This window comes from Acipenser ruthenus, chromosome 5 (assembly GCF_902713425.1).
Source record: "Acipenser ruthenus chromosome 5, fAciRut3.2 maternal haplotype, whole genome shotgun sequence".
Lineage (NCBI taxonomy): Eukaryota > Metazoa > Chordata > Actinopteri > Acipenseriformes > Acipenseridae > Acipenser > Acipenser ruthenus.
Window position 1 is genome coordinate 25,535,401 of NC_081193.1, and position 52,035 is coordinate 25,587,435.

Genomic DNA, 52,035 nt, shown 5'->3' on the forward strand with positions numbered 1-52,035 from the left:
CTTGAACAGTTGGACAATATAGTGAGACTTCTCAGTTAGTCATAGCCTTGCAGTGTCTGAAGGCTTTGTTTTTACTGGTTCAACAAAAGCTCTTTTTACTCCCTAGATGGCTAAGTCTTCTTTTCATCCAGTGTGCATTCTAGAAGGGATATGACACATCTGCCTAAAGAGGGAGCTGTTTGATGTCACTGTGGAAACAGCTTGAATCCTATCAAGTGCCAAAAGGAAGCACAAAGCAACTTGGCACTTTGAAGAGCAGTTTTGTTTGGAGCACCAATTCTCTGGGTCATTAGAAAGGGAACCTGGACGAAAGCCAGGGGTCTCTATTCAAGACCGCCTTGGTAGGGATTGTTTTTTTCAAAGTCGTTCTCTGATCAAAATAAGCCTAACTGAAAGTTTAACTGGTCTTACTATGCTATCTTAATCTTTGGCCAAGTTATACATAATCGTCTAACATCAGGGAGTCATTTGACACAAGGGGTTTCAACTCATTAACACAGCTCACATTTTTAGGTATTTTTTTTTATTAGTTACATACTTCAGTATACGTTTTGACCTCTTATTTGTTGGACTAGTAAAGTCCATATCTGAAGAACCCTCATCTGAATTAAATTAAACTTTGCATGGACATTTGTTATCCCACTTTTGTGTAATGTGTTACATATCTCACCTACAGTGACATCAAGCTTTATTATACTGACACTATTGGTCGAGATATTCATGGTTCTATTTTGAGAACTGCTGGCCCAATTTTGATTAAACTTTGTTACAAACGTTATTCCCTATAAGTCACGACGACCTTGGGAATTAACTGATTGGTTCCAATTGATGGCTATATCTTGGCAACCACTTACCTAGTTTTGATGAAGCAATTCCAATCCATTGGCTTCTCAGGCCATTAGCAGGGGCTGGACCAGGGGTTCAAGTGCAATTTGGCACCAGGGTACCTCACAGAGCGCCAGAAATATTACATTCTAGCGCCAACTGACGTGTTTAAATATATATATTTATTATTTCTTAGCAACCTTAGATGATAATGGTTTCTCGTTGGATCTGGACTACTCACATGACCCACCTACACTCACCCACATACACAGGAGAGAAGGTTCGTGTCCTGTGGGAAGTTGTGAGGGGGGTTTGATAATTTAGCATCAGTAGGCTCTCTGGTGCTAAGCTTTCAAAATAGTTTAGCACCAATTTTGAAAACGATTTGTTCCTCTGAGCGGGACACTAACCTTGATCCAGCAATCTAGAGCTATCCTTATTAAAGTATACCACAGTAAATGTGCAGTTTACCGACGCTTTTCCATGGTTGTGCTTTTTTTATGTGCTTTAAGGACTAGGTTGTTTTTCTTATTTTCTTTATTGCTTTATTTTCCAGAAGCAAGACAGCCAAATGTAATTACCAACAGATCTGATATAACAAGAAATAACACATTCAGTCATGTCTGCCACTACTGTACATTTATTTACAGTGATACACGATGTAACATCGGCAAAACCAAACAAACTTGTTTCCAAAAACCTAGCGGCAGCTAAACTAGCAGTGGGAGTGGTTAAAAAAAACTACAATTCCCAGGATCCAAAGCGCATTCTTTTGCTTGATGCACGCGCTGTGTCGTCTTACGGCCTTGCACGTTGTGTGTATAGAGTTGGAAAAGCGGAGCGTTTGGGTTGTAGTGCAGTGGCATTGTAGATTTTTATTTACCCAAATCGGTACCTTGTATTTTGTTTTCTAAACTGTTTTTTTAAAATTAAAAGGCAAAATCATGTCTGAGCAGGTGAACGCGCTGTGTGACCAGCTGATAAAGGCAGTGAATGTAATGATGGATACGGAATCAAGTCAAAGATACCGACTGGAGGCCCTAAAGGTAAGCAATGCGCTTACATTACAGAGGCAGGTTCATTAAACGGACCGCTATATAAATTATAGACGGTTATATTATTCATTTCTGAGGAATGTGCGTCTTGTAAGTATTGTTGTAATGTCGTTGAAGTGTAGTTAAACTCGTCTTTTTTCATTCATTCGCTGTGAAATGGACATTTTGTTCTTCGTGCGCCTGCTGCATTTTCGTGTTAGCGGCGTTATCCTAGTTATTCGGGGTCGTCCCTGCTGTTGTTGCGTCTTTGTCACATCATGTTAATTTCTGCTCTGTCCGCTTATAGCAATGGTGCCCCCCAAATTAACTGAGATGTTGGCTAATGTTTTATTCTACAAGTATTAAACACACACCATAAGTAGTTGTGTTTTTTTAAAGTGATATACATTTAAAATAAAACCCGCATCGTAAATTTAAACGGACATAAAGTTAGCATTCTACTGAAGACCCAGGTGCGTGCTGGAATAGTCACCCCCAGGGGTCGCGTATGCTACTGTACTTGCAATAACTCGTCTGTACAATTAGCGTTTTGACAGTTATGGTGTAAAATAATATAGTGGCATAGAAAGGGTACTAAATAACTAAAATATTACGTAAAACCACACTCGCATATTTGATATTAAACTATATGGATTTTTTTCACCAACAATTCTTGCTCATGATTGCTTTTAGTTTTGTGAAGAATTCAAGGAGAAGTGTCCGATCTGTGTTCCCTGTGGATTTAAACTAGCAGAGAAGACCCAACCACCAATTATCAGACATTTTGGTCTTCAGATACTGGAACACTGTGTCAAGTAAGTCAACAGGAATGGAAATAAGACTGCCATTGCATAGCAGTTTGATCAGTTTAATCAGGCACACCTGAGCTTGTTGCCTATACACTGTGTCCAATCAAGCTCGTAGTAAAACCTGGAAAGCAATGCATTATGGACCTTTTATTTTATATTATCCTTTTGTGCATTGTAGAAACTGAAAGTGCTGCAAATGTCTCTCTGCTTGTTGCAAGAGCCTAGAGATGTACCTGTGCTGGACCTGCGGGCACAAAGTCAATAAACTAAAGTGAATAAACTGAGTCTCTTGAGCACAGACCACTGGTCTGTATTTGCTTGCAGCTGCTGTTGCCACTTTATGATTTACAATGCAAGCTGGGTAACTTGCTGCAGACCATTGCTTTTTGAATACACTTATACTGGAAAGCTATACCTTGAGAACTGCTCATCCAGTTGTGATAAAACTGTTTATGGGCATTTGTAGCCCTTGAGTTTTAGAGATACCCTGCATCCCTGGAAGCTCTTCCTATGGTTGCTGTCTGAACATTTCCATATTTGTGGACAGATTTATGCATTCTATGCCTGTTGCTACTTGTAATAGTTTTGCTAGTGGCACTAGTGTGGACTGTGAACGATTTAACTTTTTTAATTTTTTTTTAATTAGATTCCGCTGGAACAACATGCCACAGCGGGAAAAAGTAAATTTGAAAAACAACGTGATGGGATTAATATCAAATGTAAGTCACTTGCTTAAAATATCTAATTTTACATATAAAAAGGGTGCTCTTTTAATGTGGACTTTCAGTAACTTTATAATGATCAAAAATATAGTCTATGCCACATGACTTTGCTTTTACCTTTGTTTTACATCTCATGCACCGTTTCCAGGGCATTCGTCCCATTCTGGAAGAGGAGAGTCATATCAAGGATGTCCTGTCCCGAATTGTGGTGGAGATGATCAAGAGAGAGTGGCCGCAGCACTGGCCTGACATGCTGAAGGAACTCGAGTCTCTCACGAAGCAGGGGGTAAGTGACACCGTCCACTACTGCAGTTCCACATTCGCAGATCCTACATGCATCCACACAGCTTTCAGCTTTTACCTCCGGAGCAAAGGAGCAGCTGTCATGTGGCGTGTGTGTGTTATTGTCTATTTCTGATCTGTTCAGTTTTCTCCCACCATCTGGAAACAGTGACCATTTACTCCAGTTAAAGTTCAGCATCAAAATTCAGGGACAGGGCGAATAAATGACAGTAACAAGAGAAATGTTTCCTCCTCCAGGAAGCGCAGACGGAGCTGGTGATGTTCATTCTGCTGCGACTGGCAGAGGATGTAGTGACCTTCCAGACCCTCCCCACCCAGCGCCGGCGCGATATCCAGCAGACCCTCACCCAGAACATGGAGAACATCTTCAACTTCCTGCTCAACATCCTGCAGCAGAACGTCAACAAGTACCGCAAAATGGTCAGCCGCTTGCACTTAAAACTTAAGAATTAGTCACGCTGGACTTTCTGGGCATGGTTTTTTTTCTTCTCTCCTGTGTTACCAATGAGGGGACAATTTGCCTGGAATATGTCCAGATGGGAAAATGTAGGTCTCTGTATTTATTCCTGTAAACCTCCTTTCAGAGTTCACTTTCTAAATGTTACCCTGCTCTTTCTGCCTTTCTTTTAAACACTGTATTCTCCCCCACACATACTATCCTCCATCTCTAGGTCGAGTCATTCTGAAATACATGGCAGTGTAATTCAACATACTCAATTATCAGATTAAAATGTGTCAGGAATGTAGGTAGAGCGCACTGTGTGTGATTAAGAGGTTTTTGTTTTGCAAATGAGGAACATAATTGTTATAATTTAAGAATGTTTTAAGTGGTTTCATTTATTTATTTTATTTATTTATTTACAGAAAACAGACCCAACACAGGAAATTAAGGTAAGGTCCTGTGACAGGGTGGTGGGTAGTGAAATGATGCACACAACAGTAGTTTTACTTCCCAAGAACGTCTGTGTTTTAATAACATTTATATATACAAAAATAAAACGGGTCACCCCTATACCAGCAATGGTATAGGGAATCTAAAACACGACGGGTTGCAGTCCCGAACAAAAACAAACACTCCTTTAACCACAAGCCTCCGTGCACGAAACTGTGCTCTGTGAAGCGGTGAATCAGGTGAGTGAGCTGGCTCCGTGGCTGCAGCTCCCGATCTCTGTTACTTCTCTGTAACACAACAAACAAACAAAAACAAATACAAAATACAGACTCCTGCCAGTTCGTATTGTCTTGGTGTAAGGGGCAGTACTCGTGTAGCAGCGTCCCCTTTGTACTGCCCAACTCCTCCCTGCAATCAGCCCAGCGCCAGCCTTTCTCCAATCGCTGTCTGCCCTTTAGCCGATCACAAGGGATTCATTTTGTGTACGTGCCACTACGTGCTTCCACCAAGATTGCTGACTTCCAGTTTTCGCTCACCGTCGAGTCGACCAGTCTACGGGAAGCATATCGTCCACCTTACACAGCGGCCTTTCTGGTCGGGAAGGAGATTTAGAGCTTAGACACAGCTCCTCTGTAGTGAGAACCTTGTACTCTAACACAACTGCTGATGCAGTAGGGCCAAAACCAATATTAATTCAAAAGGCATTGCTATAACTTTTATATATAGAGTATTGTTTAGGTTAGGGGTTTGTAAGAATAATTAAACATTATACTTAATCTTATGTCGTTTCCAACAAATTCAAACTATCTCATACAAAGAAATGGCACGTGGTATCCCATCAAGATAAGATGCTGTTATAAATGATCTCTCTTCAAAAGAATATTTAACCTTCTTACTTGGTGTCTACGCCTGCGTTATTAGGTTCCTTTGGCTTGGCCTTAATTTAAACTGTCTTTCTCCTTTTCACAGGCCAAGGCTTACTGCCGTGTTGGGGTAGCTGCTCTCAATACCCTGGCAGGCTACATTGACTGGGTGGCCCTGGTTCACATCACAAACGATAACTGCCGGCTGCTGGAGATGCTGTGTCTCCTGCTGAGTGAAGCTGAGCTGCAGCTGGAAGCAGCCGAGTGCCTGCTCATTGCTGTCAGCAGAAAGGTAAGCAGGCGTGCTTTTAAAGAAGCATGGTCACGTTGGTGGGGCAAACTTTCACTAAATGTGTTCAGTGTCCAACTATGATTCCATTGTTGGCCATTTTAAATCCTTCTTTTTTTCATATACTCATACTGTGTGTTTTAATGCACAGGGAAAGCTGGAAGACCGGAAGCCTCTCATGATCTTGTTTGGGGATGTAGCAATGCACTATATCCTGTCTGCTGCACAGTAAGTATTTCTTTTCCCTGTTAATGTGTTTTTTTTTTTTAAAGGTCTAATGGTCTGTTAATTTTTGTTCTCGCACCCACAGGTTCATTAAAAAAAAAAAGTATTTTGAGAGGTGCTAGTTTAAATGGGATGGAACTTGGTGTGAACGTTCCTAATCAAAAGTTCTTAAAGGAGTCAGAATCTATGGCATGTTTGATGTATTTCTGGTTTAGGTTGAAGTTCATTGAAGGCTAAATCTCCTGAAGTGTTTTAATGAAACTTCGTTTGGACATTTAAGACTGATTTTGTTAGGGTCTTGACAGCTATATCTTTTTTTATTAGTCAGTTGTAATGTGTCCATATAGTCATATACAGCTACCGCCCAAAAAAAAACAAACACATGCTGTCAGTCCATCTGTTTATATCCTTAGTGGTGGTGTAATTTTTTGCCTTCATTTAATGTATTAGAAAATCTAAAGCAGTTGATATTTGACTAATGTTTATGGCCTTCATATCTTAGCAATTCATTCAGCATAACTTTTGAGCTGATCAGGTCGTGCTGTGTGAAATATTACCTTGGTTATGGATTGTGGATACCTCAATTCTCTGCTCAGGGCATGCTGTTTGTTTGAGTGACTCGCTGCTCTAATAACTTTGTTTTTTTCAGGCCTGCGGACGGAGCAGGACTCACAGAGAGACACTACATTTTCCTAAAACGGCTGTGTCAGGTTCTGTGTGCATTGGGCAGTCAGCTGTGTGCACTGCTGGTATGTGAAGGTTGTTAAGGGGTCATTGTCACTGTTAAGTGAAAGTGTATATTTAGATTTAGATTTTTTGTGTAAAATATTATAGCCTAATCACTGTAATTTGTTAGCCTGTCTGTTCCTGTATCGCTAAGGGGTTTATGAAAATTCAGTTTCCATTGCCTTTTAATGCTGTAGGCACAGTGCGACCACCAGAAACACTATGTAAAACACAAGACTCCTGAAAGCTAATTCTTTAGGATGTCTCCAACTTGTGAGGACAGAGCCAGCCAGCCTGTGCAAAGAGTTCTCATTTAGCACCTCTTGTCAAACTGAAATCAGTCCTGACTGTACGAGATGAACCCAATAACCTAACTGTAATCTGTTACTCAGTCCTGTATACATTCTAAAATAATGTGACTGGAACGTACTTGCATGTTTAACATTGTTAGGTGACGTTGAAAGATATTCCCACTCCCAGCTGCAGATGCATTGAAACCAAACTCTTAAATTATATTCCTCTCCACTCAGGCATCTGATGTTGATGTTGAAACCCCAGCCAACTTGGGCAAATACTTGGAAGCCTTCCTTGCGTTTACCACTCACCCAAGCCAGGTGAGGCCAAGCAAAACACTTGCAGAACTTGCTCACCGGGGTCTGGGTCTGGGACACAGTAGTGACTCAAACCAGAATATGTATCACATTGCTTTGCAATTGTTGGAACTACACAGACCTACTCCATATAAAGCTAAACCTAAGCTTGCCCTTGTGTGTTAATTGTGAAAGATTATCCTATTTTTATTTACGTATACTTGTTCTGCTGGATCCCACTATTTTTTTTTCTACCCCCTGTACCCCAGTACTTGTTGGGGGTTAGTGCGTTTTGCATTATTTACTAAACTTCAATGTTGCACATGTATACTGGCTTGGATTTTGATACGGTACACCCACTCCTTTTTAACTGGAATTGTTAATGCACCATGAAAATGAAAAACAATATTAGAGGCTGGCGAGCCCAAGAATGTTTGGTTATCATGCTTCTTATTTATTAGATAGACGGACCCATGACCAAAATCTGATTAATCACTTATCTGTGTAACAGATGTACAATTTGTGATGTAATGACTCGCCAGCTACCTTGTTTCAATGGTGTTATGCTGTTCTGTATCTGGTTATTTTGTTACACCAATCACTATTTTAAAAAAGTGTATTATATAAAGCAATATGTGAAATAAAATACAGGTTTTGTGTGACACATAGATTAAAATGCACAGATGGTTATGGCTTGGTGGCCTTTGGGCAGAGTGATCATGATGAAATACCTAACTATTTCAATATGTGTTGTATGTATTTTTCTTGTTCAGTTTTTAAGATCTTCAACCCAGGTCACTTGGGGCTCGTTATTTAGACACGAGCTTCTGTCTAAAGATCCCATGACGATGGCAATAACTTCAAAGTACGTGAGAGCCTCCATGACCAACCTTGTTAAGGTAAGGCATGTTTTCTGTCAAGCACCCTTTTCCTAACAGAATAAATATTTATAGCTGTAGAGATGCCTCCTCATAATTTCAGTGTAAGCAAATAGTGTCTCAAATGTAGGGTCTCTTTATTTCTGAATACCAATAACATCGATGTTTGGTGTAAACTTTAACTGGCTTGTAACTTTTGCTGTAACTACTTTTATTTGAAAAAGTTCAGTGAGTTCCAATTGTGGTTAAATATATCTAGGGCTTGAAGTTTTCGGTTTTAACCGATAATAACCGAAACAATACCCCCGAAGATTTGTTTTTTATTTTTTTAAATCAATAAATGTGGGTTTAGGGAACGTATTTTAAATAACGTCAATAATTCACTACTCTCGCTACATAAAGAAAACTGCTTTCAGAAGGTTGGCAGTGTGCAAAGACAATCATCAGTTATCTGTGGCTCCCTGATGAGCTTTATCTCTGAAAATACAGTACATTATATTGCCAATGTAGATTTAGCACCCGCAGTGCCCACACACACAACGACGCATGCGTCAGTCATTCAAACCTGTGGAGTCGACGCGAAGACAGCAGCGCTACAGATGGGAGGATTCATTTCTTGGTGTGAAATGAATCCTCTCCACTCTGGCACACACTTGCCGATTCTTCCTGAGCAACATCCGAAGAATCCGACCCTTCGTCACCAACTATGCTACCCAGCTCCTGGTCCAGACCCTGGTACTCTCCCGCCTAGACTACTGCAACTCCCTCCTGGCTGGCCTCCCTGCGTCTGCCACCCGTCCGCTCCAGCTCATCCAGAACTCTGCTGCCCGCCTGGTGTTCTCTCTGCCTCGCTTCGCCCACGCTACTCCACTACTCCGCTGACTCCACTGGCTCCCGATCACCGCTCGCATCCAGTTCAAGACTCTTGTACTAGCCTACAGATGCCTTGACCAGACTGCACCCAGCTACCTCCAGACCCTCATCTCTCCCTACACCCCCACTCGACCTCTCCGCTCCGCCTGCACTAGAAGACTGGCTCTACCTCCGCTACGCTCCCCTGCCTCCAGAGCCCGCTCCTTCTCCACCCTTGCTCCGCAGTGGTGGAATGACCTTCCTACAGATGTCTGGACTGCCCAGTCCCTGACCACATTCTGGCGCCTCCTTAAGACTCGCCTCTTCAAACAGCACCTGTAGAACTCCTCTGTTTGTATCCTGGGACACTATCACCTTTCATTTAAATGTGCTTTATTTTGCTCTTATCTGCCCCCTATTTTACTGCATTTAATCCTGTACTTCAGAATACTGTAATCTGCCAAGTGTTTAACCTGTAGTATTTTGTATTTAATCATATCCTGATGTAACTATCACTATTATCTGCTGTATTATTGAATTGTGTTTTGTCACACTTGTACTTTGCTTGAACAAAAGTTATTGTATTTCTTGCTTTTATTGTATTACTTGTATTGTAACACTTGAAATGTATTTGCTTACGATTGTAAGTCGCCCTGGATAAGGGCGTCTGCTAAGAAATAAATAATAATAATAATAATGAGCAGCAGAAAGATGCAGATTCTGTAAAATTAGTTCTCTTGAGGCAGGCAGCTACTTAGTGAATCCCAGCAAATATAATTTGCCTCACTGAAAGAAAAGACTACGATGGACTTTCTCCAGGCTTGCTTTATTATTTTTTTTTAAGTAAACAAATAAATAATATAATTTATTTGTTTGAAATCCCAGAAAACTATTAACACTTAGCTACCATTATTTAATATTAATGCGTGGAATAAATTAGCGCTAATACCTTGTGATATTTCTAGCTGCTAGACACACAACTTAGTTTATAGGAAAATTTTGAGCTCTGATGGACTGAATAGCTTATTCCTGTTATCAAATGTCTCATGATCTTGTAGCTTTGTAGTATTTTTATATGTATTTATTTTTTATTAATTTATTTTGGCAATTGAAAAAGCTAGGGAATCGGGGCTAGAGGTGTGTCATATTTTGAAAAGATTTTGCTAGGATTAACACTGTTAAAGTAAACTCATTTTAGAACATTCTTCTGTCTAATATATTGCATACCTCTCCAGCAAACGCTAATTTGGTTTTAGTTTCTGTGTTGTATTCATGCATTCTAGTCACACGCAATGACACCTCATTTATCACACATCTGTGGACCTATGCCCCCTCGCCAAGCACGTGGATAAACTGAGTTCCTATATATACATGATACACATGCACTGAAATACTCTTTGCTTTGCTTGCAGGTCGGATTCCCATCTAAAACAGATAGCCCAAGCTGTGAATATTCTCGTGCGGACTTTGACGGAGATGAAGATTTCAACGCCTTCTTTAACTGTACGTCCACTTTAACCTGTAGCATTGGCGACTCATGGCTTGAAAAACTGGTGGGGCACAGATTAAATAATAAACCCTGGCAACAGTGCCGTAGCCAGGATTTTTTTTCGGGAGAGGGTGGCAATGGTAACTTTTTTAAGGTGAATAGTCACAGTGGTGAAATTGGCAACCTGATTTCTTATTAGTGCATTGACGTTTTATTTTCGAAAAATAAAGAACTTTTTTTTAACAGAAGATCCAATAACCAAATACACTGTTGTGCAAAATAGTTAAAAAGAGAGATTCAGTTCAGAACACTTCCGTTTAAAAACAAAAAAGGAAATACGAAGCAAAGGACTTGAACTTTTAACATGCGCATCAGATTTCAATTTCACATCATGATAATAAATAACTATATATAATTTCATTCGTACTTATGGTTGTTCATTTCATATTTGGTGTTCAAACAAAGCAAACCATTTTATTTAATTTCACTAATGTAATTACTCTTTGACTGACGCAGGACTGCCGATGGTACCTAATCTTCTGGAGGTTCGGGGGAGGAGGGACTTGTGCACACAGTTGCATTAACTACATTGTATAACTACAGCGCCTTTAAAAACAAAACAAATGTACAAACAGCTGATCCAACAAAAAAACTTGGGTTGATTGACAGCAAATCCAACCACTCATTTTTTTTTTTGGTATCACACTTCACTGACATTCGCTAGTTGAGCTGACGGACACGCTGTAGCCTAAACAAATAATCAGAATGAAAACAAGTAGGTAACCAAACTCAGGAATTGAAACAGTTTTGCCGGTTTTCTCTCAGCAGCGTCCAGAACTGTTTTCATTCTGATTTATTTCTTTAGTTATTCAATTAATAACAGGTTGTACATTTACCACTCCATCTCCAAGACATGGATGGACTTGGTTACCGTCCCTTGATGAAGCTGGCTGCACAATCCGTGAAAAATGATAATCTTATTAGTAGGCTGGCTGCTGGAGAGGTCAGCTGGCAATAAGATATGTCATGAGGCGAGTGCATTCTATGTAAATACATAGGCTACTCATTACATAGTAGATGTCCTCTACCACATCTATGTGTGTAGTAGCTAGGCTACATAGCATATACAGTAATCATAGCCTATATGTTTCATGCATCTGTGTTTGGGGTTGAGCAAGTACAGCTTGCTTATGTTTTCTCATTGGTTGATAGCAACGCGGTAAATAAAAAGTTCTTTCCGTGAGCGAAAAGAAAAATCAGCGCCGCCCATGCCACGTCCGCCCCGCTATAATGGGAAGCGAAAAATATAACAATATTGCAATTTCTTACACATGTTTCAGTGTGAACGATCCTAACACAGTGGCTAAGCCACTGCCTGGCAGAAATCGGGGGGGGGGGGGGGGGGGGGCACGTGACCAGGCGTGCCCCCCCTATGCGTCGCCACTGACCTGTAGTATAATTCCATGTACATACAGTAATGTATTCCCAAAACCTGCCATTTTCAGTTTTCACTATTTTGCAGGAATCATGTTAGAATATCCATATAACCAAATTCCAGAGTGGGTAATACTGGAGAAAATTTATACCCATATCAGTTGTGTTTCTCCTCTAGTGGTGATCTTGGAAAAGCGTTGTTACAGTGTAAGAGACCAGCTCTTGTTTTCTCTGTTTTGACAGCATTCCGAGCCCAGCAAGGTGAAGTTGTCCGTAACGCCTGCAAACTGATCCCTCTGGAGACCTTCCAAATGGCCGGGGAGTGGCTGCAGTACCAGCTGAACACGCCCATCGACATCGGCCCAACCACGTGTAAGTCCCGGCTTTCCATTAACACTGGCTACTCATTATTTACTAACTATTTCAGCAGACCACTGGTCCAGCTTCTGAAAAGACCTACTAAAAGCAGAATTTCTGAAGTGAGGTGGTTTGGAAAAGGATCACTAGGAAGGAATGATCTAAACAGAAACACCAATAGAAAAAAAACACAATGTTATGTAAAAATGAATAAACAACATTGGTAGAAAGTGGGTATCACTGTACTGTACATGCCTTCAGAAATTGGGTGTTCACTTTAACATCACACTCATACTGGAAACCACCACCGGTTTGTGAGAAGTCTATACATGTACAAGGCTGTGGGAACCCAAAACTGCAAGTTTTGCATGAAATGGAGCAAGGGGGAAGCACCGTGTATCAAGCCTGTATCATATCAAAGTGTTCTTGTCTATTTTTCGGTTAGACCGCTGAGGAAGTGGGTAGGTGAGATCACAGAGGACTTCTTTGAACTGTCTAGGGACTCTGCCGAACAAGTGAGGGCTTTCGAGTTTTATTTAATCACTTCCTCTGCCAGCTCACCCCTTCACGATACTGCTACTTCAAAAGAATCTACGGTTGCCTTTTCTTGCTAGCTGTTGTCATAACTTCCTGCGGGTCAAACGGCTTTGCATCATTTGACTTGTGTGGTTTTTCAAGTCTGTAGGTTTCCACTCATTTTATTTTGAAGGCTGCGATAATGTTCTCGTACTATAATAACGTATTTAATTTTATGGCTACAGTACATTTCTTTCTTGTACTTGTGTAACATTACTATAACCAGGATGATCCTTCAATTTATGTATGGTACAATATTTCTGATCACAGAGAAAGCACATCACTGCTGGATTTCAATCAGCCCCATTATTGCAGCATATAAACCTCCATTAACATTAGGCTTGTAAAGTTTGAATGTGGGATGATCATGGGAGTTTTATGAAATGCAATAACGCAGAAAATAATGCCAGAATGACAGGCAAACCCCAGAGTTCTACGTCAAGGACATGACTAGAAAAAACCCTGGGAAAACTGTCTCTGGCAAGAAACTGTCTGACCTTTACCTTGCATCAGCATTGTGAGGACTCGGGCATGCTCTATCAAAAGAGTTGAACTCTTTAAGCACCAAGCTAGTTTGTTCTGTCGTTGACCTCCGTACTTAACGAGTAAATAAATGTCAATACTCAAGGTAGCACAAAGTGGTTAGACTTGATTTCAGTGGGTTTTCCTCCCTCCCATCTATAAAAATTGTTACAGGTGGGGTCCAGTGAACATTAAACGTTTCAGTGCCACATTGTGTGACCTCTGGCCATGTTAATGATGCAGAACACTAATTTTCAGAGTAGCTTCTTTACAGTGGGTACACTGACTGCTGTGTTTATATGATTCTCTTGCAATAAAGTTCATTCCAGGTGGTGTCCAGTAGAAATGGACCATTTCACTTCCACAATGTATTAACTTCTGGACATATCAGTGGGATTTCTCGTTTTTCATTGTTCATTTCATCGTTATTCCTTATGTTCAGTGGGATTGTATGCTCAATGCGTCCTACTCGAAGCGTTTCTAATGTCTTGGTTTCCCTCTTTCACAGCGAAGACCGCAGAAGGCCTGTGCTCTATTTTCTCTCCGTCGTACGTACAGTGGGAAGCCATGACCTTCTTCACAGAGAGTGTTGTCAGCCAGCTGATCAAGTTCGTGGACAAGGAGGTAAGCATCCTGGTTCTGAGAGGTGAACCCTTCTATATTAACTCAAGAAAGGAAATAGGAAGTCTAGTTGCACAGCAGATTGAGCCATTCCATGTCGCACACGGTTTCTAATTTGACTGGCGTAGCAAGAGTGTGTAATTTGAGCCGACCAGTAAAACCTGTAATGGCTTAAGATGCTGTGAAACGGTAATCTTATTTGATGCGTTAGATTGGTTTGGTAATAAACTTTGTGCAGTCAGTCATTTGCATTTTTACTTTGGGGAATGTATATTTCTAGGCACAGCAATACCTACTGATATGGGTAATGAAGGAAATACTCTGAGCTGTAAAATAACACCAAAGTGTGTGTGTTTTTTGTTTGTTTGTTTGTTTGTTTGTTTGTTTGTTTGTTTTTGTATACCATTCACTGTATTACAAGTCATAATTGTAGTACTGGTAGCACAAGTCCTCTTTTGTTTATAAACTCAGTATGTTGTTTGAGAACACAAACAGTTAAAATAAAGTTTTGAAACACCTGTGAATGGATGCGAGGGACTTGGCCTAACCACAGAGGGTATTGTTTGTGCTCCTTCTTTTTCTCCCAGAAACTCCCGGTGGATCAGGGTATGGAGCTGCTGCAGGCTGTCCTGAATTATGAGACCAGAGACCCGCTCATACTCTCCTGCGTGCTGACCAATGTGTCAACCCTCTTCCCATTCGTCAGCTTCCGGCCTGAATTCCTGCCCCAGGTCCTCTCCAAGGTGGGTGTCTTCTACTATGTTTTATTACTATAAGAATTCCCTTTTCTCTGAGCCGCTGTTCTGTTAATGAGCAACTTTTCACTGATTTCACTGAAAAGCTGCACTGTAGCTCACATGGGGGTCTAGTCAGTTGATCAAAATGGTTGTTTAAATCATTTAAACAGGACCTTCCCTTGTGTTTTAACCTATCTGTATAAATGTAAAAAACTGAAGAGACTTAATTGCTCTGTTACAGTAAATGGTTGTTTTCCATGTTTTGTGTGTACTTGGCACATAAAGGCCTATTTTAAATAATTATCAGATCGGTTATTTAGATCTAATACTGCTTAGATCCATTGAATACACACCACAGGCTTTGTCGGGCCAGAATAGTCATCTTTAAAATTTGTACTACTTGAAATTGAGAAAATGATATATTTATGTCTTAAATTACTTACTGTGCACAGTTTACATTTATTTGCCTAAAAGATTCTATCCATTCATTGGCAAATTGCTAATTTCTTAATTTTTTTCTTTTTTTTTCAGCTGTTTTTATCAGTTACATTTGAAGTGATTGAGGAGAGCAAGGTAAGAACAATATCCAATGATCTCTCCTGGCTACAATTTTTTCTTTGCAGCAATGGTTTCTGATTTCTATAGGAGAGCATTGTATGTGAATCGCTGTTTGTCATGTGTCCATTGCTGCTGCAGCAAGAGAGTAGAGGAAATGTTACTTTAATATTCAGTGTGAATAAATGTTGCAGAACACGAAGTGGAAGTAAAGTCAGACTTGGTTAATCTTATCATTGGGCAAGTACTGTATGGGTTTGGGAAATCAATTAAGCTTGAGCTGTATGAAGTGGCACCAGATGAGAGTCCCTTCAGTTCACAGGTATACAATACACCTTGATTGTGTGGTTCAGTGATTTACAGAAAACAAAAATCCTCTCTGTGAAGGTGATCTTAACCAGCAGCTTGTTTATTTATACCAGCAGAACTGCTTCATTTTCACATGTAGGTTTGGATGTAAGAAATGAGCAAGACGTCGGTGTTTCTAAGTGATCTGGAATGCATTACACGGCATGCATTATCGAGGAATGTGTCTGAGCCACATTTCTCAAATAAGGAACTACAGTAGGGTGTCCATGACTGTCTAACCTATAGTGCATCAGAAAAACCTGTAGTGATCTACTGTAGTTCTGTAGATTTTTCTGGTTCGCATAGTTTTTTGTAGCTGATCAGAAATGAAAAGTTTTATCATACTAAGGGGCAAAGCCTCTGACACTTGTTGCACAATTAACACATTTCATGATGTTTCAATGAAGGACATGTGTTAGGTTCCTCTAACAGGTGTTTGATTTATGACATTGTTTTTTGAGGTGGGAAAAAAAATATTGACAGAATTGTTTTGTGATTGACAGGCTCCCAGGACCCGTGCAGTAAAGAATGTGAGAAGACATGCCTGCTCCTCCATTATCAAGATGTGCAGAGACTACCCACAACTCATACTGGTGAGGAATACAATGCATTAGTCTTAAAGGAGCCAGCAGCTTGCTCTAAATCCTTTTAAATATACCTTGCTTTTATATGGCACATTGTTACTTAAATATCTAAACCGTCCCAGCAGTCTTATGCTGTTCAATAATTCATATATAAATGTGAACGAGTGTCTATACAGTGCAGTATATTTGTTTAAACCTGGGTTTTGGAAAAATATTTTAAATAATGTCACTCAATCATTCACTACTCTTTCTACGTGAAGAAAACAGCTTTCACAGGGCAGGCAGTGGACCTATGTAATACGCTAGGAAAGTCAATGCTTCCATTTGCTTAGCATCGGGCTTAATGACAGCAAACCTGGTTGTAAACAAACCAGCAACATTGCGTCGCAAGTTAGTTTTTATGGCGTTAAGGTTTTATTCAGTCATGAACCGAAAAAGTTATTGTAACTATAAAACTGCTGTACAGTTATTGTTCTGCTGATGCATATGTGTTTTTCTTGTGTACAATGACTGCTATTATTATTAATAATAATAATAATAATAATAATAATAATAATAATAATATTATTATTAGTGGTTGCAGTATAGCTACATAAATATCAAACCTTAACCTTAGGAAAAAATGTAAGGGCAGCAGTGTGGCGTAGTGGTTAGGGCTCTGGACTCTTGACCGGAAGGTTGTGGGTTCAATCCCTGGTATGGGACACTGCTGCTGTACCCTTGAGCAAGGTACTTTACCTAAAAAAAAAATTGCTCCAGTAAAAACCCAACTGTATAAATGGGTAATTGTATGTAAAAATAATGTGATATCTTGTAACAATTGTAAGTCGCCCTGGATAAGGGCGTCTGCTAAGAAATAAATATTATTAATTATTATTATTAATTAATATTAATATAAATAACTTGTATGCTGGCTGAGATTACAGTAATTACTACAGTGCACTATGTCATACACTGGGGTGGGCTTAAAAAAAACAACACTTTACTAGTCGTGCTAGATACGCGTGCAGCATAAAAAGAAATCTGTTACTTCTCACAATTCTCGGATTCAGAATGCATCCAGAGTTCTACATTGACGGAATCCTAATGTGGACATCCTCACTTCAACACTGTAAGTTAAACTTTGTATATGTAGCAGTGAAACGTACATGCAATTTATTATAGAAACTGAAAATTAACGCAAACCGAAAAAGCACCCCCGACCTAAACAAAAAATAAAAGCTGACAAGTGTACCACCACTATAGTGGCCGCTGTTTTTCAATTCTCAGTTACTAAACATTTGTCTAATAACCTTGGGCCTTGCAGGTCATTGTTTAAACCATGTCCTTAATTATTCAATTTAACCATTTAAACCTCTGACCAGGTATTACACTGATTTAATCATTACATTCTACACACATTATCCTTTGTATTACCAGTTAACTTAAAACAACAAATTAAGGTGACTAGTTGACATTTAGGAATTGATATGTTGTTTCCTTAAAATTGTTGAAACAAACAGAATAATTCCATAAATCGTTATTTTTTTTACTTCCATTAGCCACATATGGCTGAAATGTGCAGTTTTTAAAGAAACATGGTTTTATTTTAAAACCTATCCTCTGGTACTACTTTAAAGGATGTTGTCTGTTTCTATGCCTTTTTCACAGTCTTTTACTTGCACTTTCTGGGTCATTTCACCTCCGCAGTGTCTTCTGTTACTGTCTGAAAGCATATCAGTCAACAGGGGGAGCAGTTGGCTGGTAATGACAGGAAAGAAGCCATTGAAAGGGTTGGGACAATTTCACTCTCCAGGTGAAATGACCAAGCAAGTGAAACACTATCTGAAAACATAGCTCGCAAACAGAGATTTAGTGTAGTACCCTGTATCACGTTTTAAATTAAAAACACACGTTTACTTTAACATTTGAGACCTATGTAATTTACTTTGCTATAATGACTTTAATCAGACCTATACATTATGCAATCTAACTTCTGGGAAAGTCCCAATAATAATAGTTGTCGTTTTTCTCTCTCTCTGTCTGTGTGTCTCCTGGGGTCTCCAGCCCTGCTTCGAGATGCTGTACTCCCATGTGAAGCGCCTGTTCTCCAATGAGCTGCTGCTCACTCAGATGGAGAAGTGTGCTCTGATGGAGGCTCTCGTTCTCATCAGCAACCAGTTCAAGAACTACGAGAAACAGAAGGCTTTCCTGGAGGAGCTGATGGCCCCGGTCTCCAGTCGCTGGCTCTCTGAAGAAATGACACAGTACGTTGCTTTTTAGTCTGAAACCGTTGGCTATACAGACTTCAAATTTATAGGGTTATATTAACACAATAGTTGTCAGTGCCCTGACCTCGGTCCTAAAATGGCTGCCGTATTTTGGTCATGTTGCATAACAGCAATATCCTAATTCTTAATCTAATGCGGACCAGTTGTATTTGCAACTCCATCTCCAACTCAGTCTGAAAAGCCCCCTCACTAATAAAATGTTTCCAATCTGTGTTGATTGATCCAGAGTGCTGTCGGACCCCACCTTGTTCCTTGCCTTTGTGGGCGCTGATGTGAAAGTGACTGGGATCATCGACGATCCCACTGGCATCAACAGGTCCAGGGTAAGGAATTCATGTTGCTGTTGGTTAAGATAACCTTCACAGAGAGGACTGAATTCTGTCAATAACCAAGCAATCAACGGCAGTAATGAACATGCAGGAAGGCAAACGGTTCAGGTCCTTGTTGAATGATAGCAATATTTCAGCTTTTCTTTCTTCTTCATATCCTAGCTTTTTATACTGGTTCTAGCATTGAGATTGGCAATGTTCTGTAAGTGCAATGTGTGTGTGTGTGTGTGTGTGTTTTCTTATATTTTTTTTTTTCTCAGCCTTACTTCTGAAGAAGAATAACTGAGATCACAAGGATGTGTGACAACTTTTAAGTAATCTTGTAAATATAATGCAGTGCACTCCTCTGTACAAAGCACTTTGGTGACTATAGGATTTTAAAATAAATAACACATTAACTTTCAGTTCCAGTGGTAATCTGGGAGAATCCTAGCAAACCCAGCTATGCTGTACAGGTACCACCAGAGAAGGAAAAGGTTCATATCAGGGTCACATCAGCAGCTAGATAGCATCTTGCTTTTTGAACTGTATACTGCCTCTTTGTGGTGTTAGGTAGAAGCCCAAAGGCTGTTGTAGACTGGTAATATTGGTAACTGTTTGGTTCTGTTAGGATTAAGAAGCCTTCAGCCTGGGACTGTTCCATCTAATTCTTCACTGCGGGTTATTTTTGAGTTTTTTTTGGTTTTTGTTTTGCCCACCTCCTACACCATGTCTTGTGAGTAACACAGCAATAATCTCTTTAAGTGCAGCTCTCCTCCCCCCCCCCCCCCCCCCCCATTTTCCCCCCTTCTGCTATAGATAAGCTTTTGTGTGTACACCATTCTGGGCGTAGTGAAACGGGCCCGCTGGCCCAGTGATCTGGAGGAAGCCAAAGCTGGAGGATTTGTGGACGGGTACGCCCCCAACGGCAATCCTATCTACCGCAACCCCTGCGCCGAGCAGGTCCGAAAACTTCTCCACAACTTGCTCGCTCTCATAAGGTGGGTCGAGTTGGACGTGAGTACCACAGCACTTTTCAGTGCCTTTGACTGTGCTCAGAACGCTGTCTCCCACTTTGAAACAGTGGGAGAACGGGCTGGGTGCATTGCACAGTACTACTTCCTACTGTTGTAAGTGGGCTGCAGTACTGGTGGAGAGTATGGAGAGGAAAAAAAAGCAACAAAACAAAAACCGTGGAGACCATACGGCCAATCTTGCATTCCTGGACCACGTTCTTCCATTTGAAACAACGGGAGCCCGTGCTGGGAGTTTTACTAATATTGTGGTACTACCTTTCATTGTTTCACAATGGGAGTTAGCACTGCAAAGATAGGGATAATCGTACCAGACCCTTTGTTTCCCCTTTTTATTAGTTTCATTTTATTTATTTATTTATTTATTTATTTATTTATTAAATTATTTATTAAATTATTTTCCTTTTTTTTTCCCTTAAGCTTCTGATCTTGGGTCTGTTGTTTTTCTGAGCATGTGCTCTATTTGTAAGATTGCTTTCAGTAGAGGCCCTGCTGAGATGCCTTATTTGTGCTTTTCTTTTTCTTTGGAGGCTAACCCTGATCCCTGTTCCTCAGTTAATAAGTAAATGAAACCTGGGCAGACCTAACACAATTTAAACAATCATAGTATCCACCTTAACCATTTCCATTCTCGATGATCCTCTTCATAGCTAAAGCAATCTTTATTTTTAGCGGATGGGGGAAGGACTTTGAAGACATTGAGGTTTTATGTTTGTTTGTTTTGTTTTTTTTACTCAAGGTTTTTTTTCTGTTTAATGTAAATTATGGCAGATCTAAATTTCCCCACTTTTTGGAGATAATATAAATTGATTTGGAAAACTCATGAAGAGACATTTAAAATCTGGGGAGATATGTTGGTAGATATTGTAGGTAATTCATAAGTAGGAGAAAAGGTATAGGGCATTAATATAAAACTATCTTTGTTCAATCTTGAATCTAGAAAGTATCAGTTTTTCAGACTGCGTAGCCTGATTGTGCATTGCTATTACCTCAAGACTATGCCTTTTGTTACTATTTTTTATTTTTTATTCCTTTAAGCAAAATTGCATTATTCTGATCATCTGTTTTGAAAATAGAGCATACAGGTAAGTAGAGTGGGTTGTTTTGAGTCTAAAAGAACAACAACAAATTATTTTATAGAGCAGTTTGACGCCATTTGTACTTTTATTTTAATCGGATGATTAAGACAGTTGAAGTCCATTTTTATAGAATTGTGAAGTGTAAGCAGTTTTTTGACTTGAACACATTTCTGTGTCATTGAAGAAGTGAAACCAAATCAGATTTCCTTTGACAATTAGCATTATTGAATTAAACGCTTTGTTAAATTTGGATCAATATTCATGGTCTCTGTTTAGTTGTCCCCTGTTTTCTGTATTTAGTTACATTAGGGCAAGTGGTTGAAAAATGTGTTAAACTTCAGACAAAACTAGCACTTATCCGGAACATTCATATTAAATGCAAGATGTTCCTAAAAAATGATTACCACTCTGCATTTAAATAGTACAACATGACAAAATACTCTTTGGTCTCCCTTGTGAACATAATAAATAGTGCTGCAGTGTTGACATGCAGTGCTTGTGCTGTATTCCCAGTGTCTGTTTGTGCAGCATCTTGTGCTTTTGTGTGTATGAATTGAAGGGGAATATTCTGGAGTTGCCCTTTTCTTTTGCAGGACTCACAACAACCTATTCCTGCCTGAGAACTTGGCCAAGTTGAGTGAGACGTTCACCAAAGCCTTCGACATGATGGAAGTGGAGAAGAATGCTATTTTGGGTAAAGAAAAAAAAAAAATTAGAATTGCAGCTACAATTGTATAGAGAGGACAACACATCCATAGTGACCACTAATTTAATTAGTCCTGGGCTGCAGTACTACAAGTTCTGTGTTTGAAACCAGGCTTTTACATTTGGCAGTCTGTCTTAAAGTGAACACAATCTAGTGGTTATGTGGTTGGAAATTGGTGAAGGTTAAGGGTGATGAGCTCTGCTCAGGGATCTTTTCCTGTCGGCATTCATTAACTTTTGAAAGGTGGAGGAATCAGATATTAAAGTAAATCTTTACAGCAACCAGCAGTAAAGATCAAATGCATGGCTTGCTATTTTAATAAAAAATAAAACAAATGCAATGTTTTGTTTAGAAGGGTGGCCTATTGGCAATAAAAGCAGCATATTACATTGCCATTGACATTTTAAGCCTAGAGTTTAATACAAAGAGGAAAATAATCGCATAGAAAAAGGCTCTTCAGATACAGGCACTGCTGCATGGGGTGTTGACGTAAGAATGAGGATGCTCCTTCGTCTTCAGTCCCCCTGTAACGGTATGTGTGGTAAAGGGGAGAAGTGCTGTACAGTGGCATGTTGGCCTGTATAATAGTATTAGTGTGTACAGAGTTCCCTGGTTCTCTTCCTTTTAGGTCTCCCGCAGCCCTTGTTGGATCTCTACGACGCCCCTGTATATAAAACGGCGCTTGAACGAATGCAGGGTTTCTTCTGTACGCTCTATGATAACTGGTAAGGGTTTCCATTATATTCCTTGTTAAGTGCAGTGCTTCAGCTTTAATTGTGGCCACGGTACACCTTGGGTGTAAAGTTTTCTGTATGCTGTACCTGCCCGTTTCCTGTCGCTGTGAATTAAAATGTTTGCTATATTTATTCTGAATACAGTTATGACTATGACAGGGGACCCTCACCCCTGTGCAATGTTCTGTATTGGGTGCTATACAACACCTCCCGAGTACTTGCGTAGTGAAAAGAGGGAGTATTGGTAAAGGTGCTGCTGTGAAAACAAAAGTATGAAATGGGAAATGGGTGACCTTTTTAGCTGGCTGGTATTGGCACGTTAAGTATGTCTACATACTGAAAAGTTTTGCTTTGTTTGCAGCTTCCACATTTTGGGGAACGCAGGCCAGTCATTGCAGCAGGATTTCTACACCATCGATGGCTTGGCTGGCCAGTTAATCACCTCTGCTTTCATCAACCTGGCCAATGTTCCTGACTACCGGCTCCGCCCCATGCTTCATATCCTTTGCTATTCCAGCAGCTGTAAGGACATTCTCAAGTTGGTTACGAAGAATGGTTAAGTGTCGGACTGTTGTAGCTTAGGGCTTGGAGCAGCAATGACTATACATGTTTTTCTGGAGACTGGTTTCTGCTAGACCGGTTGTTCCCTGGTTATAGACGTGTCAGTTAGTCTCAAGTAACGCTACTTGTGCAAAAACTACTTCAACTTGTGCAATAAAATCTGATTGACATAACTTCTCAAACTGAACATACTTCAATTTTAAAGTTTCATGAATCCAAAAGGATGTGATACTTGGCTTTATTTTCACTTTGCTATAATGAGAATGAGAATGACATGACCTAATTTAGATTTGTTAGATTCATAATATATGTTTTCCTTTTTACCCATAAATGTAATTTGTTTATTAAATTGCATGTCCCTTTAAATAGGTACATTTAAATAAATGAAGGGCTATTATCAACACAGCTTCATATGGGGAAGTGAGTAATCCACCCCACTCTTGCTTGAACTCTTCACATAATGTCCTCATACAACTGGTTGCTAACAAAGTTGTCTGGAAGCTGCTTCATGGGTTTTCTCTCTTATCAAGCCATTTCATGAGGTTCTTCCTTAATATTCTGTTGTGCCTACGTGTGTTCGTGAAGCAGCTGGTTCTCTCCTGCCCTCCGGAGTACTACAACACCCTCATGTGCCCCATCCTGGGGCCTCTCTTTGCCTATCTGTTACAGGTAAGACAAAAAAAAAAAAAAAAAAAAAAAAACGCACATGCAGGTGCCTTTGCCAATCATGGCTAAGGTGATAGATCTCGGCAGATAATGGTGGAGTGGGGGACTGCTTTAAGGAATGCTGCAAGATCTTACGTTTTTTTTTTTTTTGGGGTGGGGGGGGGGTTTCTTTAGTTTGATCGTGTTGGTCACTTGTACTACATGTTAGTTGTGGTGTGCGGTAGATTTGCAGGGGCAGTTATAATATTTGTCCATAATGTGGTGCTGTTGCCTTAATCCTTTGCGGACCATTGTCGGACCCGGTCCGACATCATCATAAAAACGCTAAAAACGGGTTTCTAGTCGTTTTTTCTCCGGAAAAAGCCGAGAAAACCATTCAATGGCCGAGTGGGAGCGAAAGGAGCCGAGACAAGCCGAAAAAAAAAAAGGCGTATCTCATGAATAGTCATACCTGCCCCTGGCATCCCATATGGGCGGTCATAAGGAAACAAGCTGCCTGATACTCCATCAGCGCACAGAAACTATCACAGACATTTGCAGAGCTTTTTTGAGATGTTATAGTAATAAAATAATGACTTGGATTGCATTATTGAGGAGTTTGGTGATAAAACGAGTGATCAGGAGATGATTGATCGGTATGTACGACTTATTATTTATTTATTTATTTATTTATTTATTAGCATACGTGAAAGCTATAGCGAACGAAAGGGTGGGGCGGGGCTGGAGATGCCTAGTGAGTGCTTTGTTGATATGCAGGGCCTTTTGAACCCGTTTGACTGTGAAAAAAAAATACTTTTAAACAGCGCGTCTAAAATTAACTGCGCGTGTGAAAATAAATTGGACATGACGCGCCTGACACGCACTTAATAAATGGACTGCAAAGGGTTAAAGGGTAGTTGCCAGTTATATTTGTATTTGTGCACACCCCTAGCTGATATGAAGGTACTAATGTGAGGTCTTTTTTAAAAACTTTGATAAATGTAATGTTTTTTTTCTTTGTTTCCAGAGGCTTACTCAGAAGTGGCAAGTCATCAACCAGAGAAGTTGCCTTTCGTAAGAATGTGATTTCATTTTATTCATTTATAGTTTTAGTGAAATATGAGGTCGGGATTGCTGTAGTATACCCTTACGGTGCTGTATAAAGAGTGTTTTTGCTCTTCATTTGTGTTTTTTTTATCATTTCCCCTTGTGTGTGTTTTTCCATAGCAACTCTGAGGATGAACCCCCTGAAGATAACCCCATGTCTCAGGAGATGCTGGATGAGCAGCTGGTCAGGCTGCTGACCAGGGAAGTCATGGACCTCCTCAGTAAGTGTGCTGGACAATACAGACTGCGTGTCATCTGAATGTTAATGAAACCGTTTAATTGCATATCTGCTTTGTATCAGGTGTGTGCTGTATTATGAAGAGGGGATCTGAAGCCGCTGGTGCTAAAGAAGGTGAATTGGAAGGTGAGTGTCCTTGAGTTCATACTGAATTTCAAAGGGCTTTGCTAAGCAGACTTCACACGTAGCACCGAGCAGTACTAAAATAACCTTTGTTAGTCTGACTAAAATTAGTCAATGGGAATCAGTGTTCAATGTCTGTATGTGGATGACTAGCTTGACGCTATCATTATTACGCCCCCATTAATCTTTCCCTGGGGTTTGGGGTTTCCCTGAGCAGTGTTTTCTTATGCATTATTTTTCAGTTACTCTACAGCAGTGGGACACTTGACTGCAGAGTTTTTGATATAATGGTTGGTGTTTTTTTGTTTCAGAGGAAGATATGATGGCTACAGATGCTTCCCAGGCTCCTCAGCCAGCGACTAACACGTTGGATGAATTGACTGAGCTGGGAAAGTGTCTGCTGAAGAACGAGGTAACGGAGGCCACTACTCTCCTCTGGTATTTGTGCACCTGTTGGGTTCATACAGCTTACTGGACATTTTAAATATATTGATGTACACCAACAGTGACAGTACTGACCTTCCCTGCACACCTGTGACAATCTCTATATCATCTTTTAATCCATTAGGACATTTGTACAACATTTCTGACAACTGCGTACAGCTCCCTTTCCTGGAAAGATACCATCACCTGCCAGAGGATGACGACGCAGGTCTGCTGGCCTCTGCTGAAACAGGTGAGTCTTGTAAAACCAGGTGAGTAGCCTGAGGCCTCCCAAGTGTCAACCTGCAGCCCCTACAAATAAGCCTCTAGCAGAGGTACGTTGTTAATTGAAAGAAGTAAAGCTTTTTACTTCTTCGGCATGACACTTCAAATAAGAGTGTATTATTAGAAGCCGTTTGTTTGTTTTTATTTTAAAAGTAAATTGGGTCATTTCATAAACCGTGAATTTATTTGTGGACTGTGTAATTGAAAAGCACAACAACAAAAACAGTTTTATTATCTACTATAAAAATTCAAGAAATAATATTCTTAAAGCTTGTTGGGAGTTGCCATATAAGTATTTTGGTTAACTCAGCAAACCAAGCTTCTGTATCGCACCCAAAACTATTTAAAGCATATAAAAAAAAAAAATGAAATTGTTATAAATTAACCACTTAACCTGTGATACAAGGGGGAAAACTGTTTTTGTATAAACTGCGCAATAGTAACCCCAATGCACTCAGAAACCGTACACTACAGATGCTACTTTTTGCTCTCTGCTCCTTGTTTTTAAAATGTATTTCAATTCTATTATGAAAGTCAGCATTAAATGTTACTGTAGTTTGTTGTACAGTAGCTGCTGTGGTGTCCTGTGACGTGCATGTGTTTCTGTCTCAGGTGATGTCTGGGAGTCTGTTGGCGGACGCAGTGACCTGGTTTTACGGCGCCGTGTTGAGGGGGTTGCAGATGCACGGGCAGCACGAGGGCTGCAACACGGCGCTCATCCAGCTGGCTTTCTTCATTTACGAGACACTGGTGGGTCTGAACACCAGAAAACAGCATGCACACCAAGTCTGTATGCCACCCCCTCCTCAATTCTACATGCTGTGCTTTGTAGAGTAAAGTAGAATCATCAAGCCAAAGAAATATGGGTTAAATACAGGAGCATTGAAGGGAGGGGGCCCAGTTAATTTACAAGTGGTGGGTGTTGATAATTACCAGATGGGTTGGTTGGAGAAGAAGCAAAAGCCTGTTAAAAGCTGCCTGGATGGATCTGATGGTTTTGCATATATTGAATTCCATTTGTATGACGCGAGTGCAAGGCAGAAAAAAGGATGCGAATTCGACACCAGACAGTCATTTATTTAACCCGCTGGAGTGTCCTGTAAAGCGGACAGAAATGTTTTATTGCGAGAGCGAGGGAAACATACCATAGTATGAATATAATTCAAACATATCTTATCATAAACCCTATAGAATTTTTTTCTCAGACATATTCTAAACAAACTTTTCAGGTTAAATGTCTATTATGTTTTATGTATTATGGTTGATTATGTGTTTTTTACTCCTTATTTCTTGTGTTTTATGTTGTTCGCTGTGGTGTTTTGAGCCTCTTGCCAGGTTGTTACTGTAAATGAGAATTTGTTCTCAATTGACTCCTCTGGATAAATTAAAGGTGTTGATTGACTGATTGTTTGACGCAGTGCAACATTGTTTTAACTTTGGTTTTAGAGGACAACACTGTGAGCTGAGGTTTATTTAATTTGATTGCTCCACAGAGACCCCGCTTCCCTGAGCTGAGGACTGTGATGGAGCAGGTCCCCCAGATCCAGATGGACTGTCTGGACCAGTTTGACTTGAAAGTGCTGAACCCTGGACAACAGAAAACAGCAGACAAAAAGAGGAAGGACATCTTCAAAAGGCTTATTTCTGGCACAGTCGGGGTAGGTGAACACAGAACACAGTGTTAACTATGGCATCCTTTGCTTCAATAATAAAACTACGAGGATCCACTGTTCAATGTTGCTGTGCAGTGATACCAACCAGTCCTTCATCTCTCATCAGGCTTTGCAGTTATTAGTACTGTACAACTATTTTGTAGAAACATACAATGAAATAACATTTTTTTTAATTGCCCCTTTACAGGTTAATAGAGCTAAATTTAGAAAAGACAAACATTCATAAAATCTACATTGCTTGTTTTGTTTCATGAAGTGCTTGTTTTTTAAAATGTTTTATTATGTCTTATTTTGTTCCCCTTGTTTTAGAAACCCCTTGGACAGCAGTTTAAAAAGGAAGTTCACATCAAAAACCTACCATCCCTATTCAAGAAAAACAAATCTGAGCCCACACTGGAAACCCTTGACAGCAATAGTGCTGGCTTGGCAACACTCTTTTCACCGAACCCTGACGATATTTGAAAAGGTCAAGGACTTGGCACTCGCCATTTTCTATAATGAAAATGTTAACCTGAGCGACTGCCTTTTAATGCATAGAAAGGTCCATTTTATAGGTTGACCACAGTGTTTGTGAGGTGTTTTTTTTTTTTTTAATTTTAAAAAATACTACATTCCAATTTGCAATTACCCCCCCCACCACCACCTCCCACCTTTTTATTTTGATGTACCCCATTTAGTGTAAATTTTGAAACTGTTCTTCAGGTATTTACTTCTCTTAATGTAACATTTCTAGACATCATTCATGGAACACTAATTGCAAACAATATAAATGTACAGGAAGCATAAACTATTGGAACCTATGAATTGCTGTTTAATTTTTTTTTTTATTCTTAACAGTTAAAGTGCACACATTTCTGCCCAGCATGTGTTTAAATTCCCTATATGTAGAATTGCACACAGTGAGGTCTGGGATACTTAACATTTGAAATAGTTCTGTAAATGTTAATGTCACGGTAGAACTGGTAAATTCAGAGTTTCCGATAGTCACAATAACCTAGAGTTATTTCTAAAACAATAACTAGATGAGGTGTTCCAATGTATTTCTTTCAGGATACTTAAGTACATGTTTAGCCTTTTTTAAATTTAATTACACATTGGATCATTACCTTGGAGATTTATTATTATTGGCTTGAAGAAAGAAAATCAGCTGTTGAATTTCTATATAGGATCATCCAGAGCTCACTGTGATTGTCACTATCATGACCCTAACTACATGTATTTGTGGTATTTCCTTAGCTGTGGCAAGGTTGACAAATGTCATAATGTTAAAATGACTTCAATCTCACATTAAATTGCATGCAAATTGCCTTCCGTAAGTATACAATTGCCAAATAATAAACATATTTTCTCCATATTCTCTTTACTATTCCCCTGTGCAAGTCTTGCTGTTTACTTAGACCAGAGAGCCAAGCTGAATAGAAATTTAGAGCAAGTGGTTTGCAAAGAGCCAGTCGTTTACAGCAAATCAAACCCTATACATGGTAAAACACTCCAGGAATGGAAACACCAATAAGAGCAGAGGGTAGGTGGACCTAAAAAAACAGTGAGGTAGTATGTGAGCAGCGGCACATTTGTGAGGATGCTGCTAGTACTGTCTTAGAGGAAAAAAAAAAAAAAAAGTGACTGACGTAAGAGAGCCGTATTTGAAGAGCCATGTATGGTGGGCATTTGAATAGATAGAGCTAAATGTCTTCAGGGATAAACAAAATGCACAAATCAGCTTGTGGAAGGAAATAAATTTGGTGTTGCACACAATACCAATTGCTATGTTAGTAAGTTTCCATTTACTGATTCCAATATGAACAGAAATCAGATAATGATCAGTTGCCTAATACTCTAGGAGAAAGGTGATGGTCTGGTAGCAGGAGAGGTTTCAGGTAACTTTTCTCACGAACTCTGTGTGTGAAGCTGAGTTGAAAAACATCCTTCCACCTTGCAGCTGTGCTTGAGCACCGTGTTCTCAAGTGTGCTCACAATATTTGTTTAACCTTTGTTGACCTTACACTTGTATCGGATTTGCATACAGCACTCGTCAGGAATGTGGCAAGTAAGATTACTACATTCTACTTGTGCGTGGGAGTCCAGAGGCCTTAAGTACTGGGCATGTTAGCAAATCAAGACCAACGCTATGATTGTAGAAGAGCACATTGATTACTTCTGTGGTCGAATTTGTTTGCATACAGCCTCATGGAAAGGCCTATATGAGGGGTCCCCACTATGACTTCCCTAGTAAAGGAACAGCCATGTGGAGTGTGAGGTCAAGTGATGGGGAACTTGCTGGTTCAAAACCTGGTCATAGTGAGTTACTGAAATCTCTGCTGCAGCAACACATACTGGTTCAGTAGTTAGAGTGTACAAAGGGGATTGGCTTGACACTGGTAACAGAAGATGCCTGTTGATCTGTAGCCAGTACTTGGGTTACATTGCTGGAGTGACACTTAAATTGGAGAGAAAAAAAGTGAGAGAGACTAAAATAGTCAACCTATTTTAGCAATTAAATTAACTCATGATTGCCCCACAATACAAGTAAACCATTATTTTAAATATATACTGATGCACAAAAGAAAGGCAACACTCAGGTCTAATGCATTTAATCAACTATTTTAAACATAGATGGCAAACAAAATCACAGAAAATGTGAACAGAAATACAGATAAGTCTGCAGTATGAAACGTGACAAACTCAAAAAGAAAACATTAGTATCAGGTATGACCTCCCTGAGCATTAACACAATCCTGGCAACTTTGACGCGTAGACCTGATCAGCCTCTGGATAGATCGCTGTGGGATGTTCTGCCACTCTTCCTGTGGAGCTGCAGCCAGCTGGTGAAGGTTGGCTGGTCGCGGTTGTCTCCTGTGGATGGCACTGGCGATTTGGTCTCAAGGATGTTCTATTGGAAAAGCTGGCCATGGCAAGATCTCCACATTGTTTTCTTGAAGTCATGCAATTGTAATCCTAGCACTGTGGTTTTGTATTGTATTGGAAAATTGACACTTCCGGGTTGGTTTGCAGGAACGTAAAAACTGTTGCTTCAAGACTTCATCAACATATTACTGAGCAGTAAGGTTGCCCTGATTCTGCACCAAAGGCGTACTTGTGTTAAAGGAGATTCCTCCCCACATCATCACACTTTCACCACTCCATCTGCTGGCAAGAAAATAATGTTGAGGTATTGCTGTGGCTAGCCTTTTCTCCTGACCTGAGTCCAATAGAACATCTGTGGGACCAAATCGCCAGTGCCATCCACAGGAGACAACCGTGACCACCCAACCTTCACCAGCTGGCTGCAGTTGCACAGGAAGAGTAGCGGAACATCCCACAGCAGTTTATCCAGAGGCTGATCAGGTCTATGCATCAATACTGCAAAGATTGTGTTAATGTTCAGGGAGGTATACCTGATAATAACTTTGTAATGTTTTCATTTTGACAGTCTGTCAAGTTTCATACTGAAAACTTATCATGATTCCTTGATCTGTATTTTTGTTCTTATTTATTTATTTTTTTAATTTAGTGGTTGCCAATCATTTTATTATTTCTCCCAATTTAGAATGTCCAATTATTTTTAGGCTCAGTTCACCGCTACCACCTCTGCGCTGGAGGGGCAAAGATGAACACACGCTGTCCTCCTAAGCGTGTGCCATCAGCCGCCCGCTTCTTTACACAATGCAGGCTCACCATGCAGCCACCTTGGAGCTACAGCATCGGAGGACAACGTAGCTCTGGGCAGCTTACAGATTCTATTAATAATACCTCATACTACCTCATTTTGTTTGTATAATTTAGGAGTAAAAGGAAAATATAATTCAAGTAATTACAAAAAGTTTGATTGTAGCATATTTTTTTGGAAAATGTCCAATGTCTGTAGGCTTACTTGATTTGTGACTTTGGTTCGACATGACTTTGAAATAACACACGTGTCGATAATGTAGAACACTTTAACAACCTAACAATTCATAATTTTGAATATGGTTGGGGGTTGGTATGATACAGTGGCACATGGAGGACTGAAATATTGAGATTTGTTCCCATTTATCAACCCTGGCCGGGTTTGCAGCTGCTTTCCAAGAGCTGGGTTACAGCAAACCAGGGAACATCCAGGATGACGAAATGACACATGAATTTCTGAAACAGAAAGAACAGTATTATTTCTTTAATGTTCAGAAAAAATACAACTACACCATAAAAAGCGTGTGCTTTACTCATGGTAAAAAAGCAACATTGTTATTGCACTTGTCATGTGGTTACCTGGTAATAAATGATAAATACACAACCACAAGTAATTACAAGACCTTTGCCACTTTTGTAATAAACATGTACTTGCATTCCAAATGGTTTACTTGTTATTACGGTCTAATACATTGTAATAAAAGTGGTCTTTACCTTGTCACCGTTGTTTAAGCACAAGACTTTGCATCATTGCTTTCTCTTTTCTTGCACTCTGTGAGTCCCATCTCTACAGCCAAGAAGTATTTTACTCCAGCAACCACCTGTTGGATGACACCAATAAATATCTCTGTATAGTGAGCAACGAAAATACTTGAAAGAATACGTCATATAATATTGTGCTTACTGTACCTGTGTTTTAGCCGACAGAACTGATCATTTTGCTGGCGTACCCATAAGTGGATTATTTGTTATATTCAGCAACAGCAAAGCTGGCTGTCCGCTGCACACCTGGGCTGCTAAGAGAAGCTTCTTTAAGACCCCCAAATTGTTCAGCTGAGGCTGTAGAGACAGTGAGGATGAGAAGCACGCAATGCCACCAGGAAGCCATGGTCACTCTTAAACCTGGGCTCGGAGGATGAAATGAAGTGGCCAATCTGTGTTTTTATAGTATGTGTATGATAATGTAATCTACAACTTGTGCAAAAATGAATGTTCGTCTAAGAGATGTTGCACAGTTCAAATATAGGAATATGGAAAAAAATGATATGCAAGATAATATATGAGAACTACATATAGAGGGAAAAATATGAATCTGTGCAAGATTCATTTATTTTTGTAAGTGCTAGCATTCAGCAGCGGACACTTATGTAATACACTGCATTCTAGAACACTCAGTCTTTAATCAGGAAGGTGTGCAATAGTTATTCCTCAGTGGGATAAGGGTGGTTCTTGGGTACTCTAGCAGAAGTGTCTGGGGAGAAGCGAACCTTCTCCAAACAGTGAACAAGTGTTCTATGTGGGTCAAGGGCAGAGACAGAATTGGGTGTGCAGCTAGCCCTGATCACAATTGGGATTTATTGTTCCTCTGTTAGTAATCTTAGACCAAACTACCCTTTCACTTCAATGTAATAGAGGTTTCCTATTAATATTATTGTGCAAAGGTAAAAAGTCAGAAATGGGCTGTAACCATTCTTCATTCATCAGATGAGAATATGTAACTGAATTAGGAACAGATATCAAACAGATGTGATTTCACAAACATGAATGAATCATTCATTAGGAAAATTATTACAAATTATATTAACTGGCTACTGTATAATAAGGCAACTTTTTTGTATCGGATCAGGTTAATTATTGGTATTGATGGCAATTTGTATGTAATATTAAATTGTGTAAAGAAAAGCTACATCTTAATACTTAGTAGTATTTCCTATATATTAAATGTAATTTGAGTTTATATAGAATATTCTATGGGGTGCTGTACCATATACAATAAGTTGATAGCCCACTCCAATAGTGGTTACCTTAAGTGGCTACTTACTGACCCTGAGTGAGTGAAAATCAGCTTCAATCTTTCACAGCACCCTATACTTTATGTTTTATTATATTGTAGCATACCCTCGTTCAGGAACATTGTAGTATTTGAAAAGATCAGACAGGATACTATAGCTTCGGTCCAGAATAACCCAAAGCCTGACAACAGAAATACAACATTGTATAATAATTTCCCTTCTCTTAGTCCCTCCTCCCCAAAAACAACTATAGGAACATAAATTTGATATTTTATTTAGCATCATGTAATCAACTACAAAATGATATTTCAAAAGTCTACAGGAAGCCATAATAGTAGTACTTGGTATTTGCAGTGCATTCCATTGTGTTTTAAGACTTCTTTAATCCTCTCAGGAATGGACTTAACGAGATGCTAAAGGGTCGAGTTGACCTTTAGATTCATCCATTCAGCCTTTACACTTGATTCCAGTTAATTTCGGTTGCATGGTTGACTTTTCCTAATTTCCTGTCCTATCAGACCCAAAACATTTTCAACATGATTGAGATCCAACAAATTTCCAGGCCAAAATTGCAGTGGCGTGATACTGTCATCTTCTAACCATTTCTTCACTTGTCATCTTGGACGTAGAACTCACCGTTGGGAAAATGGTTCTGAGCCGTAGGGAGGAGGTGGTCTTACAGTGTTTTCAGGTAACTCCTTGTTCATAGCTGTCCCCTTGGGAAAAACATGTAGGGATCCTGTGCCTTTGGCAGAAAACCATCCCCAGATATGTTTCCGGATGCTTTATCGTTGGGACATTACACTGGCTTGTCTCTTTCTCCTTGTGCCTTCCAACACTTCTCCCACCTCGGTTTCCAAAACAGCTGAAGGGGGACTCGTCAGAGAAAATTACTTTGGCCCAGTCATCTTTTGTCCAGTCTTTGTATGTGCGACAAATGTTCAGGACACTACTGCCCATCCTATCTCTTAAACTAACTGCATCGGTGTCGATCCTGGCGAGCAGTGCTGACTTAGACATCCAGACCTGGGGGCAGCGTTACAACTAACAGTCTTCTTATATTTCTGGATGATCGTAGTTACTGTGCTTTGCCTGCTAAGACCTTCCTTATGAAGTGCAATGATGGCTGAGCGTGTTTCCGAGGAGATATTGGCTCGCTCTGAAGTTACAAAATCTATCTAAAAATCATACTCATATAGCTTAAATCTACTCGTTACCAATTCTAATTGAGTAGCACAGGTCAAGATTTCTGATGTCTTTTCCTGTTTCATTCAACTTTATGAAGCAAAATTAGATAATTCTAGGGTGTTGCAAAACTTTTGGCCACAGCTGCATATCTTAAAAACTATAAAAAAAAAATTAAAAATCACTGTGCTCTTTTTTTTCTTCAAAAGTTGATAATGTGTTATGCAATCCACATAATCAGAAAAGAAAGGTTGTGCACGCAAGCAAAAACTACCAAGTGCTTCAAACACAATGAACAGTAGCTTGACTTTCACTCCTGCTGGAACTGCAATTTGTAGATAAAAAACAATGTGCATGCATATTGTATTCAAAATTAAATCCACAAAAATAGAAAATGAAGTGTTTGAGTTATTTTATCTTATCTTAAGCAAAGATTTTTTTTTTATCAAAATAATCTTTAAGCTGTGCAAAGATTACATTGTGATACACATACTATAAAAACCCAGCTGGTCACTGGGTTTCAGTCTTCAGGCTTTTGGAAAGCAATTGAATAGCGGCACGTGACATAAATTAAGCTATAAAGCAAATATTAAGCAACATGTAAATTCTGACTTAGAAACAGTATTGATGTTGTTGAGATAATGCATGCTATTTCACATAATATGTCCAAAGTACATCATAAAATAAGTGAAATACAGGTTGATATTGCTATCTTGCTGTAGTTGACTTCATTAGCAACAGTGCAGGAAACATTTGTGAATATCAAAATGTATTTTATTCTTTAATACATACCATTCAATATCATTCTTAAGCATTGTGAACAGGTGTCATTGTTTTTTCAAGCACAGATCTCTAGTCTCTTATGTTTTTGTTTCAGAAATGTACGTGTCATTTTGTCATCCTGGATGTTCCCTGGCTTGCTGTAAACCAGCTCTTGGAAACCAGCTGCAAACCTGGCCAGCAATGACAAAAAGAAAATTAATCTACAGTTATAAATTGTCAGTTTCTGGGACTTGATATAGTGCTACAGTGATTATATGTACAACAATAGGATGCCACTAGCAGACTGCTTTCCAAGGCTTCGTTAAATTGTATAATCAATCTGATTTGAATATCAATGTTGTTGTTTAGTTTCTCCAATGGAGTTTATGAATTGTTTTTCTTCTTAAACACAGGGTTGCTCAATTGTAGTAATAGTAAAAGAAACTTGACAGTTGGAGTTGTTTGAAGTAGAAGTTCATTATTAAGATGAGGTGTCAATTACATATTTAAAAAGATGGCGATGGAAAAACATAACATTTAAAAGTGCCATTTACTGTAAACTGGTGTTTGGTAATATAGATCAAATTGGAAGAGGAGTTCTCAACACCATGGAAGCTGGGTCAAATTAAGGTTCTGTACCTTTAAGGAACACAAAGTTAAAGGTGCCCCAGCCTCTATAAACAGGGTTCACTTCCCTAAAAAACAGGGAATAGATTCATTTGCTCTGTTTCACGAGTATAATTAAGTAAGGTGAGTTGGTTTACCTGTTTTCTCCCTAATGTAATGTAAAGGGTTTTGAAACTGTACTCTGTGAGCATTATGGGAAGTTTTCATGTGAACATCTTGTTTGTATATGGAAGATTGGAGGTTAATTTATAATGTTAACAAAAACACCATCAATAAGTTATTCAAAACAAAAATGACATCATTTTAGGGTGATTTAGATAAGACATGTTTTGTGAAGTGAATATTTAAAAACAAAAATAATTAAAAAGAATGCTTTCTCATCATAAGTGCTTTACTTTGATTTTAAAATGGACTCCAGCTGGGATCATGTGGGTGTTTTTGTTTGATTTTATTTTTAATACGTTATGATTTTGTTTCTTTATACTGCATTAGTGCTGTTCATGTATGAGTCTAGCAATAAGTCATAAGTAAGACCTGAATAGCAGTTCAAACACATGATTAAACATTCAGACCACATGCAGTACAAGAATTGATTAAACCAAAGTATTTTAGTTGTTATTAGTGCTGCATGAAACAAGTATTTGGATAAGTTCTCCACAGGTGAGGGCCATTGGTGTTGATTTGGCTAATTTACCATTGCAAGTGAAGAAACAGCTACTTGGATTTGTGTGAATTGTTGGTTTAAATTAGCCCAATTGACACCAATCACTCTTGCCTGTGGAGAGCTTGTCTGAATAATTGTTTTGTGCAGCACTAGTTGTTTCACCTGTTGCAACCACAAATATTACAACCACTTAAGTAACAATGAGATTTTAAAGGTGATCTGACCCTCAAAACAGGTTTTGATGTTCCTTGGATTTATCTCTGGGATGGCCAGGTACTCGGGTAAATTTGTTTTTAGGTAATGCAAATAAGATGCTGTAAAAAGTAACATTTTTTATTTTTAGGCTGCAATTTGTAAATTCTGTGGGTCACTATCCTAATAATCATGGATACGGTAAGTGGAATTTCCAAGGGACGCTATGCTAACATTATTGGCTACTATGGGCTCTCCAAAGGGATGTGAGGGCCCTAGAGAACTAAAAACTTGCCATAGGTGATTCTGTGTTCTTCCCCTGTGTTTTACAAAGTCTTAGTACAGTAAGTGCAGCATATATCTATCTATCTATCATTATATATATATATATATATATATACATAAAAATTATAAAGAGCGTGCTGCAGGAATGATCATGTGCAGCTTGAAAAAGTTTCCCGCCAATTTTTCCAAGTGTATGCTAGGCTTTTGGACTGTGGAGAACAGCAATCCACACAAATTCAAGCTGCTGTTTCTTCAACTGTTTCACTTGAAGTTAGCCCAATCCAATACCAGTGACCCTCACCTGTGGAGAGCTTATCCTAATAATCGGTTTGTGCATCTCTACTTCTGGTAGATAACTGTCATACCAAAAGTACTATAGTAGTGTAAGAATTTATTAAATGAGTAATAGCCTGCTTTACTTCATAGGCTACATTGTAATTGGAAACATGTGTTTTAAATACTGTATTTGCGGTAAGGAGTCTCGTTGTTTGGTCAAATGAAAGTGTTGACTTTTTTTATGCAATGTTGAAAATTGTCTGCATTTAAGACCTATGTTTTTTGGTAATGTATTTGTATGTTGGATTGAAGCAAATGACTTCTGAAATGTAATGCATTTGGAATACATATTCTGAAAATTGCAATATTTTGTATCTTTAAAATAACCATCTGGCCTACTATAAAAATGTAAAACTTTGTGTGAACCAGACGATACTTTGTTGCCACCCGCAGTTCAAAAAACCACTATACATGTACAGCTAGAACATCCTGATAAGTACACATAGTTGTTTTTAGAATGTCAGAAAATATTTCATGTGCAGTAGTAGGGGTGCTATATAGTATCCTGGTACAATTTGGTCCTTCCTCCATATGTAGCAGCTACCATGTGGTCTCTCTTGGTTTCATTCTCCAGGCTACACTTTGAACATGGCATGCTGTTGGCAGAGTCTCTGTGTACTTCTCTTTGTTGCTGTCTTCGCCCAGATTCCTGGGGGTCTTCAAGACGTTTCTACAGACAGAGAGGATGTGCAGAGGGCAGCCACATTTGCTGTCGCTGAATACAACAAAGCATCCAATCATTCATATACCAGCAAAATGATCCGGATTTTGTCTGCCAAAGCACAGGTGACTCTTCCTATTGTCTTCCAAGAATGTGTTGTGTGCTTTTTTTTTCTCCAAAGATGCATTGATTGACTCTTTAATTGTTTATCTTAATTAACTAACTGATTGCTAATTAGCTTGTTCTGGCAATTGATACAAATTTGTCTTGCGTGCTTTGTACCCTGATAAAGGCAATGTTAAACCAAAATGCGTTGCTTGTTTTAATGTGCATTTCAAATAAAGTATCGTTTTTATATGCAAATTGTAGGGTTTCCTTCCCTTTTTTTATTTCTATTACTTTTAAACCCTAATCGCCACAGTAGTGTTTTTTTTTTGTTGGTTTGTTTTTGTAATGTTGCGCCAGTTATCTGTTTAGTTTGCATGTTTCATCAGGTGGTTGCGGGAATGAAATTTTACTTGCATATTGAGATGGGATGCGCACATGGCTGTCATAACAAGGTAAAGTCTTCTGCATTATTATGGGGATATTGAAGTTGACAGATGACTAACTGCTGCAAACTAAAAATGCAATGAGTATAATATTAATCTGTTTGTGTGAAACAATTAAATATTGTGAACAATTAGTTCAGGGTTTTGAAGTAACTTAAGTGAACCACCTTCAGGGTGGGGCAATTTCAGTGTACTGGAGTCTTGTAGTGTAAATAGATTTATTTTCACTTTTAAAGTACTGTGTAGTGCCACTCTACACTTATTAGAATATTCTATTTCCTCCACCATTTGTACAGCGTAAAATGAGAACCACAAACATGTACTTCTTTTTTTCTGTATTTATTTATTTTATTATTTATTTATTTTTCCAGGAATTCTCATGCAAATTTGTGGTTTTGGAGGTTCTCTGGAAAAACATAATGAAGCTCCTGGATACAAAGTGCAACAGCCAGCCCTAAAAACAAAAACAAAAAAACACATTGGAGGGGTTTAACTTTAGCAGTTGCTAAATAGCTAGCCATTTTGTGTTATCCTGTCTATCATTTAGCATTCATTCTCCATTGATATTAAGTTGCTGAATTGCCCACAATGAGGTGTTTCCCCTTCTTCCTGTTTGCTCTGGATACCATTATGCAATGACAAGCACATGTTTTAGGATTAAAACTTGATTTAAACCATGTACTGTAAAATATGACCCATACAGAAGTAATCCTTGCATAACCATATATGTAGTTAACTTAATTAAAACATTATGGGATTGTTCACAAAAGATAAGAATTATTTTTGTTAAATGTGCGTTTGTCCTTTTTTGTGTAACATGTCACAATTAGTGACGTGTGTTTTTTCTACCTAAGTTTAAAATGTCCAATTTGCATTCGCTGGAACGCACTTCCAGAAGAATTTGACTTCCTGAACATGTGATCTCCGATCCAGCTCCTCTGAGAGGGGTATAACTGCAGACCGGAGACTGTACTACCAGCGGCTATGCTGTGAGCAGCTGTTGTGTGGGAGGGCGTGCGCGCGCAGCTTTAAAATACGTCATCACTGAAAGTTTTACACCCCTATCACGTGATTAAGCAAAGAACATGGGGCGTTCACGATACGCAGACTTTGCTAAGTCTGCGCAGTCTCTACGGAAAACTTGTCCAAATTCATCGTCTGCGTGAACTCAGCCGGAAAAGACGTCACCAGGTCACGCATCCACGGGTTTAAAAGTCTGCACAGCGACGCAGCTTCTCAAGAGGTCCTGCGCTGGAGCAGACGCGGCTCAAAACAATAGCCGAGCGATGGCTGACAAAGAAGTGTGTAGACAACCAGATACAATCCTCACTCCATGTGCTACTGCCACCTAGTCAGGGGGTGGGAATCGCCTTCGAGTCTGTCATTAATTATCTTATGAATGATTTGTAATACAAATTAAAATGATTTGACTCTTTTCCCACACAGTTATTATACTTTTCAAATATTCAGATATTTATTCTAAAGGTTTAAACATGTAAAAAAATAATGCTAAACGGTTTAAATGATCCTAAAACCGCTCTGTTATTTTCAGCAGGTGTAATTGGTTATTGATGAAAGGCTATCAGGGACAGGGAATAACCTACTTTGAATTAAGGAGAATAAATCAGCTTTAATAACAGGTACATGAAGTGAGACATGTGACCCTATGTGCAAGTATTTGAACTTTTTCCCAGATCTACAGTACTGTCTAACAACCCCTTTGTGAGAGGGCGGGGGGAATCCTGCCCGTTATAATACTCATTAATTTGTCTCACATCACAAAACATACGTTTATATTCTCTTTATAGTAGGTACTGTTTCTACTATACTTTTTCTGATCATGCTGTAAATTATGAAGCTGGTGGAGCACAAAGGGAACTTCGATTGCATCCACTTCTTCTGCGATAGAAATTTCTCTCAACAGCACCTCCATTTTGGTTCTGCTCAGAACTGTCGTTCATCTACCACCAAAGCTGTCCCCGCTCCGTCTGCACAGACCGTGACGTTACGCGCAGACTCCCGTCTGCAATCCAGCCGGCAACAAAGCGTCGTGAACGCACCCCATGTCTTGATGAACTAGATTTTTGTTTATACGAAGAATGTGATCCCTTTTTCCTTGATAATAGCAGCTCCTATACAACGTATAAATTATAACTACAGATGCCGTATCACAGTCCAGTCTTGTTAAGTGCAGTGCTGGATATATAATTGTAGAAAAAGGCTTTCACATTGTATCCCAAAATAAATATTATATTTTACATGCATATCCTTAGGTAAATAAAAGGCAAATATTTCTGAGTGGTGTTCTGATATGAGAACTTATAAATGGTCGTTCACTCTGGGTTCAAGCAGTAGAAGTTCAAGAAGGTCATACATTTTTGTTGGTTGTTGTACACTGCTGGGAGGTGGTGGGCTGTCTCTTTTTTTAATATATTATTATTGCCGCTTCACAACCGTTGATGTGTGTCCACTAAACAACGCGGTACTGCCGCGCCCCGCCGCTCGTGCTTTACGCATAAGAACAACAAAAAGCCCTAGGTAGACCAACTTTCTTAAACAATTTTATTGATGCGAATTGTCTGACAAAATATCACTTTGTATAAATTTAAAGAGCGGTAAACGTAACAAAACGTCATGTTTCAAGCACATAAGGCTTGCGTGATGTGCATAGTTTTTGTGTAGCTATGGTTTATAATAATTTTGGAGTGTGGAAGGAAAAGTTTCAAACTAAAGTTTAGTGAAAAAAGGATACGGTTCAGCAACCTGACTAAATGCAATATTCTTTTTAGGTATGTTGCGTGTGCATTTTTCACATTTAAATACACGTGTATGAGCATATATTAGTAGTTGCTCTGCAGACGGCTGCTGTGCAGATACAGTTTATTTTTGCACAGATAATAGTCCAATAAAAAAAATCAGAAAAGGAAAGGACTTCTGCTCCACTGAGGAGAGCAAGGCCATCAAAAGAAGGCCAACACATCGTCAGTAAACATGATTTCCAAACATAATAGTTCAGTTTCAAGGACAAAAGTAATTAATTGCAGCTGTTAAACGTGCATTTTTCTGGTGCACCATATCACAAGAAAAAAAAAAAACTTTTATAATTATTCATGAACCCAGGGATTAGCAAAAACCACTACAGAGGCTTGCTTTCCCTCAGACACTACCTCATCCTTTGTTTGAGAGCACACTTGCTTTAAAGGGGTTTCTCCGGTACAAACTCAGGGGCACTGGCACATGGTGGACAAAAAGAATATTGCTAGTTCTATCTATGCATATGCACTTTGGCAAGCAACTGGTTATTCATTTATTAGTTTGTGTAACTATGTTACAATAAACCCTAATTCTAATCCGTGGTGCCCCATGTGACCTCTTATGATGTAGCCCACTGGAGAACTAGAGTACACCACATTCTTCTGGCTCATAGACATTTTATTTGTAGCAATTTCTTTAAATGTAGTTTTACTTTTGTCATTTTGTATTGTAACAATCTCATATCATTGTAATAATGTTGCATCAGTAATTTATTTTCTTTTTTATTTCAGTTACATGTTACTGCATTGAAGGCAGGAGTGTTGCCAGAAATAAGGCAGTGCTCAGATAGTGGTACAGATTACAACAGCCCTTTTTGTCAACCATCGCATTTCAAGACAAAGCAGGATCAGTATAGCATTAAACATTTTAGTGCTCACCTTAAACATGCAGTGCAATATATATATATATATATATATATATATATATATATATATATATATATATATATATATATATATATATATATTAAATCCTTAAATCCTTTAAAATATGTTAAAAAAACTAATCGTCTACTACAAAGGTTTTCCAATCAGTTATTTTAAATGATGTTTTGGAAAATACATGTAACAGGTATGTCTTTTAAATGTAATTTAGAAATATTTTTCAAAGCATCTCGAATAAAAATCTATGAACTACTTTTAAATTAGTCCTTGCTTAATTATCTCTATTTTTACTAGGACTTCCATATATAACTTCATCTCATTTTTAAAAGTGTTTTGTTTCATTTTTATAATGTGCATTATTTGCTCAATGTGACTGCCATTCATGTGGGTTAGGGTAACAAATTAAAATCAAAAATCCATATGAGTTCCAACACGATAGCTTTTTTATGATTTAAAGAAATACATTAAAGGAAGTGATTACTGACATCCTCATGCTGCCAGAATATGGTGAAAAGAAAGTCTCATCCAAAAGTATCTAGTTTTACATGCTGTGGTCATATTTGAACAGATGATTGCTGGAGTGAAAAATATATCCTGGAGGTTGAGATGGGTCACACACAGTGCAAGAAAGGACAAATAAATTATGTATAGTCTTGTCCCCTAGGCAATAATGGGGTAAATAATTATTTTTCTTTATGCAAAATAAGAAAAAACTATTAAATAGGTTATTATTCCAAGTTATAACTTAGCAGAGGATTTAAAGAGTAAGTAGTAGGGTTCCAAAAAAATATAGTGTTACGATCCCCACATGTTGCTACAACTGTTACGCATCTCTAATTTTTCTTTTCATTGTTAACATCTCGACAACTGTTTAAACATCTCGACAAACTGTTTAAAGTCCGTTTCAAAGCTCTTTTCAAAATGGCCGCTTGGGTGCACTGATAGTGTAAGGATTATTGTCCACATTGTCAAACAGGTAACACAGCAATAACACAATCCATGATGTGGTACAGAACAGAAAAGCCAGACCACATATTATGCTTTTTGTTTTTTTAATCGCTCTTCCTGCAGTGATTTAGATGACAGATCTCAAACCCCAGTGCACTAGAGCGGCCATTTTGAAAAGAGCTTTGAAACAGACTTTAAAGTTATAAGTGTAAAAAGTTATCAGGATGTTAACAATGAAAAGAGAAATCACAGGTATGTTATTTAAACAGCCGGACACGGGGGACATGTAGCGCTACATTTTGTAACTATTTTGTAATTCTGTATTTTGTAATGCTATATTTTGTAACGCTAGATTTTGTAATGCAATATTTTGTAATGCAATATTTTATAACGCTATATTTTGTAATACAATATTTTGTAATGCAATATTTTATAACGCTATATTTTGTAATACAATATTTTGTAATGCAATATTTTATAACGCTATATTTTGTAATGCAATATTTTGTAATGCAATATTTTATAACGCTAGATTTTGTAACGCTAGGTTTTGTAATGATATGTTTTGTAATGATATGTTTTGTAATGATATGTTTTGTAATGATATGTTTTGTAACGCTAGATTTTGTAATGCTATATTTTGTAATGCTATATTTTGTAATGCAATATTTTGGAACCGCGCTGCTTACTCTTTAATACATTACTATATATGCTGAGGGGCAGAAGTTGAGCACTATTTAATACACAAGAAGCTCAAAAGAGCACAGTTTTAATAGTTACTATTAGAAAAGCAGCCATATATGTTTACTTTAAACATGGTATTTGGTAATACACTAGGTTAAAGAAATATCTATTTGTAAACCTTGCGTTCAAGTAGCGTTGCACTTCCTATGTCAGTTTTCCCCATCCATTAAACACCCTTTCTGTCATTAACCAACCAATTGCTTCCCCTATTGACTGACATACTCAGTGGTCAGCAGTAACATGCCGTGGCATTAGAAACAGACACCCTTAAAGAACAGAACAGATTCTTTTTTTGTTTGTTTCAGGAATTCACTTGCCATTTTGTTGTCCTGAATGTTCCCTTGCATGATGTAACCCAGCTCTTGGAGTGGAGTTGCAAACGCAGCCAGTGATGAAAAATTAAAAACAAATAAGAGCCCATTGCACGTGTTATTATTAATATAATATTGAGGTTTTCAAAATTCTTTCAATGGTTAGGGTGAAGTGAGCCAAGGAAGAGCGCCAGTACTAGTGTCAATATTAATTTCATAATTGTGTCATTCTTTTAAAATCTTTGTTAAATACTTTTGTCATCTGCATACTGAAGGCGGTCTGTACCGCTCCATATTGCTTCGTTTAAGTATCATACTTGGGCTGCAGCTGTTGTATAGATCAAAGATCATCTGTATGTATCACGTTTTCTATAATGTTATCCATTTACTACCAATGCAAAAACGAGTGCCTGCTAGGGTAACTATATTAGATATATTACATAGGTTTAGGTTTGGTTTAGAAGTGTAGCGCCCCATACATTTCTAGAAATATTTGTTATGCACTTGAACACTTAAAAATATCAGCCCTGAAGGTGTTTATGTTTGCTATAAATCATATCATACAAGACTGTGACACAGACTTCTTGTTGAAACGTGTTTCAAATAGTTTTGCTTCTCTAAACTACAGCGGGGCTTGCATGTCACACTCATAACATCCAGCTGCTGCATGAGCATATCTGTTTGGTTCACAGGGATAGCAATAAATAAATAAATTAATTAATTAATTAATTATACCAATGTCTTCAGTCCTCCAGTAACATAAATGTTCTTGATCAGCAAGTTGCTGTGCGTATTGAAACACTAGGTGGTAGTACTCTGTACTTACAACAGGTTTCGCGCCCGCTCTCACAGACGTGGCATTCCACTAGTGACAGTGACGTACCGTGACGAATGACGTACACCAATGGAGTTTGCGCCTAGCTGCATTCCAACAAAATTGTAGTAACACGTCATTCCCAGGATACAGGAACCGGCTTTCTGGGCTCCGGTTTATTCATTTACCGGTATTATTTTCTGTATTTCCACCTAAGTTTCGACTTTAAAGAGAAACAAACAATAAAAGCACATTCCATCACGGCGATCGTACTCAAGGGCTCGTTTCGCTTTTATTGTTAAGGTAGGTACATTTTTCAACAGGCCGCTGCTTGATCGGTACGGCTTGCGGCTGGCTTCGATAATTGATTGTCTTTATGGGGAGGGGTGTGGGGGTAAGTCGTCACTGCTTTGAGTGACTGGAACTGGTGAACTCCTGTACAGTGTGTTTTTTTGTATTCCTGTTGTACAGCATTACCTAAATGTGCAAACGTCCACCATTTGTATTGTCATCTGCCAGTACAGTAGTGTGTAGAATTGTTCTTGGTTAAACTTTTGCTTATGAACATTTCTTGTTGAATACCCTGGACAACCAGGTGTTGAGTTTGTGCAATAACATGTTAGATTTTAAAATACTGTTTGAAACGGGTAATGACGTAACAGATTATCCCCTTGCGTGATAACAAACCTTGAAACACATACATAGCAAGCACTTTGATTCAGTATACTGCTGCCACATCATCATTTCTAATTCTTTGGTCCTGTGGTCAAGATTAGTTCTTAAGTTAAATGCACATATCTCTCGAACTGTGGATCTATATAAAACGTTAATTGTTCATTTGTCACAATCCCACAGCGGTTTACAAATGTTCAACATTTCAAGCATTTGCTGCGATGGGAACGTGATGAATTTAAAACGCTACCTGATAATACTTAAAAAAAAAAAAAAACATTACTGAAGTGAACTGTAATAATGAGCAGGCATCATAGAGTGTGGCATTACAATAAAGTGCAAACAGTCAAATAAATATGATGTTGCAATGCCATTATTGGGAGACACACGCATTAGTACATTCACGTAAAAAAAAAAAAAAAAAACCTAACACACTAGCCGTATCCACACTGGACGCAACCGGTCAAATGGGAGTATCCAAAACAGTAGCGAGCGACGTCGATAAGAGAATATTTCACGTCGCTAAAATAGAACCTGTTGCAATTTTTTGTTTCGTCGCGCGATTGGAATGAAACCGAAGCAGGGTTAAAGCTGCATCCACACTGGACATATCGACGCGAGCGAGGTCGCGGAATGTCAATCCACACCAGATGAATAGACATAGAAACGATCCAAAAGACTCGAAATAAATACATGACCCCGCCCATGAATTCCTATTGGACATACTAGAGATGGGCTGTCCCGTTACAAAACTGGTCTTGTTTTGATAAAAGGTTACCACCCTGACCTCCAGCAACTCCATTGTAAAATAAAGGTTGGACTTGTAAAATCTGTAGATCACAGTTATTGAACATCCCTATATATCCGTTTTATTGTTATCATCATTATTATTAGTAGTAATTGTACAGTTGTACCCGTCATATTATTATTTTTTTCTTCGTGGTACCAGTAGTAGTATGATTTGAAACCCAGTACATGTGCAGGTGTCAGCACACAGCTGGACAGTAGTAGTATAGTTGAACTGATATTTTCAACAAAATTATTTTATTGTTATACATTTATATACACAACTTACTGCAATCTCAATTGTGTTTCTTTACAATTTCCTTTTTTGATCCTTTTTGTTTATTAGTATTTTAAAGTGCAACATTTGTTATTATTATTATTATTATTATTATTATTATTATTATTATTATTACTACGTTGTTGATATGGCTCATAATCTTCAAAACTATGCATGAGCTTGGTAACGTTGGGATGTGACACATAGAATACAAACGTATTGCTGGCTTTGTTTTACAACATATAGAATAGTAGGACCTCGATAATATTTTTGTTTGTTTGGTGAATCTCCACAAAACTTCACTTTATGCGTATGTAAAGACCACCTTGACCACAGGACCAAAGAATTAGAAATAATGATGTGGCAGCAGTATACTGAATCAAAGTGCTTGCTATGTATGTGTTTCAAGGTTTGTTATCACGCAAGGGGATAATCTGTTACGTCATTACCCGTTTCAAACAGTATTTTAAAATCTAACATGTTATTGCACAAACTCAACACCTGGTTGTCCAGGGTATTAAACAAGAAATGTTCATAAGCAAAAGTTTAACCAAGAACAATTCACACTACTGTACTGGCAGATGACAATACAAATGGTGGATGTTTGCACATTTAGGTAATACTATACAACAGGAATACAAAAAACTCAAAGGTCACATATGTTAACAACTGATCATTAGAGTCAAGTAGTAGTTGATGATCTGCTTGTTTTGTGATTTGGTTTTGTGAAACAATAAATATTGTTTGTTTTTGTGTTTTTAAATGTATCTGAAAGTTGTTAATAGTAACTAATGTTATAAATCCACATTACAATTAATAATGGTTTTAAGTACGTGTAAGTTAAGGGCTTTGTCGAATAATACAGTCTTGATGGAAGTCATTTTTTTGCTTTTTATTTGGGTCTTTTCAAGTGTATTTACACCACCGAGGAAGACTTTGGCTCTGTTGGTTCTTTTAAAAATATACACTTTTTTTTATAGTGAATGCAAACATGATTGTGATTTATTATAAGAATACATTATTTATAAAAAAAAAAAACCCTTTCTCTCTCGCTCTGCAGCTCTTTTGAGGTTCCATGGCGACGTACCAGGAGTTTATCCAGCAGAACGAGGACAGGGATGGTGTGCGGTTCAGCTGGAACGTGTGGCCCTCAAGCCGACTGGAGGCCACCAAGATGGTGGTGCCCCTCGCCTGCCTTTTCACCCCACTGAAGGAGCGTCCAGACCTCCCTCCAGTCCAGTATGAGCCTGTGCTCTGTAGCAGACCCACCTGCAAGGCAGTCCTCAACCCACTCTGGTATGCCATGCTTTTATTTCACACTACAAAAGAATCTTATAGTGTTCATCAAAGTCAAGACATTTAATAAAACCTGTGCAAAATGAATGTTGTGATTTTGTACTTGTATGAATATTAATTCCTTTCTCCAAGACTTTGCAATGTAAATATTGAGGTCCTCAGCCATAACTTACTCAGACCAGTAAATATGATTAATTCCATGTACTATATGCAACAGAGTATAGTAGAACCTCAATAGTAAGGTGAGATATGCTATAAAAGGTTATTGCTGTTTTTAAATTCTATTGAAATTCTGCATAAGTAACCTTTCCCTGAATAGGTATGCATAATTAGGATACCTTGTCTGAATGATCAGGTAGTGTACTGCAATACCTTGCCTTCAGCAGTTTAGCTGTTTTTTTTTTTCTTTCTTGCAGCCAAGTTGACTACAGAGCCAAGTTATGGGCTTGTAACTTTTGTTACCAGAGAAATCAGGTGAGTGTTTGTTTGAGAAGTGTTTTTTTTGAAGATTAAAGAATAAGTACATTTTCTTATCGCAAGGTCTCTGCTGGTTTATTATGTTACCCATTCTGTTTTGAAAGTTTTTCTTTTTGTTCTTTACAGTTTCCCCCTGCATATGCAGGGATATCAGATGTCAATCAGCCAGCAGAATTAATGCCACAGTTTTCTACCATTGAATACATTGTACAGGTAAATATAAAAAGAAGTACCGTTATGTGTACACTGTTAAATTTAACCCTTTCAGTCCTGAGTTATTTTTGTTAAGCTGATGAATAAACTCCTTTATTGAGTATACATGAAAACAGAATATATATATATATTTTTTTTTTTTTTACAAAAACACTACTTTAGATTGGAGCATAGGAGTCCCGTGAGGTTCCAACGTGATTTCTGACAGCATATGTTAACAGACAGAGCTACGTTAAGGACTAAAAGAGTTAAGGATTGAATCACAAGGGATAAACTGTATAGGGTCTTATTGGTTTGATGTTATCATTGTTACCTGTTAGATCTTACAATTCCAGTTTGTATTTCAAACAGAATTTGGTTATAACTGGGTAAATTGATCTCCAGCTAGTAGCTACAGATAAACAGGTAAAATGAAAACTGCCCTGAATGTAAATGTTTTTGCTTGTTTGTTGGCTTATAGCATGCCCCCCAGACTCCTCTGATCTTCCTATATGTTGTGGACACATGCTTGGAAGAGGAGGACCTTCAGGCTTTGAAGGAGTCCTTACAGATGTCTTTGAGTCTCTTGCCTCCCAATGCCTTGGTCGGCCTGATTACATTTGGCAGAATGGTACAGGTCTATGAGCTGAGCTGTGATGGTATCTCCAAGAGCTATGTGTTCAGAGGAACCAAGGATCTTTCAGGAAAGCAGATACAGGTTGGTACACAGACACTCGCCAGCAGATTTTTATGCATGATGAGAAATATAGTCACCTACATGATAAATGACACCTACTTTACATTTCTTTATATGTATTGTTTTTTTTCAGGAAATGTTGGGTCTCACTAAGCCAGCAGCACCAGTTCAGCAAGGAAGACCAGCGCAGCCTCAGGATCACTCCATCTCCAGCAGGTACTTTGAATATTTAAATACATGCAAAAGTAGAGCACCTTAATGGTGGCTTTGCCAGCCTAGCAATCAGTCTTCAGTTACTTCCTGCTGTTTGCATTATAAATTACAGCAGGAATTTAATCAATTTTTTTTAATGCTTTAGATTTTTGCAGCCTGTGCATAAGATTGACATGAATCTGACAGACCTCCTTTGTGAGCTTCAGAGGGACCCCTGGCCTGTGCCGCAGGGAAAACGGCCCCTGCGATCTACTGGCATTGCCTTGTCTATTGCTGTGGGCCTGCTTGAGGTAACTTTCTGCTTGCATATGTAACATACATGATTAGTGACCACCTTCACAGATGAACAAGCAAACCTTGTTCTTGGGTGCACTGGAGTTCACTGAGACTACTACTATTACAGCTTTAAGTCAATTTATTCTGGTTTGGGAAAGATTGATGCCTTTTAGTTTGTAGATATAAGGAGATTGTTGGAATGGTCAAAAACAAGTGGGAACACTGCTGACAGCTGATCTTTTCTGTTGTGTTTTGTTATCCAGGGCACTTTCCCGAACACAGGAGCTCGTATAATGCTCTTCACTGGTGGCCCTCCCACCCAAGGCCCTGGCATGGTGGTTGGAGATGAGCTGAAGACCCCGATCCGCTCCTGGCACGACATTGAGAAGGATAATGCCAGATATCTGAAAAAGGCCACAAAGGTTTGCAGCTTTATTTTGCTATTCATAATTTGTTCTGGCTACTTAGTCTGTTTCTGACATGTAATATTACTCTTTGTTCTAATACTGTTTGTTTCTCTCGCTATAGTACTATGACGCTTTGGCCAACCGTTCAGCAGTGAATGGTCACTGTATCGATATATATGCCTTTGCTTTGGATCAGACTGGACTATTGGAGATGAAATGCTGCTCCAATCTTACAGGGTTAGTTGCTTTCCTTGGTTGTTCAATTTCATTAATTTAACTGTTCGAGTATCTAAGCAAACACTTCCATTACTGTAATGTAATTTTTTTTTTTTAAATCTTGTTTTTAGGGGTCACATTGTGATGGGTGATTCCTTCAACACCTCCCTCTTCAAGCAGACATACCAAAGGGTTTTCACTAAAGACTACAATGGTGAATTCCGAATGGCTTTTGGAGGAGAATTAGAGGTTAAGGTAAGATGCTATATTTATATATTTCTTAACGTTAACAGTAACAGGAGGACGGTGTATATGCAGAATAATACCTTATAGCACACTTTAAGCTTTAATGTGTTTTAAATACATATTCTTCAGCCTAACATGTGTTTTACTGCATTTCAGACTTCAAGGGAACTGAAGATTTCTGGAGCAATTGGTCCGTGTGTCTCTCTAAATGCAAAGGGGCCATGTGTGTCTGAAAATGTACGTATTTAATGCATTGTCTCTTTCAAAAACCTAGTATATGAATGGCCCTCCATCTTCATCTTGTTTATAAAGCAGCACTTTTAATGCAGAAGCAATTAGATGGCAGTTTGTTCATGGCTCAAAACTGTCCCAGAATGCCAGTCCACTACCATTTGCATTTTAGTTATGGTATAAGGCAAAGTAGCACAGTCTATGAACTATGGCTCCTGACTAGTGTTATAAAGAGTACTGTGCATGAAATGGAGATTTCTGTGTCTCATAAAGTATTGTCTTTTCTCTTTGTTAGGAAATGGGTTTGGGTGGCACAAGTCAGTGGAAGATCTGTGGCATCAATCCATTCACGACACTGGGAATATATTTCGAAGTTGTAAATCAGGTGAGTGTCTTAACTTTCTTGTCTACAGCAGTAAACCTTTTTTTTTTTTTTGCTGCATAAGCTTTTCAAGAGTCTTACATTACTGAGTTGTGTCGGCATTAAAAACGTGTTGGATTGCATTACCCCTGCACCACTTTTGGATTCAACCCAGATCAATAAGGAAAACTAAAGATCTTGCATAAGTGTAATCGTGCTTAGTGGTGAAAATTAGTTTATTTATTTATTTTTTTAAGAATCTATCATCGATTGTTTGTTTGTCTCTTCATAACCATCTGGTATTTTTCTTTTTATTGTTCAGCACAATGCACCCGTCCCTCAGGGCGGGAGAGGAGCCATTCAGTTCATCACACAGTACCAGCATTCCAGCACACAGAAGAGAATCCGAGTTACTACAATAGCTAGAAAGTAAGTTTCCCTAATTTGGCCTCATATTGCATAAAATATTTTGAGAACATCATTCACTACCACGCAAGTAGCCTAAATAGAAAATACTTTCTATTAACAACCAATTACTAATAGTACCTTAAGATTACTGTACATGTCATGTTGTGGTTTAGTTTGTAAATCAGGATAAAGCATAATTATGGTGTTATTTTCTTTGTTTTGTAATATGGTCTTTTAGGGTCGGGGTTAACACTGTGATTAACGGTGAAACATTTCCTAACATGGCTGCTTCTCTGTTTCCAGCTGGGCAGATGCACAGTCCCAGATTCAGCATATCGAAGCTGCGTTTGATCAGGAGGCGGCAGCAGTGCTGATGGCACGCCTGGGAGTTTTCAGAGCAGAGTCTG

At 38.7% G+C, this 52,035-nt stretch overlaps 3 protein-coding genes across 5 annotated transcripts in view; all 3 read left to right on the forward strand.

The window, feature by feature from the left end:
* Positions 1 to 1,583: 1,583 nt before the first annotated feature.
* On the forward strand, positions 1,584 to 28,771 carry LOC117403025 (exportin-5-like). Its single transcript, XM_034004848.3, has 32 exons — positions 1,584 to 1,871; positions 2,553 to 2,674; positions 3,315 to 3,387; positions 3,539 to 3,676; positions 3,931 to 4,113; positions 4,558 to 4,584; positions 5,555 to 5,740; positions 5,889 to 5,965; positions 6,612 to 6,711; positions 7,219 to 7,302; positions 8,052 to 8,177; positions 10,421 to 10,511; positions 12,175 to 12,303; positions 13,895 to 14,010; positions 14,595 to 14,750; positions 15,276 to 15,317; positions 16,151 to 16,240; positions 18,278 to 18,477; positions 18,728 to 18,824; positions 19,629 to 19,810; positions 21,516 to 21,616; positions 22,257 to 22,353; positions 22,724 to 22,860; positions 23,495 to 23,592; positions 24,596 to 24,642; positions 24,796 to 24,896; positions 24,977 to 25,039; positions 25,348 to 25,448; positions 25,605 to 25,712; positions 26,357 to 26,494; positions 27,238 to 27,402; positions 27,727 to 28,771. Exons 1-32 carry the CDS (start codon positions 1,770 to 1,772, stop codon positions 27,877 to 27,879), a joined length of 3,630 nt encoding a protein of 1,209 aa, XP_033860739.2. The 5' UTR covers positions 1,584 to 1,769; the 3' UTR covers positions 27,880 to 28,771.
* A 6,899-nt stretch (positions 28,772 to 35,670) lies between these two features.
* LOC131737103 (cystatin-like) lies at positions 35,671 to 39,174 on the forward strand. Of its 3 annotated transcripts, none has more exons than XR_009328676.1 (4): positions 35,671 to 35,792; positions 37,721 to 37,932; positions 38,302 to 38,367; positions 38,730 to 39,174. XR_009328676.1 is itself a non-coding variant. In XM_059023870.1 (3 exons), exons 1-3 carry the CDS (start codon positions 37,735 to 37,737, stop codon positions 38,814 to 38,816), a joined length of 351 nt encoding a protein of 116 aa, XP_058879853.1. In that variant the 5' UTR covers positions 37,721 to 37,734; the 3' UTR covers positions 38,817 to 39,174. The 3 variants fall into 3 exon arrangements, 1 of the variants encoding a protein (XP_058879853.1); XR_009328677.1 differs by lacking the exon at positions 35,671 to 35,792 and adding an exon at positions 36,533 to 36,630; XM_059023870.1 differs by lacking the exon at positions 35,671 to 35,792.
* A 5,667-nt stretch (positions 39,175 to 44,841) lies between these two features.
* Positions 44,842 to 52,035, forward strand: part of LOC117402506 (protein transport protein Sec23B-like) — a 10,989-nt gene continuing 3,795 nt past the window's right edge. The window contains exons 1-14 of the mRNA XM_034003724.3: positions 44,842 to 45,176; positions 47,669 to 47,904; positions 48,321 to 48,378; positions 48,508 to 48,594; positions 49,055 to 49,291; positions 49,404 to 49,486; positions 49,629 to 49,773; positions 50,023 to 50,181; positions 50,288 to 50,403; positions 50,514 to 50,637; positions 50,785 to 50,865; positions 51,155 to 51,244; positions 51,543 to 51,649; positions 51,932 to 52,035. The exon at positions 51,932 to 52,035 is cut by the window's right edge and continues 50 nt beyond it. Of these exons, the coding sequence (XP_033859615.1) occupies positions 47,684 to 47,904; positions 48,321 to 48,378; positions 48,508 to 48,594; positions 49,055 to 49,291; positions 49,404 to 49,486; positions 49,629 to 49,773; positions 50,023 to 50,181; positions 50,288 to 50,403; positions 50,514 to 50,637; positions 50,785 to 50,865; positions 51,155 to 51,244; positions 51,543 to 51,649; positions 51,932 to 52,035 (1,612 nt within the window). The 5' untranslated portion in view covers positions 44,842 to 45,176; positions 47,669 to 47,683. The remainder of the gene's footprint in view (positions 45,177 to 47,668; positions 47,905 to 48,320; positions 48,379 to 48,507; positions 48,595 to 49,054; positions 49,292 to 49,403; positions 49,487 to 49,628; positions 49,774 to 50,022; positions 50,182 to 50,287; positions 50,404 to 50,513; positions 50,638 to 50,784; positions 50,866 to 51,154; positions 51,245 to 51,542; positions 51,650 to 51,931) is intronic.

Coding starts and splice junctions, on each gene's coding strand:
- LOC131737103 (XM_059023870.1), top strand. CDS start 37,735: ATGGCATGCTGTTGGCAGAGTCTCTGTGTACTTCTCTTTGTTGCTGTC. Junction 37,933..38,301: donor TTTTGTCTGCCAAAGCACAG/GTGACTCTTCCT, acceptor ATGTTTCATCAG/GTGGTTGCGGGAATGAAATT. Junction 38,368..38,729: donor CACATGGCTGTCATAACAAG/GTAAAGTCTTCT, acceptor TTATTTTTCCAG/GAATTCTCATGCAAATTTGT.
- LOC117403025 (XM_034004848.3), top strand. CDS start 1,770: ATGTCTGAGCAGGTGAACGCGCTGTGTGACCAGCTGATAAAGGCAGTG. Junction 21,617..22,256: donor GGAGAAGAATGCTATTTTGG/GTAAAGAAAAAA, acceptor TCTTCCTTTTAG/GTCTCCCGCAGCCCTTGTTG. Junction 23,593..24,595: donor TCTTTGCCTATCTGTTACAG/GTAAGACAAAAA, acceptor CTTTGTTTCCAG/AGGCTTACTCAGAAGTGGCA.